Source organism: Petromyzon marinus, unplaced genomic scaffold, assembly GCF_048934315.1.
Source record: "Petromyzon marinus isolate PM22_M1 ecotype Great Lakes invasive population unplaced genomic scaffold, UKy_Petmar_22M1.pri1.0 PM_G_Scaffold_13, whole genome shotgun sequence".
NCBI lineage: Eukaryota > Metazoa > Chordata > Hyperoartia > Petromyzontiformes > Petromyzontidae > Petromyzon > Petromyzon marinus.
This window is the reverse complement of record NW_027422684.1, coordinates 4,878,366-4,950,454: the sequence shown is the minus strand read 5'-3', so window position 1 is coordinate 4,950,454 and position 72,089 is coordinate 4,878,366. Positions and strand designations below refer to the sequence as shown.

General features: G+C 46.0%; 1 protein-coding gene across 1 annotated transcript; it reads right to left on the bottom strand.

Moving 5' to 3' along the window:
• Window positions 1–30,992: 30,992 nt before the first annotated feature.
• On the bottom strand, window positions 30,993–42,811 carry LOC142909670 (heterogeneous nuclear ribonucleoprotein L-like). Its single transcript, XM_076059792.1, has 11 exons — window positions 42,720–42,811; window positions 42,253–42,338; window positions 42,025–42,121; window positions 40,515–40,584; window positions 37,194–37,280; window positions 36,450–36,706; window positions 35,973–36,094; window positions 35,093–35,294; window positions 34,428–34,485; window positions 33,505–33,600; window positions 30,993–33,047 (listed from the first exon to the last, which is right to left on the bottom strand). Exons 5-11 carry the CDS (start codon window positions 37,267–37,269, stop codon window positions 32,992–32,994), a joined length of 867 nt encoding a protein of 288 aa, XP_075915907.1. The 5' UTR covers window positions 37,270–37,280; window positions 40,515–40,584; window positions 42,025–42,121; window positions 42,253–42,338; window positions 42,720–42,811; the 3' UTR covers window positions 30,993–32,991.
• Window positions 42,812–72,089: the final 29,278 nt, after the last annotated feature.

Here is a 72,089-nt window from a genome sequence, read left to right as displayed (position 1 = left end):
CGTGAATGTGATAGTTTCATCCCAGAAATGGTGTCCTTGACCGGCCCAGAGCAGACATTTCACTTTGCCTTAGAACCTGAGGTGGCACAGCATTAGCAATTCCAAGTTCTTTATGTGACCAATAGCAACGAATAATGTGGCAAACATTTGAAATGAGTGGGTTATGACGTACTGTACTTCACTCTTATCGACCATTAACGTGAGTCTGTGTTACTGGCGTTGTGCTGCCTCGGCTGGTACCAACTTCTTCTTTGACCACGTGGACCATGCGGATGAATGGTCTACGCGGGTCGAGTGACCGATGGAGAAGACCTATGGGGGCACGCGGCGGGAGACTCTCAGGCGAAATCGTGGAAGTCGCGTGACAGAGGCCACGCGTGGAGGATAGACGCATGCTGGTGAGACGTCGTCTTCAGTTTAATTTAAGTTTCATGTGTCAGGTGCAGAGCCCTGTGAGCCGTGCGGCTCTTGACTCGGGTGCAACCGCAACAAAAGAAAAACGTGAACATATTCATGTTGTGGGTCACTGTTGACGATGTGGGTCCCTACTGACGAGGTGAGTGTCAATATTCATGTTGTGGGTCACTGTTGATGATATGGGTCCCGATTGATGATATGGGTCCGGATTAAAGAGATGAGCGTCGCTTTTGATGTGGGTCTCTATTGACGAGGCGAGCATCCCTGTTGACAATGTGGGTCCCTGATGACGATGTGGGTCCGTGTTAACGATGTTACCACTGAATTGGTCCTCGTCTAATAGCCTATATGTTCTACCATATGTAAAACCATACGACAATAAATGTTACAATACATAGCATGTATAGGAATTAAAATTCATGTCAACCACCACTCACCCTCCCCTCGACTCACTCCCACGCTCAGCCCTCCACTAGGGTACCCCCCCCCCCGCCCATACCGGTGGCAGAGGGCCTTGTTGGACCCAAGACATCTCTCCTTCTTTCCACAGAGCTACAAGACAATCAGAGTCTAGTCGTCCTACACATCATCAGCAAGACGGATGAGGTGAGCTACGTCTGGCTGTGTGTGGCGCCGAGCGTGAAGATTTTCTTCTCTTCTGCAGCGTGCGTCCACGTCAACTTTCACCATCAAGCGCGCCCAGACTCCTCCACGGCTCCGCTGCCTCTCCTGCCCTCGTGCTCCTGCTTCCGCTCCGTCCGATCGCCCCCCTCTCCTCCTGCCCCTTGCCGTCTCTCTTCACACGCGCACTCCGACCTCCCTCGCCTTCCATGTCAGGAGGTACGCCCGAGATCACTCGTCCTGCCTGCACCAGCGACTCACGCATCGTCTGACCGCGTCTCCGTTCATGCAGGTAAGGGCACCATCATGGCGTAGCGGTTAGCGGCGCTGCGCCATTCTCGCTCACGTCCAATACCAGCGACAATTAGGGGCCGTCCGTGAATGACGTCACGCACCTAGAGGGGGGGGGGGGCGGGGTCAGACGTTTGTGACGATGTGTGACAAGGGGGGGGGGGGTTTGAGAAAAGTGACGTCACATCAAATTGCGCAACTTTAAATAAATATAAACGCGTTCTACTTAAATAAACTTTGTAATGTTTTCTACCTACATCAGAGTGCAGCGCCACATTTACAACGCACTACAATGACAACAATAGTTTAAAGCGATTTGAAGCATGTTTTATTTTTGGGGGGGGAGGGGGGCAGAACTTTGTGACGTCATAATTGAGGGGGAGGGGTCTGACTTTGTGTGACGTCGTGTGACGATGGGGGGGGTCAAAAATCCTCTAAAATCACGTGACGTCATTTAAGGTCGGCCCCTTACCTGAAGCAGTCCTGAGCGTCACTTAGGTGGACTCAGCCATAATTAAGGTGGTGAGGTGGGTGGGGGTGCTAACATCAGAATTTGAGAGACGAGCGGCCAGCCGTGGTTCTGTCCACACCAGCCCCTGGTGTTGTTCCATCGCGACCCTCACCGGTGCTCGCTAACAGCACACGCCCAGTGGGAGTCGATGAGTCCGTGGGTTTCTGTGCGAGTCCGTGGGTCCATTGTGCGTCTGTGGATGCGTCAGTCTACATTGGGGAGCCTTTGTCTTTGCAGTTTGGGGACTTGTGCAGCACTAGTGTGTAGTAGTGTATAGTGTAGTGTATAGTGTAGTAGTGTACTGTGTAGTAGTGTAGTGTATAGTAGTGTAGTGTATAGTGTGTAGTGTATAGTAGTGTATAGTGTAGTGTATAATAGTGTATTGCATAGTAGTGTATAGTGTAGTGTATAGTGTAGTGTATAGTAGTGTATAGTGGTGTATAGTGTAGTGTATAGTAGTGTAGTGTATAGTAGTGTATAATAGTGTAGTGTATAGTAGTGTATAGTGTAGTATATAGTGTAGTGTATAGTGTAGTGTATAGTAGTGTATAGTAGTGTATAGTGTAGTGTATAGTAGCGTAGTGTATAGTGTAGTGTATAAAAGTGTATAGTGTAGTGTATAGTAGTGTAGTGTATAGTAGTGTATAGTGTAGTGTATAGTGTAGTGTATAATAGTGTATAGTGCAGTGTATAGTTTAGTATAGTGTAGTGTATAGTGTAGTCTATAGTAGTGTATAGTGTAGTGTATAGTGTAGTGTATAGTTTACTATACTAGTTATCACGTGACTAGTGTAGCTAGCCAGGTGGTGACCACACTCGTGCGTGCATCTCCACCCGTCCGTGTTTGCAAGTAAGCGCTCGTGTGTGTATGTGCACCCGCGTGTTTGTTCGTGTCTGTATGTATGCACACTGTTGCACATGGTTCGCTCGTGTGGGTTCGTAGTGGAACGCACTGCTCATGAAAACGTTGCCTCGTTACGCGGTAAATGATGCGGCACGACAGGAGGGAACTGCAGGGATGAGGCTCTCCAGTCTTGGTGCTGTGAATGAAAACAGCGCCAGGGTGGAGCGTCCCATCCCTACAGCTCGTAGCTGTGACGGAGCGAGAGTGATCAGCGGACAGCCACCATGGTTGCCAGGTAAGGGGAGACTTCACCCGGAACTCTCCTCCACACGTGTTCCCCTTGAACATTGTCGCAATAAACGTACGATCAGGAATATTTAAAATATCCGACCTTTGTTGTTCCGCAAGAATATTAACGCTCAAACTCGTATCGAACTCTTCATGAATTCACTTGGTCAAACAGTTCAGGTACTCGGCAAACCATTTCACCACCCGGTATGCAACAGTTAAACAATCTACTCCAAATCAACACCGAAATGTCAAATTATCATCCACCATTGACTTCCACATCGATGGAAGCCATTTGCCATGACGTCCAAGCCATTAAACACCGGAACAACGAACGTGCCATTCAAGTACATCTTGAAACCCATTATCTGAAGTAGTTTGTATTAAACAATACCTAAATAATAGAAACACGTTTACAATATTGAGCGAAGTTAAAGTCACGGACTTTTTCCAACTTTAGCTCAACAGGACCACAAAAGCTCAGATATGTGGTTCATAATAAATGAATAAATCTGATTGAAATCATCAACTGGCCAAACACTTTCTGATTTCAACATCACCTTATAAAAGAAAAACATTTTAAATATAAGCGCGCAACTTTATTTATCTGTGATGAGCGCTGCACTTTCCGTTGTTTTCATGCAGGGGGCGCTGCAAACCTACGCACCCCCTGCATGGACGACGGAGGCGCAGGGACAGACGTTCGATTACGTTGGAATCGATCTGCAGACGGCGGTCTTCTCGCACGGCCAGCTCCGTGTCGCCTTATCTCGATCCCGCAATCCCAAACAGGTGAAAGTCCGCATCGAACCGAACCCCCGGCAAGGCCATCTACTTAATGACGAGAGAAAATTCACATGAAATGTCCTTTTCAATGAAGTCTTCCACAAGCTTTTAATGAAGAAATAAAATCATCTAATTCAAAACAACACAATTCAAAGATGCTTCATTTCAAAACTTCAAAACGGAGCATGGGGTATTTGCGTGAATGCGTCCTTTGTGTGCAAATGTTGTGAATTTCCTGGCCTGAAGGCCGTCAATGTCTTGGACCCTTATTGGTGCACAGCGTCTCAACAACAGCAGTGGGGTTTGCTTCAACCGATGGTTACGAACATCCAGACGTGAATCAGCAAGGAGCATTTCTAGTCCTAGCTAGACAAAATCTACGTCACCACGTAAGACAAAACTACAATTCGTGTTGTAGAGAATGTACCTCCTCCTATACGTGTAACTTTCAAGTGGTATGCATTGTAACTCATGAATGATCCGAGTGTGCTACCTATTTCAAAGACAATGAGTTGCTCGAGATGCTTCGTGGATCACAAAAACACCGTTTGACCTGTATCACAAGAACAACGGGTCTCACCTGAGTTCTCTGTACAGGTTACTTCCAAACAGACACACACACTTTGTCCTAACATCACTTATTCAATATTTGACCCTTATCGATCAAATGTTACAAGTATGCACAAAACCAGACAAGTATTCATTCTAAATTATTGACAGGCATATTGACAAAATTGGATTACTGCAATGAAATATACTGCATCACGTTACATCATATTAACAAGAAGCTTTTAAAAAAAAGTTGCAGTCTGCTTCACAGTGAATGTAAAACATACTATTGTGTCATTCAAAATGAGTAGGCCATTGCATGCTGGCGTCTGAGTGAAAATGTAGCAAATTCTAAACATTACCTACAAACTACACAACTGAGATGACACATCAATCATCGCCCCCTACTGATAGGCTCTTGTCCACATGCAGGCCGGTGCAGGGCCACCACCTTGTGCCACACAGGGGCAGCTGCTACTTGGGGATGCTCTTTGAGTGTTTCAGACGAGGTACGACACAAAACTCCGAGTTGCTGAGGCGATTAAGCAAGCACCGTGTAAAATAAATTATTATGATAACATAGTGAATGCTTGGGAGCTTATTGGCTCTTGCTCCTGGTTAGAGATCTACCCAACCCACGGGCCCACAAAGTGTTCAACTTCACATTCTTGTCATTAAAGGCCTGTGACAAAGGTGTATCTATTGTAGCAACATCGTCTCTGGCTTACACATCTACCAGGTCTCCACTTGACTTTGTATTGTCTAGGAGCAAGTCCACCCACACCTCCACTTCCACAAACTGCTGGGAGTTGCCTCACTCTGCCTCACAGTCAGAATTCTCCTCCTGCTTCACGATGTGAAGGTCCCATTTTGGAGTTGGATCTTCATCTTCACATTTTACCTTCACTTCTTCGCTCATCACTTCTTCACATTTCACCTCGATACCTTTAAAAGTGTCCAAGCTGGGATTTTCGTCCGGTTCTTGTTTCATGAGGGATGGGCTCATTGCGGCACTTTGACTTTCACAAGCTGATTTCAGACTCCGACTCCGCTCCTTGTGGATCTTCCGATGCTTTTGTGTTCTCTGGTGTCTTCGAAGATTTGATGAATCTGCAAACGGCTTCCTGCACAGAGTACACCTGAAGGGTTTCTCTCCCGTGTGTGTTCTCTGGTGTTTTACAAGAGAAGATGACCGTGCAAACGCCTTCACGCACACACTGCACTTGAAGGGTTTCTCTCCCGTGTGTGTTCTCTGGTGTTTTTTAAGAGCAGATGACTGTGAAAATGCCTTCCCACAAACACTGCACTTGAAGGGTTTCTCTCCCGTGTGTGTTCTCTGGTGTAATACGAGATCAGATGACCGTGAAAATGCCTTCACGCACACACTGCACTTGAAGGGTTTCTCTCCCGTGTGTGTTCTCTGGTGTGTTACAAGATTACTTGACTGTGTAAACGCCATCCTGCACATCGTGCACCTGAAGGGTTTCTCTCCCGTGTGTGTTCTCTGGTGTTTTACAAGATCAGATGAATCTGAAAATGCCTTCCCACACACCCTGCACTTGAAGGGTTTCTCTCCCGTGTGTGCTCTCTGGTGTGTTTTAAGAGCAAATGAATCTGAAAATGTCTTCCCACACACACTGCACTTGAAAGGTTTCTCTCCCGTGTGTGTTCTCTGGTGTTTTTTAAGAGCAGATGACTGTGAAAATGCCTTCCCACACACAATGCACTTGAAGGGTTTCTCTCCTGTGTGTGTTCTCTGGTGGGTCTCAAGAACTGATGGCCATGCAAATGCCTTGTCACACACAGTGCACTTGAAGGGTTTCCCTCCTGTGCGAGTTCTCTGGTGCTGTGTCAAATTTCCAGTCCGATCCGTGCTGTATGCACGCTGGTCGCATTGTTGACTTGTCGTACCGAGCTGCTGTGCTGAGTGCCTTTGCTCCATCAGACCAGCGTCAGCTGCAGACAGAAAATAAGAATATCCACATCATCTACACGTCAGTATCGAGGCACAGAGGAATGCATATATACAGTCACATGTGACTTACACGTCTATACTTATTCATATATTCATGATGTAGTGAAAAAGTTTCCCAAATTCATCACAGGGCTGTTATGGCACACAATGAGAGGGCAAATGGTCATAAACATGCCTGGAAGCCCACGTATCTGCAAAATGAATGTTCACCCAAAACTCTGAGTACACAATTTCAGCTGTCTGGCCACAAAAGGAATATTTATGAGAGCTAAATTCAGCTGACATAGCAAAGGGTGTTGAAAACAAAACTATTTGTGTTAGGCAGAAATGCATAAATTAATGTTCAATCGCAACTTAGAGGTGTGAATCCAGGCTCAGATGTCCTTGAATGCTGGGATGAACAGTTCCGACTTCAGCTGAATGTGTGTGCTGTGTTCACCTCCTGTTTCCATTATTATAAAGAGTTCCAGAGGAAAACAAAAGTAAATATTGTTACGCTATAACCTCCGTGTTCAACAGAGTTAATAGACGTTACTGCAAACACAAACTGTACAGTCACTGGGTAAACAGGCGGTGGCGTGTCTAGAATCACGCCTGGCCACCTTCATCTGCTTGGCATGAATGCTTCCTCACTCCACCAAGTAATTAATCGAGTATCAACGAACATATCCGAGGCTAACTGGAGTTTGCGTGTCTCTCTCCGTGGTGAGATGTTAACTACCTCACCTGGTATACAGGAAGTCGTGGGTTCGATCCCGACCCTGACGCCTGCTGTATATTTGGAGTTTGCGCGTCACTCCGTTTAGCGTCTTTGACCGATAGACATTGACACACGTATTCTTGTTGATTTCGGTAAAGTTACGTAGATAGAAAATAACAATAACAGATAATACAATTACATTAAATAAAGACCACTTGTGTTGCGATCAAAACGACGTGAGTTGTTTTGCTTTATTTACATTTATTTTTATTGTTATTTTCATTTAATTTTCTATCTACGTGACTTTACCGAAAGAACCAAGAATATAAATTCCTGCAGTCACCAAAGTTTTAAGTCAAAACATTCACACACGTTGACAAAGCCTCACCTTGTGTTGTTGTGGGCAGGTCGCTTCTGATGACAAGAGCGGTATAGCAGCTCAAGCGGGCTTGGCCTGCTAACAAAAAATGAAAATAAAAACTGCGTGAATATTGACAATAAAACAAAGTTACAAAGTGGCGAGCCGGGTGAAGACAAATTAAACTTAAGCGAGATAATTAAAGTAAACACAATCAGGCGAGGGCAGGAGGCAAGGCCCCGCGTTGCTAGGCCCCGCGTTGTAAAGTTCCAACCTGGACATCGATTCCCATGCTCGCTGCTACTCAACTGACATCCCTACGAGAGAGGCTCTACCTTGGTAAACAACAACAACCACCACAACCACCACCACAACAACCAGAATCGCAATGAGAATTTCTCACCTCGGATTTCAGTGAAGGAAGCGATAGCTTCCAGTTACCTCGTGACGTCACGCGGCAGCAGGTGACATGACGTCACTTCCGGAGTACGAGACACGCTCCTCCCACAATGAGCGGCTCCGTAACTAAATAAATTAGAGAATCTTCTTTGGTTCTTTCGGTAAAGTCACGTAGAATGATAATAAAATAATAAATTGATAAAATAAAATAACACAATAATATTCTCACGACGTTTCGGCCACAACACAAGCGGCCTTCATCAGGTGAAGGGGGCGAGACTGTCTGGTAGGACAGCGCTGGAGTGAAAGAGCCACGTTCAGATACGGCCTTTAAGCTGTGTGAGAGGAACAAAGCGCCTTGACAAAGGAATTAGCATATAATTTAGCATTGAAATTGCTGAATGATTAGCTTGTGACTGGTCACAGAAAGTGCTATGTTAAAAGTTAAAGCATACACACCCGCACAGGCACCCATTGTTAAAGGAATTAGCATAGAATTTAGCATTGAAATAGCTAAGTTAAGGCATACACATCTTGACAATGGAATTAGCATAGAATTTAGCATTGAGATAGCTGAGTGATTAACTTGTACCTGCTGCAGAAATTGAGCTTGTACCTGCTGCAGAAATAGCTACGTTAAAGTCAGAGCATACACATTCACCGAGGCCCTTAGTACAAATCAAACAGGAGAATTTAGCATTGAAATAACTAGGCGAATTCCAGCATTGAAACAACTGAGTGATTAGCTAGTGACTGGTCACAGAAATGACTACACATCTGAGCTATTGGTTCACTGTGTGTGTACACTGTGTGTGTGTACACTATGTGTATACACTGTGTGTCACTTTGTGTCGCTGTGTGTGTCACTGTGTGTGTGTCACTGTGCCTGGCACAAGCGTCGTGGTGACGTCACCGCCACTTAGTGGCGAATGGCGGTTGTTGTTGTGTCACTGTCACTGTGTGTCACTGAGTGTGTACACTGTGTGTGTGTACACACACAGTGTACACACACACAGTTTACACTTTGTGTGACAGTGTGACACAGTGTGTACACTGCGTGTGCACACTGTGTCACTGTGTGCCACTGTGTGTGTGTACACTGTGTACACTGTGTGTATACACTGTGTATGTACCCTGTTTGTGTCCACATTGAACCAAACCCCCGGCAAGGCCATCTACTTAATGACGAGAGAAAATTCACGCGAAATGTCCTTTTCGATGAAGTCTTCCAGATGTAAATTGAAACAAGCTTTTAATGAGGAAATTAAATCATCTAATTCAAAACACAACACAATTCAAAGATGTTTCATTTCAAAACTTCAAAAACGGAGCATGGGGTACTTGCGTGAATGCGTCCTTCGTGTGCAAATGTTGTGACTTTCCTGGCCTGAAGGCCGTCAATGTGTTGGACCCTTATTGGTGCACAGCGTCTCAACAACAGCAGTGGGGTTTGCTTCAACCGATGGTTACGAACATCCAGACGTCAATCAGCAAGGAGCATTTCTTGTCCCAGTTAGACAAAATCTACGTCAACACGTAAGACAAAACTACAATTCGTGTTGTAGAGAATGTACCTCCTCCTATACGTGTAACCTTTAAGTGGTATGCCTTGTAACTGATGAATGATCCGAGCGTGCTACCTATTTCAAAGACAATGAGTTGCTCCAGATGCTTCGTGGAACACAAAAACACCGTTTGACCTGTATCACAAGAACAACGGGTCTCACCTGAGTTCTCTGTACAGGTTACTTTCAAACACACACACACTTTGTCCTAACATCACTTAGTCAATGTTTGACCCTTATAGATCAAATGTTACAAGTATGCACAAAACCAGACAAGTATACATTCTAAATTATTGACAGGCATATTAACAAAATTGGATTACTGCAGTGAAATATACTGCATCACGTTACATCGTATTAACAAGAAGCTTTTAAAAAAGTGGCACAGTCTGCTTCACAGTGTATGTAAACATACTATTGTGTCATTCAAAACGAGTAGGCCATTGCATGCTGGCGTCTGAGTGAAAATGTAGCAAATTTTAAACATTACCTACAAACTACACAACTGAGATGACGCAACAATCATCGCCCCCTACTGACAGGCTCTTTTTTTCGATTTAAAGCTTTCGTGACTGCAAGGATTCATCTTCTTTGGTTCTTTCGGTAAAGTCACGTAGAATCTTAGCAGCGTTCATTGTAGCTCTGTCGTCCCGACAGGTTTGTTCCTTTCACCTGAAGGCCACTTGTGTTGTGGCCGAAACGTCGTGAGAATTTTATTGTTTTATTTCATTATTTTATTCTCATTCTACGTGACTTTACCGAAAGAACCAAAGAAGATGACAGGCTCTTGTCCACATGCAGGCCGGTGCAGGGACACCACCTTGTACCACACAGGGGCAGCTGCTACTTGGGGATGCTCTTCGAGCGTGAGATGAGATACAAAACTTTGAGTTGCTGAGGCGATTAAGCAAGCACCATGTAAAATCAATTATGATAACATAGTGAATGCTTGGGAGCTTATTGGCTCTTGCTCCTGGTTATAGATCTACCCAACCCACGGGCCCACAAAGTGTTCAACTTCACGTTCTTGTCATTAAAGGCCTATTGTAGCGACATCGTCTCTGGCTTACACATCTACCGGGTCTCCACTTGACTTTGTATTGTCTAGGAGCAAGTCCACCCACACCTCCACTTCCACAAACTGCTGGGAGTTGCCTCACTCTGACTCACAGTCAGAATTCTCCTCCTGCTTCACGATGTGAAGGTCCCATTTTGGAGTTGAATCTTCATCTTCACATTTTACCTTCACTTCTTCGCTGATCACTTCTTCACATTTCACCATCACCTCTTCATATTTCACCTTGATACCTTTAAAAGTGTCCAAGCTGGGATTTTCGTCCGGTTCTTGTTTCATGAGGGATGGGCTCATTGCGGCACTTTGACTTTCACAAGCTGATTTCAGACTCCGACTCTGCTCCTTGTGGATCTTCCGATGCTTTTGTGTTCTCTGGTGTCTTCGAAGAGTTGATGAATCTGCAAACGGCTTCCCGCACAGAGTACACTTGAAGGGTTTCTCTCCTGTGTGTGTTCTCTGGTGTTTTACAAGATCAGATGATTGTGCAAACGCCTTCACGCACACACTGCACTTGAAGGGTTTCTCTCCCGTGTGTGTTCTCTGGTGTATTACAAGATTACATGAATCTGAAAATGTCTTCCCACACACACTGCACTTGAAGGGTTTCTCTCACGTGTGTGTTCTCTGGTGTTTTTTAAGAGAAGATGACCATGAAAATGCCTTCCCACAAACACTGCACTGGAAGGGTTTCTCTCCCGTGTGTGTTCTCTGGTGTAATATGAGATGATATGACTGTGTAAACGCCATCCTGCAGATCGTGCACCTGAAGGGTTTCTCTCCCGTGTGTGTTCTCTGGTGTTTTTTAAGAGCAGATGAATCTGAAAATGTCTTCCCACACACACTGCACCTGAAGGGTTTCTCTCCTGTGTGTGTTCTCTGGTGTGATTTAAGAGCAGATGAATGTGCAAATGCCTTCACGCACACACTGCACTTGAAGGGTTTCTCTCCCGTGTGTGTTCTATGGTGTACTATAAGATGTGGTGACTGTGCAAACGCCATCCCGCACAGAGTACACTTGAAGGGTTTCTCTCCCGTGTGTGTTCTCTGGTGTTTTACAAGATTACATGACTGTGTAAACGCCATCCCGCACATCGTGCACCTGAAGGGTTTCTCTCCCGTGTGTGTTCTATGGTGTACTATAAGATGTGGTGACTGTGCAAACGCCATCCCGCACAGAGTACACTTGAAGGGTTTCTCTCCCGTGTGTGTTCTCTGGTGTTTTACAAGATCAGATGACTGTGCAAATGCCTTCATGCACACACTGCACTTGAAGGGTTTCTCTCCCGTGTGTGTTCTCTGGTGTGTTTTAAGAGCAAATGAATCTGAAAATGCCTTCCCACAAACACTGCACTTGAAGGGGTTCTCTTCCGTGTGTGTTCTCTGGTGTTTTTTAAGAGCAGATGACCATAAAAATGCCTTCCCACAAACACTGCACCTGAAGGGTTTCTCTCCCGTGTGTGTTCTCTGGTGTGTTTTAAGAGTACATGAATCTGAAAATGTCTTCCCACACACACTGCACTTGAAGGGGTTCTCTTCCGTGTGTGTTCTCTGGTGTTTTTTAAGAGCAGATGACCATAAAAATGCCTTCCCACAAACACTGCACCTGAAGGGTTTCTCTCCCGTGTGTGTTCTCTGGTGGTTCTGAAAAACTGATGGCCATGCAAATGCCTTGTTACACACAGTGCACTTGAAGAGTTTCTCTCCTGTGTGAGTTCTCTGGTGCCGTGTCAAATTTCCAGTCCGGTCCGTGCTGTATGCACGCTGGTCGCATTGTTGACTTGTCGTACCGAGCTGCGCTGAGTGCCTTTGCTCCATCAGACCAATTCTGCAGAGGAAGCGTCAGCTGCAGACAGAAAAAAATAATATCCACACCATCTACACGTCAGGCACAGAGGAATACACACGTGACTTACACGTCTATACTTATTAATATATTCATGATGTAGTGAAAAAGTTTTCCAAATGAATCAGATTTGATGAATCTGCAAATGCCTTCCAGCACAGAGTGCACCTGAAGGGTTTCTCTCCACGGGCTGTTATGGCACACAATGAGAGATAAAATGTCATTAATATGCCTGGAAGCCTTCATATCTTCAAGATGAATGTTAACTCATTAATATGCCTGGAAGCCTTCATATCTTCAAGATGAATGTTAACTCAAAACTCTAAGCACACAATTTCAGCTGTCTGACTACAAAAGGAATATTTATGAAAGCTAAATTCAGCTGACATAGCAAAGGGTGTTGAAAACAATACTATTTGTGTTATGCAGAAATGCATAAATTAACGTTCAATCAGAACTTAGAGGTGTGAATCCAGGCTCAGATGTCCTTGAATGCTGCGGATGAACAGTTCCGACTTCAGCTGAATGTGTGTGCTGTGTTCACCTCCTGTTTCCATTCTTATAAAGAGTTCCTTAGGAAAACAAAAATAAACTAATGTTTTGATATAACCTCCGTGTGCAATAGAGTTAATAGACTTTACTGCAAACACAAACTTGACACTGTCACACACTGCCATGAGTAAACAGGTGGTGGTGTGACCAGAACCATGCCTGGCCACCTTCATCTGCTCAGCATTAATTCTTCCTCACTCCACCAAGTAATGCATCGAGGATCAATCAACATAGCCGAGGCTATCAGTGTCTCTGTCTGTCTCTCCCCGTGGTGAAGGTGTTCCCCTCCACACATTCAGAGTCAACAGCGGCACGCGCTTAGCGTCTTTGACCGATAGACATTGACGCACGTATTGTTGGTTCTTTCAGTAAAGTCACGTAGATAGAAAATAAAAATAACAGATTAAATTCAATAAGATAAAGACCACTTGTGTTGCGATCGAAACGTCGTGGGTTCATTACTTTATTTTAAAAATTGTATTTTCATTTATTTTTATTATTTTATTTTCTATCTACGTGACTTTACCGAAAGAACCAAGAATATTAATTCCTGCAGTCACCAAAGTTTTAAGTCAAAACATTCACACACGTTGACAAAGCCTCACCTTGTGTTGTTGTGGGCAGGTCGCTTCTGATAACAAGAGCGGTATAGCAGCTCAAGCGGGCTTGGCCTGGTGAAAATAAATAAAAACTGCGTGAATATTTACAATAAAACAAAGTTACAAAGTGGCGAGCCGGGTGAAGACAAATTAAACTTAAGCGAGATAATTAAAGTGAACGCAATCAGGCGAGGGCAGGAGGCAAGGCCCTGCGTGGCTAGGCCCCGCGTTGTAAAGTTCCAACCTGGACATCGATTCCCATGCTCGCTGCTACTCAACTGACATCCCTACGAAAGAGAGAGGGGCTCTACCTTGGTAAACAACAACAACAACCACCACCACCACAACCACCACCACAACAACCACGACCACCCACACGATCATAATTTCTCACCTCAGATTTCAGTGCAAGAGCGAAGCGATCGCTTCCTGTTACCTCGTGACGTCACACGACAGCAGCAGGTAACATGACGTCACGTCCGGGGTACAAGACACTCCCCTACCACGAGCGGCTCCGTAACTGAATAAAATTATGTTAATGAGCCCGGGCCATATGTCGAGGGATGGGGGCGTGGGTGCTGAACCCGTCCCAATAAACTCGCGACGGCTTTCACGAACTCATTATGTTAATGAGCCACCAGTCACTGGGCGTAGCTTTGCCCAAATAAGGATTGTACCGGAACAGATATCGGCAGTGACCAAGCAGAGGTGACGTCACTCTCAAGGGCGTGCTGGACGGGGGTGGGGTGAATACCTTGGTGACATGACGTCACTAGCAAGGCTCACGTGACATTGACTTTTCCAAGACAGAGGTTCTTTGTAAGCCATCTGGCTACCATGAGAGATTCGTTCATGAGGCTATCCACATATACAAGCACAGAGACAATTTCAACCGAGAAGATGGATTCTGGCTTAGCAATCATTGGAACGATTGGATAAACCATTTCAGGTCTTAATTGATTATTCACGCTTACAGTGGCTTTCAGACAGCATACATTAATTTTTCGTCTTCCCCCTCCTCTTTTCAGAACATAGATGGACTAGTCCTTCTAAATAAACTGCCAAATCGCTGCGCGTGGTGCTAATGTTTAAAAATACATAAATACACCGTTTAAAAATAAATAAATTTATGCAAACCGACACACCTGATGACGACCGTTTGTGTTATGGTCAAAACGTCGTGAGAATTTTTATTGTTTCATATATATTTTATTATTTTATTGGTTCCCTTCAACGTGACTTTACCGAAAGAGCTAAGAATACGGAATATCATTTGGGTCATTTTTTTTGGAACTCAGATGAGATTTCTGATATTACCGCGTTTTATAAATATTTACGTAACCAATAACTTTTTTAAAAAAAATTAATCAGACCGCGCTAATACCAACGCGAGTGTTTATTGTTGATGGTGAGTTTTGTAAATCCGTCGTACGGTTAAAAAGAATAAAGTTTTCCCGTAAAAAAAATAAAAATCTCTCCGCCTTGGAGCCAATCAGGTTTCAGTTTCTCCCCTCCCACGTGACGCGGAGTTTTCTGGCTCCTCCCCCTCCTCGCTCGCCGCCATTTTGAGAGTCGTGAGGGAGGTGAAACCTGCGGCCTTGACAACGACGAAGATTCACCAGGGTCAGTGACAACCTCACACTCACACTGTGACAACTTCACACTCACACACTGTGACAACCTCACACTCACACACACTGTGACAACCTCACACTCACACACACTGTGACAACCTCACACACACACTGTGACAACCTCACACACACACACTGACAACCTCACACTCACACACACACTGACAACCTCACACTCACACACACACTGACAACCTCACACTCACACACACACTGACAACCTCACACTCACACACACTGACAACCTCACACACACACACTGACAACCTCACACTCTCACACACACTGACAACCTCACACTCACACACACTGACAACCTCACACTTACACACTGACAACCTCACACTCACACACTGACAACCTCACACTCACACACACTGACAACCTCACACACACACACACTGACAACCAACAACAACAACAACAACCGCCATTCGCCACTAAGTGGCGGTGACGTCACCACGACGCTTGTGCCAGGCTATGTGCACCCTGAGGCCACGTGAAGTGTCGAACGCCCGCTGGCAGGAGGTCACGGGGCAGACCCAGGTGCCACGGGTCGACTGACTGAGATGACTGGCTGATGCACCACCTGTGCCCCCTACTGTGCCAACCTGCTGTGCTTTAGCCACCCGGCGCTCCGCTCGCTGTTGTGAGCGTCGCTCTTCCGCCCTCCGTTGTTGTTGGAGGGCGACTGCCTCCAACTGCCCACTAGCATCCTTCACGAGCCTCCTCCACAGAGGCCGATCTTGACACCGCTGGTACCAGTCATCGGCAAGTCCACTCAGCTCCACGTCCTCCTGTACCACATCACTCCATCTCTTCTCTAGCCCGTGCCGCGCCCGCTTAACCCCATCAATCCGGCCAAACAAAAGCTGTTTCGGCATGCGGTGGCTGGGCATGCGGGCTACATGACCCAGCCATCGCAGCCTTGCCTGCCGGAGCAGCTCACCGATGGGACCCTGCCCAGATCTTTCAAGGATTTGTGAGCTCCTCACACAATCCAGTCTGGTTAAATTCAGGATGGATCGTAGGCAGGCCAGCCTAAATGTTTCTAACCGGCGAAGATGTTCCATTAGGGCGGTCCACGTTTCGCAAGCGTAGAGAAGGGAGGGAATGACCGTGGCCGAGAAGACCTGAAGCTTAGTGCGGAGCGACAGACCAGGTAGCTTCCACACAGCGTTACGCAACCGATGAAAAGATATTGCCGCTCGACTGATTCGGAGTGAGACCTCTGCTGTTAAACTGGAGCCAGTCATAAGCACACTGCCCAGGTATGGGAAACTCTCCACTCTCTCCACAACTGCCCCATCACCGATTGGGAGTTGTGGGGGTGGAGTGTCCGATAGTACAAAATACCCAGGCAGGTGCTTAGTTTTGGTGGGGCTGATGGTAAGGCCCCACCTCTTAGTGGCACGCTCCAGTCTCAGCAGCAGCGTCTCCAACTCCTCCTCTGACTGAGCAGCTATTACCAAATCATCAGCATACATAACGTGGTTGAGTAATAGGGAGCCATCCCTTGACCGCACCCGGGCATCGATTAGCCTCCCATTATATCTGTACCATATGGAGATTCCCCCGGTACAGCTATTGAAGGCTTCACGAACTACGTGGTCAAAATGGATGTTAAATAATGTGGGAGCCAGAGGACATCCCTGTCGTACCCCAAGGTGTACAGGGAATGGCTCTGACTCCCGGCCACGTAGTTTTACCCGGGCCCGCTCACCATCATTAAGGTCCTTAATGATCGTGAGCAGAGGGTCAGGTACTCCAAAAGCATGAAGAACGACCCAGAGCCCAGGCCTACTGATGGTATCATAGGCCTTGACCAGGTCAATAAAGCAGAGATGTAGGTCTTGTTGGAATTCCCTACACCTCTGCTGTAGCAGACGGACAGAAAATATGGCATCTGTGCAGGACCGCCCTTTCCTGAAGCCGCATTGGGGCTCCGCAAGCCTCTCGTGCCTGGCAAGGCGATGCTGAATAATCCTTGCCAGGACCTTTCCCGGCACACTGAGGAGTGAGATGCCCCTGTAGTTGTTACAGTCTGTGCGGTCCCCCTTCTTAAAGAGGGGGACCACCAGGGCAACCTTCCATTCCTGCGGAACCCTTCCAGTGGTCCAGACCGTTGTTATGATGTCATATAGGGCAGTCTGTGCACAAACGCCACCCTCACTCAGCATTTCACTTGGGAGATCATCTCTGCCTGCTGCCTTTACTGTTCTCAGACTCCGGATCGCCTTCAGTACTTCCTCAACAGATGGCACCTCAGCCAGCCACTCACAGGGGGTGACTTCTTCCAATATTTGAGGCACCGCAGCCTTAGCAGGGTCATCCTCACTTTGTGCCACGATGTTTTCCTGGCTGAGGGATTTTCCCTCCCCCAGGACCTCACAGAAATGCTCAGCAAATCTGCAAACCTGTTCCTGGGGGTCGGAGATTGGATCACCGTTTTTTCCCCTAATGATGGTAATAGGTGTGGCGCTGCAGGTTACTTTTTTGATGGAGTTAAATAGAGATTTGTGATGACGGGCCACTGAGGCAGACTCCATCTCCTCAGCAACCTGCGACCACCACCCATCCTTGCAGCGCCTCACGGCTCTCCGAACCTCCGAGCGAAGGCTGCGGTAAGCCTCCTCATTCTCTGACGTGGGATTCTGTAGCCGATGACAGTGGGCCTGTCGCTTTTTCTCAACCATCCTGAACAACTCCTCTGTCATCCAGGGTGTCTGGGGAGGTCTGGACCGCATACCCAAAGCAGCCATTGCAGCTGCATGAGTCACAGTCCTAAACCTCGCCCATTTACCCTCGACATCAGGAGGAGTCGGGGACGATGCCAATCCCAGCCGCAAGCGATGATGAAATTCTCGCTTGCAACTTTCATCAGATAACTGAGACCAGGCCACTTTAGGTTGGAATGGGGTCCTGGGTGTACACCCACCACCGGAGTGGAAGAATGGCAGGCGCATCTTACAGATGACTAGTCGATGGTCAGAGGGCAGATCAGCTCCACGGTAGGTCCTGGTGTCAAGGACATGGGCTCGCATTCGCTGGTCCGTCACTATGTAGTCCAGCAGATGTTCTTGCTTGGACCCGGCATGCATCCATGATGTTGTGTGGATGCGCCGATGCCGGAACAGCGTGTTGGTAATTACAAGCCCATGGGCTGCACAAAAATCTAGCAGCCTCCTACCGTTGTTATTGAGCTGATCTGGCCCATGCCCTCCAATCACTCTAGACCAGGTGCCAGTATCATGACCAACTCGGGCATTGAAGTCACCCAACATGATGACTCTATCCCGAGGGGCCACTTTAGCCAGCACCTGTGACAGGAGGTCATAGAAGGCATCTGACTCATCGGCTTTGCCTGCATCCCTCCACGGATGTTCGTCTTCGGTGGGGGCATAAGTAACCACGACCACCATTCCTCGCCTCCGGTTGATGGGAAGGCGAGCCCAAAGTAGCCTGGGGCTTACAGCTTTCCACACCTCACCGCCACGCTCCCACGCCCCCTTCATTCTTTTGTTCAAAAGAAGACCCACACCCTGTTGTTTGGCAGTCTTCTGCCCCGAGTAGAGGACTGTCCACCCCTCATGGTGGCAGGAGCCAGAGCCGGTCCACCGGACCTCCTGAATGCCGCATAGATCCAGGCGGTACCGGTCCAGCTCCCGACAGAGGAGTGGCAGCCTCTCCTCTGCAGTGAGCGTTCGAACATTCCACGTGGCCACCCGTATTAGCTTTTCGTTGTTTCTGGAGTAGCCCCGAGGGTAGGTATTCAATCTCCTGGCTCCGCCAATTGGGGTTTGGCCAGGAGACGTCATAGACGACTGGCCCCCCGGGGCCTCCGGCACAAGCTTAGTTGTTACATATTTCAGTTTAATTCGTGGTTTCGTGGTAATTAATTGAAGGTGGAGGGGTTACCAGCCCCTCGCACCCGTCCAGAGCCCCCGTTTAGCCCCTGTGGTGGACACATATGCCATGAGGGGAGGAGCCAATCAAAATTGGATCTCCCCTCACAGCGCTGTCCACGACAGAGTTGCCCGTCCGGCACCGCGAGGAGGTAGGGGGTTGTTTTGCCGGACACTGACAACCTCACACTCACACACACACACTGACAACCTCACACTCACACACACTGACAACCTCACACTCACACACACTGACAACCTCACACTCACACACTGACAACCTCACACACACACTGACAACCTCACACACACACACACTGACAACCTCACACTCACACACACTGACAACCTCACACACACACACTGACAACCTCACACTCACACACACACACTGACAACCTCACACACACACACTGACAACCTCACACTCACACACTGACAACCTCACACTCACACACACTGACAACCTCACACACACTGACAACCTCACACTCACACACACTGTGACAACCTCACACACACACACTGACAACCTCACACACACACACACTGACAATCTCACACTCACACACACTGACAACCTCACACTCACACAGGCTGACAATCTCACACTCACACACACAGGCTGACAACCTCACACTCACACACACTGAAAATCTCTCACACACACACTGACAATCTCACACTCACACAGACTGACAATCTCACACTCACACAGGCTGACAATCTCACACTCACACAGGCTGACAATCTCACACACACACACTGACAATCTCACACTCACACAGGCTGACAATCTCACACACACACACTGACAATCTCACACTCACACAGGCTGACAATCTCACACACACACACTGACAATCTCACACACACAGGCTGACAATCTCACACTCACACAGGCTGACAATCTCACACAGGCTGACAATCTCATACTCACACACACAGGCTGACAACCTCACACTCACACACACACACTGAAAATCTCTCACACACACACACTGACAATCTCACACTCACACAGACTGACAATCTCACACACACACAGGCTGACAACCTCACACACACACTGACAATCTCACACTCACACACACTGACATCTCTCAGGGACATGATCTAACCCACGCCCTCCTGTAGACCAGGCGAGGTAGTTAACATCTCTCAGGGACATGATCTAACCCACGACCTCCTGTATACCAGGCGAGGTAGTCGACATCTCTCAGGGACATGATCTAACCCACGACCTCCTGTATACCAGGCGAGGTAGTTGACATCTCTCAGGGACATGATCTAACCCACGACCTCCTGTAGACCAGGTGAGGTAGTTAACATCTCTCAGGGACATGATCTAACCCACGACCCCCTGTAGACCACGCGAGGTAGTTAACATCTCTCAGGGACATGATCTAACCCACGACTTCCTGTAGACCAGGCGAGGTAGTTAACATCTCTCAGGGACATGATCTAACCCACGACCTCCTGTACACCAGGCGAGGTAGTTAACATCTCTCAGGGACATGATCTAACCCACGACCTCCTGTACACCAGGCGAGGTAGTTAACATCTCTCAGGGACATGATCTAACCCATGACCTCCTGTATACCAGGCGAGGTAGTTAACATCTCTCAGGGACATGATCTAACCCATGACCTCCTGTAGACCAGGCGAGGTAGTTAACATCTCTCAGGGACATGATCTAACCCACGACCTCCTGTACACCAGGCGAGGTAGTTAACATCTCTCAGGGACATGATCTAACCCACGACCTCTTGTAGACCAGGTGAGGTAGTTAACATCTCTCAGGGACATGATCTAACCCACGACCTCCTGTACACCAGGCGAAGTAGTTAACATCTCTCAGGGACATGATCTAACCCACGACCTCCTGTAGACCAGGCGAGGTAGTTAACATCTCTCAGGGACATGATCTAACCCACGACCTCCTGTACACCAGGCGAGGTAGTTAACATCTCTCAGGGACATGATCTAACCCACGACCTCCTGAAGGCCACCGCGAGGTTGTTTTGTTAACAAAGTAAAACATTTCCTCATCATGTAAATGTACACACGCACGTGTGTGTAGAGAGTGAGTCACGAGTGATAGATAATTAATAATTAAGCTGAAGTTAGTCGTCCAAGTGGGAACGTGAAGAGTTTGCGGTGTTGGTTTTGGTGACGGTTTGTTTTTGGCGGGAAAAGTGGAAACGGCTGCGCTGAGGGCTCGCGTGAAGTAAACTTTTCATTAAACACAACTCTTAAATGACTCGCCTAATGTTTATTTTATCATCGTAATATACACGGCCTTTAATGTTTGCGCAGGTTGAGCACGTTTAGGGCGACGGGGGGAGCGGTGGCACAATGGTTAGCACGCATTGACCAGCGTGGTGAAGTATGGTCAGGTCACATTGACCAGAGTGGTGAAGTATGGTCAGTACACATTGACCAGGGTGGTGAAGTATGGTCAGGTCACATTGACCAGGGTGGTGAAGTATGGTCAGTACACATTGACCAGGGTGGTGAAGTATGGTCAGGTCACATTGACCAGGGTGATGAAGTATGGTCAGGTCACATTGACCAGAGTGGTGAAGTATGGTCAGGTCACATTGACCAGAGTGGTGAAGTATGGTCAGTCCACATTGACCAGCGTGGTGAAGTATGGTCAGTACACATTGACCAGGGTGGTGAAGTATGGTCAGGTCACATTGACCAGCGTGGTGAAGTATGGTCAGTACACATTGACCAGGGTGGTGAAGTATGGTCAGTACACATTGATCAGGGTGGTGAAGTATGGTCAGGTCACATTGACCAGCGTGGTGAAGTATGGTCAGTCCACATTGACCAGAGTGGTGAAGTATGGTCAGTACACATTGACCAGGGTGGTGAAGTATGGTCAGGTCACATTGACCAGCGTGGTGAAGTATGGTCACTACACATTGACCAGCGTGGTGAAGTATGGTCAGTACACATTGACCAGGGTGGTGAAGTATGGTCAGGTCACATTGACCAGCGTGGTGAAGTATGGTCAGTACACATTGACCAGGGTGGTGAAGTATGGTCAGGTCACATTGACCAGCATGGTGAAGTATGGTCAGTACACATTGACCAGGGTGGTGAAGTATGGTCAGTACACATTGACCAGGGTGGTGAAGTATGGTCAGGTCACATTGACCAGCGTGGTGAAGTATGGTCAGGTCACATTGACCAGCGTGGTGAAGTATGGTCAGTACACATTGACCAGCGTGGTGAAGTATGGTCAGTACACATTGACCAGCGTGGTGAAGTATGGTCAGTACACATTGACCAGGGTGGTGAAGTATGGTCAGTACACATTGACCAGCGTGGTGAAGTATGGTCAGTACACATTGACCAGCGTGGTGAAGTATGGTCAGTACACATTGACCAGCGTGGTGAAGTATGGTCAGTACACATTGACCAGAGTGGTGAAGTATGGTCAGTACACATTGACCAGCGTGGTGAAGTATGGTCAGTACACATTGACCAGAGTGGTGAAGTATGGTCAGGTCACATTGACCAGGGTGGTGAAGTATTGTCAGTGCACATTGACCAGCGTGGTGAAGTATGGTCAGTACACATTGACCAGAGTGGTGAAGTATGGTCAGTACACATTGACCAGCGTGGTGAAGTATGGTCAGGTCACATTGACCAGCGTTGTGAAGTATGGTCAGTACACATTGACCAGGGTGGTGAAGTATGGTCAGTACACATTGACCAGAGTGGTGAAGTATGGTCAGTACACATTGACCAGAGTGGTGAAGTATGGTCAGTACACATTGACCAGCGTGGTGAAGTATGGTCAGTACACATTGACCAGCGTGGTGAAGTATGGTCAGTACACATTGACCAGCGTGGTGAAGTATGGTCAGTACACATTGACCAGGGTGGTGAAGTATGGTCAGTACACATTGACCAGGGTGGTGAAGTATGGTCAGTACACATTGACCAGCGTGGTGAAGTATGGTCAGGTCACATTGACCAGAGTGGTGAAGTATGGTCAGTACACATTGACCAGAGTGGTGAAGTATGGTCAGTACACATTGACCAGGGTGGTGAAGTATGGTCAGTACACATTGACCAGGGTGGTGAAGTATGGTCAGTCCACATTGACCAGCGTGGTGAAGTATGGTCAGTGCACATTGACCAGCGTGGTGAAGTATGGTCAGTACACATTGACCAGAGTGGTGAAGTATGGTCAGTACACATTGACCAGAGTGGTGAAGTATGGTCAGTACACATTGACCAGGGTGGTGAAGTATGGTCAGTACACATTGACCAGAGTGGTGAAGTATGGTCAGTACACATTGACCAGCGTGGTGAAGTATGGTCAGTACACATTGACCAGCGTGGTGAAGTATGGTCAGCACGCATTGACCATCGTGGTGAAGTATGGTCAGTACACATTGGCCAGCGTGGTGAAGTATGGTCAGTACACATTGACCAGCGTGGTGAAGTATGGTCAGGTCACATTGACCAGGGTGGTGAAGTATGGTCAGTCCACATTGACCGGCATGGTGAAGTATGGTCAGCACGCATTGACCATCGTGGTGAAGTATGGTCAGTACACATTGACCAGGGTGGTGAAGTATGGTCAGTACACATTGACCAGAGTGGTGAAGTATGGTCAGTCCACATTGACCAGGGTGGTGAAGTATGGTCAGTACACATTGACCAGCGTGGTGAAGTATGGTCAGTCCACATTGACCAGCGTGGTGAAGTATGGTCAGTACACATTGACCAGGGTGGTGAAGTATGGTCAGTACACATTGACCAGCGTGGTGAAGTATGGTCAGTCCACATTGACCAGCGTGGTGAAGTATGGTCAGGTCACATTGACCAGCGTGGTGAAGTATGGTCAGTACACATTGACCAGCGTGGTGAAGTATGGTCAGTACACATTGACCAGGGTGGTGAAGTATGGTCAGGTCGCATTGACCAGGGTGGTGAAGTATGGTCAGGTCGCATTGACCAGCGTGGTGAAGTATGGTCAGTACACATTGACCAGGGTGGTGAAGTATGGTCAGTCCACATTGACCAGAGTGGTGAAGTATGGTCAGTACACATTGACCAGGGTGGTGAAGTATGGTCAGGTCACATTGACCAGAGTGGTGAAGTATGGTCAGTACACATTGACCAGAGTGGTGAAGTATGGTCAGTACACATTGACCAGCGTGGTGAAGTATGGTCAGTACACATTGACCAGGGTGGTGAAGTATGGTCAGTTCACATTGACCAGCGTGGTGAAGTATGGTCAGGTCACATTGACCAGCGTGGTGAAGTATGGTCAGGTCACATTGATCAGAGTGGTGAAGTATGGTCAGTACACATTGACCAGAGTGGTGAAGTATGGTCAGTACACATTGACCAGGGTGGTGAAGTATGGTCAAGCAAATCCCTCCTCAACCTCTCACTGGGAGACTAGCATAATGTTTTGTGTTTTTCACTCGTGATGAGACTTTGTAGTATGAACGTTGAGATGTATAAGGGGCACCGAGGGGTGATCAATAAGTTCTGAATTACTCATTGGTTTTGTCGGTAAAGTCACGTGTGTAGAAATACAATAAAATTATATTAAAACAAAAATAATCACGACGTTTCGATCACAACGCAAGCGATCTTCATCAGGTGTCAAGAACAAATCACGGAGGTAAATACAGCAAAAAGATGAGAGACGAGAATTCAACAAACCTGAAACAACATTACGTGAAGCACACCCAGTCAGGCCAACAACACAGTTAGACACTTCCTGGCGGACCACGAATTTCAGAAGAGTGTTACATTTCGTGTTCAACCTTTGGATTGCACATAGCAGCATAGACAGAATGAAAAAATACGAGGTACACGGTCGGTATAAATACATATACAAGTCCACCAAGAGGTAAGGAGAATTCAACAAACCTGAAACAACATTACGTGAAGCACATCCAGTCAGGCCAACAACACAGTTAGACACTTCCTGGCGGACCACGAATTTCAGAAGTGTTACATTTCGTGTTCAACCTTTGGATTGCACATACCACCTGATGAAGATCGCTTGCGTTGTGATCGAAACGTCGTGATTGTTTATTGTTTTTTATATAATTTTATTGTATTTCTACATACGTGACTTTACCGAAGAAACCAATGAGTAATTTCATGCAGTCACGAAAGCTTTAATACTTTATTAAGTTCTGAATTGGCCCGTAGTAAGGTAGGGGCAACTGATGAGGGGTTGACAGCTGCGCCATCGAGAGGGAATCTTGATGGTAACGGTGTTTGTCTTTGTGGGTGAAGGACGCCAGTGGAAGAGCCTCGCCATGGACACGTCAGGTGACGAACTTGGCCGTGGTGGCAGCAGCAGCAAGGCCGCTTCTGACAGCCGGTGATGGCTCTGTGGTGATCGTGATGGGGTTGGTGGTGGTGATTGTGAGGGTGGTAGTGATGGGTGGTGATCGTAATGATTGTGGTAATGGTGGTGATCGTGAGGGTGGTTATCGTGATGGGGTAGGTGGTGATCATGATGATGGTAGTGATGGTTGGGGATCGTTATGGTGAATGTGAGGATGGTAGTAATGGTGGTGATCGTGAGGGTGGTTATTGTGAGGGTGGTTATCGTGATGGGGTTGGTGGTGATCATGATGATGGTAGTGATGGTTGGAGGTCTTTATGGTGATTGTGAGGGTGGTAGTGATGGTGGTGATCGTGAGGGTGGTTATTGTGAGGGTGGTTATCGTGATGGGGTTGGTGGTGATCATGATGATGGTAGTGATGGTTGGAGATCTTTATGGTGATTGTGAGGGTGGTAGTGATGGTGGTGATCGTGAGGGTCGTGGTGATGGTGGTGATCGTGAGGGTGATGGTGGTGATCGTGATGATGGTGGTGATCGTGATGGCGATGATGTTCATGACGATGGTACACGTGATGGGGATGGTTATGATGGCGATCGTGGTCATCAGGGCCATAGAAAGTCATAGACGACAGTTAGGCAATACAAAAAAAAGATGTATTCCTGACCAGGGAGTATACATTTTGTGAAGTATAATTACCTTCTCAGGGAGTATAATTTCCAACAGTTTTGCACTATTGGACATTGTGCTCCCTAGTTGGATCGTATTCTCCCCGTACAGAAATTCACGATCACATTGTGTTTCGTACATTTTCTCTCCCACCTGTCACAATCCCAACACCAGGTACGATTCCAACACCAACTATGACCCTTCCACCCAATTATCTCCAGCCGCCGTGGAAGCCTCGACCCTGCTCTCAACCCCCTTGGGCAGGCCCACCTCTGACGATCTGTCAAACGAGCTGGAAGCACTGGTGCAGGAGATTAACGATAAACGCGCCAGGGACTTGGAGATGTTGAACGAGTTCCAGAATTCACTATTATTCGAGGTGAGAGGATGTTACTACGACCCAGGGTAGCCTTAGTCTGGCTCTCTTGAGCCTCTGGGGCTTAACGCCTGGGTCCTTAGGCGCCCTCATTCTGGCTTTGAAACTGCGCGAAGGATTATGAAACAAGCCTCAGAGTTGTAACACTGAACCTGACGGGGAGCCTTCAGACCAAAATGTGCAAGGGCAATTTTCAGGAAACGGTTGGCAAAAATCATCAATGATGATTACATATGAAAGAAATGCTGTATCTTAAAAAAAAAACTGACTCAAATCTGATGACTGATCTCCCTTTTGTACATTTGGGTAAGCAATTTCCGTTGAGATCTTAGAAGTCACCTTTCTTGAGGTGCGCTCTTCAGATACCCAGTGGTCGTTCATGTAACCCACGTAGCAACAAACTCTGTTTTTTTACTAGCTAGACCAGGGGTGGGCAAATTTTTTGACTCGCGGGCCACAGTGGGTTCTAAAATTTGACAGAGGGGCCTGGCCAGGAACAGATGGATGGAGTGTTTGTGTGAACTAAATATAAATGACGTGTTAAAAATCATTACGTGAAAGGATTTGGCCTTTAACAGGTAGCAAAGCATTCATTTGCAAGGCAATTTAACAAGTTGCACGAACATAAACGGTACAAAAACATAAATTTTGATTTAAAGCTTTCGTGACTGCAGTAATTCATATTCTTAGCTCTTTCGGTAAAGTCACCACGTTGAAGGGAAACAATAAAGTAATAAAATATATATATAACAATAAAAGTTCTCACGACGTTTCGACCATAACACAAACGGTCGTCATCAGGTGTGTCGGTTTGCATTAATTAATTTACTGTTTTATATATTTTATGTTATTGTTTCCCTTCAACGTGACTTTACCGAAAGAGCTAAGAATATGAATTACTGCAGTCACGAAAGCTTTAAATCAAAATTTTACCGAAAGAGCTAAGAATGTGAAATACAAAAACATGTCGTAACTCGTGGTCAAAGTGCGCCATCTAATGGCGAAATGGGGGCATTACAGGAGAAGGGGAAATTTAATTTAGCAATAATATTTGGACAAGTTCGGCGGGCCGGATTATAAAGCCCAACGGGCCGCACTTTGCCCACGTCTGAGCTAGACACAACTCTTTCACCATACGGCAGGATTCCTCACGTTGGCTATTAGGCCACGTGACATCACGCACGTTATCTCTGTTCTTGGGGGAGCTTGGCTGTCTTCTCGCTTTATCTCTTATCTCCAGCTATTTTAACAACAAAAAAAACACTCAGTGGGACACTCCAAGAGCATTTGACTTACAGCCCACCGGTTGCGCATTTACTTACCGTGACAATGTGTGTTTCCCTCAAGTTTAGTTCAAATAAATGTTTAACGAGGTGAGAACTCAAGGGACCAGGATAGTCTCATTATTTAAAATCGATCCCCCGAGTCCAAGGTTGACAAAAGAGTAAGCAACAAAGAAAGTACAGAAATTATCAAATAAAAAATCTGAAGAAAAACAACAACAGCCGCCATTCACCGCTCCGCCACTAACTGGTGGTAATGTCACCAAATAGCTTGCGCCTTTGAATCCATGGTGCCCGTTTCGAAGGCAAGAGGTCATTGGACAGGCCCAGATCATTGTGGGTTATCTGACCGAGGTAAATGGCAGATGCACGGCCTGTGATCCCCACTGTGCCAACTTGTGTGTTTTAGCCGCCCACTGCTCCACTCTTGAGCGTCGCTCCTCCACCCTACATTGATGCTTGCAGAGCGACTGCCTCCAACTGCCCAGTAGCATCGTTCATGAGCCTCCTCCACAGAGGCCGATCTTGACAACGCTGGTACCAATCCTTGGCAAGTCCAATCAGCTTTATATTCTCCTGTACCACAGCAGCCCCTGTGTTCTGTAGCTTGTACCATGACCATTCAGTCCCTTCTATCTGGCTAGACAGAAACTGATTGGGCATGCGGTGGCTGGGCATGTGGGCTATGTGACCCAGCTACACACAGTCTAGCCTCATTGAGGAAGTCACTGGTGTGACTTTGTCCAGATCTTTCAAGAACATGTGAGTTCCTCACAACACAGCCTGGTTAAACGCAGGGTGGATTGGAGGCAGGCCAGCCTGAATGTTTCAAACCGATGCAAAATGTTCCTTTAAATGTGTTCAGTTCCACGAAAACAAAACACGATCATATGAGGAATTGAAAACATTTCCCTCCATTATTGCTTGTAAAATTGCCCTTTCGCCCCCCCCTCCCCCCACTGTAGGTGTCTCAGGTGTGCGATGCTATCCGCTCCTCCATCATGTCACGTCACGAAGGCTACAATATCCGCTTGACCATGCAGTTTGGGGAAATGGCGACGGTGCTGCAACAAGCTCGACAACAAGAGGTAGCCCTCGCCACCTCGTGGCAAGCCCTGGACTCAATCATGCAGTTACAACAGAGTCCCTAGAGGGCGTCAGTAATGGTCGTGTCAGACATTAGCCCTGGGGTATTTATTTACAGAGAGAAAAAGCAACGTAGGAAGTTCACAACGCCCATGGTAGATTGACAACGGATTTGTTGGTAAAGTCACGTAAAATAGAAATAATAATAAAAGGAAATGAATAAAAATAAAACCTACGACGTTTCAATCGCAGCGCAAGCGGCGGTCGTCATCAGGGTTCATATTGGCCATGCCATGTTCTGACTGAGTTCGTACCGGATTGAGGCTTCACTTGAGCCTAACGAGGTGCAGAGTAATGGGAGAAAACTGGCAGAGGAAAAAAAACCCTATAGAGGAATCGAGCCGGAGGACTCCACCATTTGTGGAGGTGCAGATGTGCGTGTTTGGCAGGGGTCTTACACGAGACCAGCACTTAAAACATTCATATGCCAGGTTCCTAAACTTAAATACAAATTGTTGGCTAATCCTTCACTCACAACGCTCCTCCACACGTGGAATTATATCACATTTGTATAACATCTAAACATGATCCTGGCCCACTCAGTTTTTATAATTGTCAAGTCAAAGTTGATTTCCTGCTCAAATGTGCAATGGTGTTGTGTTTTTACGGCCCTTAACCAGTCTTATAAATGTCACATTTCAATGATGGGTGTGAGTCGACCCATAGGACAACCACTGTTTACTTCCCTACTAAGTGGTACTAATTGTATTGTCCCTGGAGGGCTCATAGGCTGAGTCAACCCCCAACCTTAGGATTTTATTGGTTTTTAATAAGCTATTAATTCCATAATTGGATGTTATAAATTTGAGCGCTTTTCAGTTTTGTTGCATAGATAGTATGAGTTTTCAGATTTTAGTTAGACCTTTTCGGCAATGTTAATTGTAAAATGTTGTGAAATGTATTCTAATATATTCTTAGCTGTTACTGCAACTGCTTTTAAAATTGCTTTGTACTTGCTGTGCTTTCGTGATGTTTCATGAGTGCTGACCCAGGGCTCACTGAAATAAAATACATCGAGACTCTGGGCTTACACTTGGTTATAAAGTTAATACTGGTAGGAACCTCCTGGTTATTACACCACCAGCCCACAGGGGATTATTGTTGGGTCCGTCCGTCGTGCATCCACAAATGGGAGGGGTGGGACTGGGTGGAGAGGGGAGGGTGGGGAGGGGCTGGGTGGGGAGGGGAGGGTGGGGAGGGGAGGGTGGGGAGGGGAGGGTGGGGCTGGGTGCGGTGGGTGGTGGAGGGGCTGAGTGGGGTGGGTGTGGCGGGGTGGGGAGGGGAGGGAGGGGAGGGAGGGGAGGGTGGGGCTGAGTGGGGATGGGTGGGGCTGGGTGGGGAGGGGCTGGTCACCCCGTGGTGCCCTTATAAAACTCAACGTGTAACCTACTCACGCCGGCTCATGCCCGCCCTCAAAGTCGAGCATATTTACGGAATACACCACGTGGTGGTGCCGCCGTTGACCCTGGCCATTGACCGAGCAGCCCAACGTTCCTACTACCAGCTCCCTCCGCAGGAGAATCTGTTATGTTATCTTATGGTTGTGCCTCTACGTGCCTTTGGCCTTGCTTTACATACCCTTTAACTCTCTAAACATTGGGCCTCGCTCTTTGGTCCTTTAGGTAAAGTCACGTAGTAGGTATAAAATAAATTAAATCCGCGACGTTTCGGGCGCAACACAAGCGTCCGCCGTGAGGTGGGACAACCACAGCAAGAAAACAATTGCTGAAGTGGGCAAAAGGGCTGCTGTGACAAGAGGCTATGTAGGTAAGAGAGGGGTTCAGGAGCCAGGGAGGAGAGAGTGGAGGGGGTGTGGAGTAGGGGCAGTGGAGTGCTGCAAGTGAGTCACATCTAGATTGGGTCTTGCGTTTCATTATCAAGTTACATTTTCCGAAAGCGCACCAACCTGCTCTCATCCGCTTATTTTGTAAGTTTGATCCCAGGCGGCCTTCAGTTGTATGCGTGCCTCTTATGGCAGCCAGGATGCGTTCTTGATAAACGGAAGACTTCGTGAAACAGCGCTGTAGGAGGTCATCATAACATGCTTCCAATGGAGATGCATTACCGAATGAGCATTGGTTTTCCTCTGACCAAATATGAGCACTTTATTGGGGTATCAGTACCCGCCTTAATTACGATACTGTACACATGATAAATGTTTAGAGTTTTTATATGTATTTAAAACAAGTTCAGTGGTTAAAGACGTAAGAGTTATGCCTGTACATGTGTAGTGGGTTCTTTAAGACAGCGTAGAGACGAATCGGTAGAGGCAATGCTTATTTATTACAAAGGTGCTTAACACAATACAATACAGCCTTCTACTTGAAGGGGTAACGGCCCCTTCACCCGCTGCTAGCTGAGGAGGTACGGCTTCGGTCTAACTCGCCCTATTCCTGGGCTAGGGTCTCGGGGTCCTCCGGCTAAGGGGGTCCTAGGGGAGGCTAGTCTGACCTGACCCAGCCAAGGTACAGGTCTCGACCACTGGCCACACGGGACCCGTCCCTGATAAGCCACCCACACAGACACACACTCACCTAGCCACCCACACACTCAGTCACTCACTCACCTAGCCACCCACACAGTCACTCACCTAGCCACCCACACACTCAGTCATTCACTCACCTAGCCACCCACACAGTCACTCACCTAGCCACCCACACACTCAGTCATTCACTCACCTAGCCGCACACACACACACACACAGTCACTCATTCACGCACTCACCTAGCCACCCACACACTCACTCACCTAGCCACCCACACAGACACACAGTCACTCACCTACCCACCCACACAGACACTGTCACTCATTCACTCACCTAGCCACCCACACAGTCACTCACTCACCTAGCCACCCACACACTCACCTAGCCACCCACACACTCAGTCACTCACTCACCTAGCCACCCACACACTCAGTCACTCACTCACCTAGCCACCCACACACTCAGTCACTCATTCACTCACTCACCTAGCCACCCACACACACTCATTCACACTCACCTAGCCACCCACACACTCAGTCACTCATTCACTCACTTAGCCACCCACACACTCATTCACTCAGTCACTCACCTAGCCACCCACAGTCACTCATTCACTCAGTGACTCATCTAGCCACCCACACAGTCACTCACCTAGCCACCAACACTCAGTCACTCACCTAGCCACCCACACACTCACTCATTCACTCAGTCACTCACTTAGCCACCCACACAGACACTTAGTCACTCATTCAGTCACTCACCTAGCCACCCACAGTCACTCACCTAGCCACCCACACAGTCACTCATTCACGCAGTCACTCACCTAGCCACCCACAGTCACTCATTCACTCACTCACCTAGCCACCCACACACTCAGTCACTCACCTAGCCACCCACACACTCAGTCACTCATTCACTCAGTCACTCACCTAGCCACCCACACACTCATTCACTCACCTAGCCACCCACACACTCAGTCACTCAGTCACTCACCTAGCCACCCACACACTCAGTCACTCACCTACCCTATGCCCAACTTCCTTCATGTCTCCACGCTCATGTTCAATCGATTCCAGTTCGATGTCAAACATGCATCTCTCCATACTTTTATTTTCAAACACTGTTCTATTTTCTCTTGGGGTTTATATTTGCAAGCGTATTAACCTGCTAAATACACGCACTGTACAGAATGCCAACCCATGTTTTTCAATGGGATTTTCAATGAGTCGGGGTATATTTTTACCAGCCCCCCCCAAAAGGGTCTCTTTGGCATTTATTTCAAAGCTCTCCGTTATGAAATTAAATGGGCAATATTAGTGCCATGGGCTACAGCAAGAAAGGAGCATCACTCGTGGTGGGAGCAAAAACTTTGGCTATGAGCAAGTTGAGAACCCCCCCAAATTGTAAATTAATTGGAGCCGCTAAAGTTACGGCACCCGAGGACTGCCAAGTGAAATCTGGTTTGGGGCTCATGGACAAAATAGCAATGCACACGGCAGACAAACTCGGCAGGTTAAGGAGACTAATCATAATTATTTTAATTTCAACATTCTTCATTTCCACTGCGACCTTTAAAATCTTTCGGTGCAGTCAATATAGAAATCTAAATTAATCCTCCAAAAAATGACAACTAAAATGTAAACGCGTCAATTGTACTTTCGACCTATACCCACGGTTAACTTTCAACAAGAGTGATGGGACATTCACAAATAGTACACAAAGTGACAATGATGTTGACACCGACGTTCAATACGGCATGAAACATGTTGAGTTGTCTTCTATGAAGGCTGGGCAGTGGAGAAGCACAGTTTGAGGGTGTAGAGGTATGGAACATCTGAGAAAATAAAAACAGGGGAGCCACATGACGTCTTCACTGGAGCACACAAAAACTTAAAACAATGAAGCAATTCTTAGGAGGGTCTTTGTCGATGTCAACAAACTCGTTCAGGGAGCTAAGATAACGTTGAGTTGTGATAAGTGAAAGTGCTTGGCTATGTCAACTTTCAATTCCATTCTGTATATGCAAACAACAACAACGAAATCCAAATCGCCCATAAATAACAACCTGTTAATATATAATACAACAATCTACAACTGCTTTTGCTTCCTGCAATTTCACCCAAGGCTGCTAGGCAGCCAGTGTACACAGATGGTGCTATGGTAATAACAAGCGCCCCCCCAAATCTGAACATTAGGTGCTCAACAGAGCGTACGACCAAAGATTTGCCGATAATACAGCACCGCTTCAATGTCATCGCACCAACACAAATGGCCAACACCCCACAACTTACTTGCGTTCTTCAGGGGGTGATGGTTAATGCACGCCAGAGCCTCCATGGCATCGTTCTTGGTCTCCCACTCCATCAGGCCGGACATGCTCCTATCGGCTGGACACGTGGACGGACCGTCGCTCATAGAGTCATTTGGGTCGTGTAAAACGCAACACCCTTCGCCATTTTGATTTAAAGCTTTCGTGACTGCAGGGATTCATATTCTTGGTTCTTTCGGTAAAGTCACCACCACGTAGAAGGGAAACAATAAAATAATAAAAATATAACATAAAATTCTCACGACGTTTCGACTGCAACACAAGCAATCATCATCAGGTGTGAAAACCACAGCAAGAAAATTTTAAAAAAGTGGCGGTTATTTTTAACGTTAGCACCACGGAGAGCGATTTGGCAGTTGTTCAGATGGACGAGTCCATCTATGTTCTGAAAAGAGGAGGGGGGAGACGAAAATAATGGATGCGGTCTGAAAGCCACCGTAAGCGTGAACAATCAATTAAGACCCGAAATGGTTTATCAAATCCTTCCAATGATTGCTAAGCCAGAATCAATCTTCTCGGTTGAAATGGTCTGTGTTTGTATATATTTATTATTTTGTTGTTTCCCTTCTACGTGACTTTACCTAAAGAAGCCGTGTTTAAAGGGTGGTGTCAGTCGTCGGTGAATTTCTGCAGCAGGAAGGCTTCAGTCCGATGCCTTGGCTACGCTAACACGCTTCAGTCAGCTTGGGCGCGAGTGAATAGCAAGGACTGCTCTCGGGAGAGAATTTCTCACAGGGTTTCTTGAGCATGGCCTCATAGCACACGTTGCAGATCATCTGGTGTCGTGCTGTAAATCAAGCGACGATTGCATGGAGAATACAGTACACGATTTATTCTGTGCCATGACACGTAAGATAAATAATAAACATACTTTGCGGGACTTACTTTTTCCAGAAAACACTTTGAAAGAGCGGGGCCTCGCAATCGACATTTCGTCGCACAGCTGCGGGGACAGAACGGGCGGCGTTCACGTTATAGTTGGTAACAGTTAACGTGCACCGGTAAAGCATTCGGGAGATGTCATTTTAATTGCGGGCACAAATCCCGTTGTCCATTTTTTAATTTACATTCGCCAGCTTTGGAGCAGTCTTTCAAAGTGCTCAGATTATTGTGAACACCAAGCATAGACTCAGGGGGAATGCAACCATTTGCAGAAACAATGTCCAAAGACTGAAATGTAAACCTTTCGAATACGAATATGAATCGTAATGTATTAAACAGGACAAATTAACGCGAGGTGTTGTCTAGTCTGTAACAAAAAAGTCCCTTTGGAACATCGACTGCATTATTTATACATCTTATGTTTTAACCGCTGAAAGGAAACTACATTACACCATTTTACATTTGTCCCGTCACAGGAAACGTGTCATTGGCCACCACAAACTCCACAACATCAATAGGCTCATCTTAAAAACCCACGATTGTTTCATGTGCAAAATTTGGACTTGAATATTTATAAAAGCTTCACCTGGGAAAACTTTTAAAGAAACCGAACGCGCTCCCCTTCTGCGCTGCTGGCAGCAGGCTGAAGGGGCGGCGGGGGCACGGACCTGCGCGAACATCTCGGCCGTGATGTCCGTGGGCGCGTTGAAGAAGTGCAGCACCGCGGTGGGACGCTGGTTGCGGTTCTTCGCCGCCTTCTCGCTGTCGGCGTAGCGGTGGTTGTGAGAACCTGCGTAGTCCCTGTAGCTGTCGGTGCCGTCCGGCAGCTCGAACGCCTGGCCCGGCACAATCGACCGCTGCCTCGACACGCTGCCGAGACGAGGGCGGAAGGGAGGGAATAGCGCGAAGAAACTGTTTTTAGTTTTTATTTTATCACGTTCCAAATTTCACGTGCTCTTTGGTTCGATTCGGTAAAGTCACGTGGGTAAAAAATAAAATAACAAAAAATCACGACGTTTCGGCCACAACACAAGTGGCCTTCATCAGGTGAAGGGACCGGACTGTCCAGAGGACAGCGTTGGAGTGAAGACAGCAAGCCCAGGTCGCGTCCTTTAAGCTTGTGATCGCGGCATCTTTTGAGGAAGGTCAGCGTCTCGATGAGCTTTGACTTCTTGTCCCGTTGTCTGTTGAAAGCTCTAACAGATAGGTGAAAGCCCTCCCCGTAGAGCTTCAAATCTAGAATCCAAATTTCACGTTCGCTATTTCAATAAAGGCCCTCCCCGTAAAGCTTCAAATCTAGAATCTAAATTTCATGTTCGCCACTTCAATAAAGGCTCTGGACAGCAAGTCACCGGGGTCCTCGTGAGCTGTGACGAGTGTTTCGTTCACGGTATTCATCAGCTCTCTTTTTCACCATCCTAAAATTTAGTCACTTGCACTAAATATTTACTAAAGTTGTCTTCTCTAAATGGAAAGCAGTATCCAATTACATTAACAGGATATGACGAGTTACATTTACCAATTTAACACGGGAACAAAAAGGCTCACCAGAGGTTGATTTTATTTCCAAAGATCTGAGACATATTGAGGTGAAAAACCGCCCTGTGCACGGCGTACTGATCTCCCATCTCGACCATGGCGGCTCCCGGCTTGCTCTTCAGGAACTTAACCTACAAAAATAACAACCCGTAAGACGGTTCAGCATCGCGCAATCTTGCACGAAAATATCTACAAGTTTCGTTGTAACGCATTGTTGAAATGTGAAGTGTTGGCCGAGGGGCCATTAGAAAACATGCACAAAGAACACTTCGCATTGGGTACATTTTTGTAAAGAAAATGACCAAATGTGTATGTTGTCAATCGGTGAACAAATTTGGTCGTGTGAATCTCCCACTTTATATAACACGATCAGCGCACGACGTGCACCACACGCGCGCGTACGCATTGCACCGCGGTTGAACCTTTGGAAGAAAAAAAACAGGGACTCATTTCAAAGCAGGTGCGCGCAACACCCAGCGAAGGCACCTTCTCCACGTCGCCGAAGAGGCAGAGGATGTTAAACACGCGGTCGCAGTTGAAGCGTTCGGCGTCCAAGTCGTACACAATGAGGACCTTGTTGTCGGCCTGCTGGTTCATCATGGCCTGCACGTGCTGGCCCTGGGTACCACCCTGGGGCCCAACCTGGTTGCCCATGCCTACTCCCATGCCCATTCCTCCCCCACCGCCCATGCCGTCGCGGCCAGATCCATAGTCGACGCCCGGTGGTGGTGGCTGCTGGTGGCCTGTGACGCAAACACACAAGAGGGGGAAACGCATAGTGAACTAGCTGAAACTCTCTAAACTTCTCTGAAAAACAGATTTATGACAACCATCATCTTACACACGTGTGCCCTTTCCTATAAGGTCAGGTAACCCAGGAATCACCACTCTACTCCTTGGAGACACTGGAAAACATTGGTCCAGAAGACTCAGTTGCCTAGGGAATAGACTAAACTAGTTTTTATTTTAGGTTGAGGGCCACCAAGCTAGAGCTCTTATTCAGCATAGCTTGTTTTAAATACCCAATACATCTGATAGCTATTGGAAATATCGTCTCTTAAAACACAAAGCAACTCATACGTTGCAATTGTTAATCGCAAAAAAAGGTTTTTAGGATGCACCTTAACACTAATTCCAAATAAGAAATGTTCTCAACAGGCAGCAGGTTCTTTCAATCTGACAGCAAGCTGAAGGAATCCGAAATTATAGCATTCGCAACAAGGGGATTACCTCCACAGTCGCCACCACCGCAAGCGTGTGCTTTGGGATGGTCGCCAAGGAGAGACGTTTGCTTCGCTGGCATCATTGCATTGTCCTCTGAAAACAACAAAAAAACGATCACCAAATTCACCCACGGGAAACATAAGCGCTCATTGCTGCACAAAATAAGGACAATCCAAAAAATGCATTCTGCACCCAGAACATTCACATGACCAACACATTAAGAAATTCCGGGCACACTCCACACGGGGGTGCGCTGCGTCTGTCGATAAAAACAATTGGCGGTATTTTTAAAATGCAGATTTCACATGGCGCAACATAAATAACGAGCACCATACAAAATACAGCGCGTAAAGAAACGCTCATCGCAAGAAGAAGAAAAAACAAAATTTATTGGAGGTGTACAGATGCACGCGACAAATTGTTCCGAGGTGCGGCGTCAGCGAGTGTCCGTGGTTGCCGCCTGCGATGCCCGCTCGTTTCTTACCCAGTCTACGCTTCGACGGGAACACAAAGTTGCCCAGAGTCGGGCGGCGGCTGACGACCCATCGCGAGGAGGATGCAACAGAAAGGCCGGCGCCTTCTTTCCTGCGCCAACAGCAGTCACGCTCGGCACAAATGGACCCCCCCGCGTTGTCCATGCCACCGCACCTCTCGCTCTCCGGCGACCCTTTTTGGTTTGGGGCTTAAAATTGGGACGCTTGAAGTGGGCGACGGGGCCTTACGAACCTTTAAAATGAAAAAGATCGCCGCTTATAAACCGATGCGAAATGCGTTGTGTCTGGCATCAGCAATGTCAAAAGCCTCGTTTGCAAACAAAACTTTAGCAAGGCAGTCTAAACGTACGAGCGTGGAGGTAAATTCTCACCAACGGAGCGATTTTAAGCCCCAAACGCATCGGCACGCGTTCCGTTCGGCTTATTTCCAAGTCCCGTTCGCGGTGAATGCGGGCTTTCGTCGCTCCCGGCTTCTTCGCGGCGGTTCCGGTGCTTTGCCGGTCTGTCAGCGCCGTGTCCCCCGGTGCCTGCGGCTGGACGCAGGTTATCCGATGGCCTCTGCCAAGCGGCACGTGGCGGTTGCGGTGCAGCGGACGCGGCGTGCTGCGCCGAGTGTTCCGTGACGTGGCGCTGCAGGCGTGGGGGGCGCGGGTCGGCCGTGCGTGTCACAGCGGCGGCGGCGTGTTGGTTGCTTGGTCCCCGGTGCCTCCCAAGTGCCGACGAGGATGTCGCCAATGTCGCCGTTCGTGTCGTCGCCGTTCACGTCGGTGGCTGTTGGCTGCCGGGCGCTTGATTGCTCGTGTGTTGCTTGCAAATTGCCTCGTGTGCTTGTGTGCGGCAATGCTCGCAGATGCTCCTTGTAGCGTTGATGTTGGGAGTGAGGAAAATACTCTTCGAAGCGTTTACGGAAATTTGGCGATTAAATCAAACCGCACCGTGTCCCTGAAGCTCCCTTGATAAAGTGGCGAGACTTACCTCTTCGGAAACTAATATCTGTGCGTACACACAATGTACTCGGGACAAAGATACCATTTTCCTGTTCAGGCTCAATCGTACCAAATTAAAAGGGTTACTTTATAATAAGTGATATTTTCAATCGTAAATATCGGCTTTTCTGACATCCTCTAAGCTTCTCCGCTTAGTATCCAGACACCACATAATGCAGTCAAGGTTTCTCAACCCTACAAAATATAAAAACGCAACGTGCAATGTCCACCTCAAATATGCCAGTGAAAGTTGGCACCTACTTCTGATCCAACAGACACACACCCTGGTAAATCTAAATATAAAAGTAAAACCTTGGATTGCGAGTAACTTGGTCTGCAAGTGTTTTGCAAGACGAGCTAAAATTGAAAATAAATATTAACTTGATAAACGAGCGAGGTCTTGCAATACGAGCAGTGTACGTGTAGACACACTTTGTACTGCCGTGAGTCACGTGATCACACAACTGATAGACGAGTGCTTTGATGTACGAGCGCTTTGGATTACAAACACGTTCCCGGAACGAATTATGCTCACAATGCAAGGTTTTACACTGTAGTGTAAAAATGCCCAGCCTTGATACACCCCGAACAACCGAGTACCCGCCTATGGGCCACATGCACTTGACGTTGGGAAAATCTTCAAAGCTGATCAAAATCTAAAACGCCACCAACTTAATGGCAATGTCTATCGCATGTCCAGTACCAGGGCAACAGCTTTAATGGTAACAAAAAAATTAATCCAATGGATTATTGAACACTCCAGCAGCCACATGCCTCCTTGTGAATCCTGTTCTTCACAACATTCACTTATACTGCCACATTGTTGTGAAGGGTAAACTAGAAAAACAAAGTACAAGGGCAGGAGTTTAAAACCAATCTGCCCAGAGTAAACTACGCAAGCTTAGCATGGGCTAAAAAAACACAAAGATTATTTAGTTATATGTTGCGCTAGCTGTTACTACCCGGCTTCGCCCGGGACTTGGATCCACCACGCCCGGCCGCCTTTGTCTCCCCAGTGGCGATGTTCACACACCACAGCAGTTACTCGTTTGAGGCTGAGTCGACCTAGGGGAGGCCCAGGACCGGTTAAAATAATCGTCACCGATGGTGGCGGTGAGCGGGAATCGAACTTGGGTCGCCGGGTTCGTAGCGCAGCGTAGCGCTAACCGCTACACTACGGGTCACGTGACAGATTTGACGTCACAGCTCACTTGCCGTGCAAAAAATAAATGCATTATCGAGCTCCCCCCCCCCCAAAAAACAAAAGTGTATTTGTGTAATGTTTGCACGGTGTACAGTCTGGAAAGTACCCACATGGCAAATTTCCAGTTTGTTGCATGTCGGGAAGTACGCTAAACATTTTGAACAGACACACATATTCACAACTTTGCCTTTTATATATATGGAGAAGATAGGTATAAACGAAAATAACCTTGACCAGCTCTACACAATTGCAGTGATTGCATGATTGATACAAAAGAGGGGAATGGCGTTTCAAATAACTTCCTGTGACAACGACCAAGTTCTGTAGATTGTAAACAGTACACCAATGTGCTTCAAGACAACCAAGTGTCTGCAGGTGTGACATTTTTCTGCAACCAAAATCTCAAGTGCAGAAGCTGCATTATCCTCTTGAGAACGCTCCAAACTTCCCCCTCTACTTGGCCACTGATCTTCAAGTATAACACGGCAAAGCCGGCCGCGTACAGAAAGTCAATGCCTGTTTCATCACGCCGTGCACACCCCCCAGCCCTTGCGTTAAAAACGTCACCCCCCACACACCCGAGGGCTCACCACCACCAGCTGTCGAGAGAGCGCGGCTCTGATATGCTCAATATTGGTCTTACCTTGCTTGAGGCCAGGGTTGGTGAAGTCCCAGGTATCAGAGTCATTTTTAAACACATTCAGACGCGTCGCCTGTAAAGAGGACACAGCAGGGGGAAAAGATAAACATTATTCGTGGCCAGCATATAGGGCATAGATGCTGGGAAAAAATTATATAACTTTAGAACCTTCTTTGGTTCTTTCGGTAAAGTCACCACGTAGAATGAGGATAAAATAATAAAATAAAACAATAAAATTCTCACGACGTTTCGGCCACAACACAAGTGGCCTTCTTCAGGTGAAAGGAACAAACCTGTCGTCCCGACCTTGTGTTGTGGCCGAAACGTCGTGATAATTTTATTGTTTTATTTTATTATTTTATTCTCATTCTACGTGGTGACTTTACCGAAAGAACCAAAGAAGATGAATCCTTGCAGTCACGAAAGCTTTAAATCGAAACTTTAGAACCATTTAAAATTTACAAGCATAATAATTATTAAGCGGTCATTACCCCCGAGACAATTACGGCACGCAACTTGCGGTAAAGCCGAGGTACTTAACGCAACCCTTAACCTCCTGGGAGATGAATGAATAAGAGCTGCCACACGTAGCAAGTCAACGATAAGCTAAACTTTCGCACCGTACGTAGCAAAAGCGTGCTTATCGGAGTTGTGGGAAAACAGTGGCCTTCTGCCACCAGTTTTTTTTTTAAGATCACGTGTTGATTATCCCCTCTTCGTTGGAACAAGCTCCCTTCGTGTTTGCAGATAAAAATCGCTATCCCTCGGTGGCCTATTTAAATTCCAAACTTGTTTAATCGCACATAAGTTTGGCATGCTCTGCCTAACTCGGTATTATTTATTCGCAGTGTTCCTCGTGTACTGTAAAGCGTTAGCCTTGATCGTATACCTCAAAAATGTTGAAGTGCCATAACCCCGTTATGAAAATGATGCATTCGTTATTACTGTTCTGTAATTTTATTTCCTGCTAACAATGTAACATCTCCCCTCAGGTACTCTGCAGGTCTCGCAAAGCAGCCTATGGCTGAATGTTAATCACCCGTCACCAAATAAAATCGATTTGAAAACCAACTCTACCCTTCCCACTGGATGCGAATTTTCCATTAACTGGCTCAGGGCACTGGCTCAGATGAGAACCACCCTCACACGGTAATATCAATTGGGAAAAGTTTGACTTTAGACAACGGCAAGGATGCCCGTCATGCACAATGGGTTGTTGTAGGTTGTGGGGCTGTGTGGTGGGCAGCTGTAAAATCCATTGGGTGCATTGTATTTCTATGCTGCCACAATATATGCTACACTCCTTTACCCCGCACACAAGTAAAATAACCCCCACAACAGGCATCGAGTGCGGAAGCCCTCATCTAGCAATGAATTGCCGTGTGTATTCAGCATTATTTGCTCACCAAAGTGGTCAATTCATAATATTAAATGAAATCTTTGGTCTGCGGGTGAAAAAACCCAGGTTGTGGTGCACACACTTGTGAATGTACAAAGTATCGGTTGTACTTGCCCTTGCATAGTCCACTATGAGAGTACAGCAGCCCGAATAGATGTCCGCTCCATTCAGGGATGAGTTCGCTCTCTCGGCGCTCTCAACCGAAACAAACGTGGCCAAAAATTAAGGAAAACACGACCATTTCATTTTAAAAACAATACATTTAGCATCTCCAAAATAACATGTAAAATTACGTGAATGGCGGACATATCGTTACGGTTATGCATCTCGTTGAAAGGATATTCCACAAAGGCCTGCAGGCCATTCTTCCTGAAGATAACAATGCGTTGCAGAGGCCCAAATGGTTTGCAAATGTTGTAAAGCACATCCTGCAGGACCACATGGAGCACACAAACGCAGCGAGGTGATTTTGCACGCATTACCAAGTAAATTTGAAAAGCTTTTTTTCCAGTGAATTTTTAAGATCGAGCCATACAGGACATCAACGCTTTCCAAAATCAACATTAGGTCTATATATTGTTTTTTATTCAATGCCATTGGTGGACTTCAAAGCACAAACAAAAAACACGACTTCAATTGCCTCAAATGAACCAAAGGATCAATGTAATTTCGTTAGCAAAGCCATTCACTGTAATCCAAAACGGACATAATTTCACTCGTATAAATGAAACATGCGCGTGTGTGCGTGGCACACCCGACAAACTATTCACACATTAATGTCCAGCTGCTGTAAGTGTAACAATGCCCACCGTGGTGATGGGGTAGATGGGGTTGAGAATGGTGAAGAGCAGGATGTGGTTGCTGTTGCCGTTGTCCCCCGGGACGCCAGGGCGCCAAAGCTTCTAGCTGGTAGAGAAGTTAAAGTAGGCCGGCTGCCCGCACACGTAGACGGAGCCCTTGGACGAGTAGTCGACGCAGCTGCGGGAGCTCTCCGGGTCTTCAAACTCCACCAGCGCCTGCCGCGTCTTGGGTATCATCACCACGTAGCTGCACGGAGGGAGCGATTCAAACGAGTGCCGTTATTCAAAGATGTGGCCGACTTTAAAACGCATGCCTGTTGTTGTTAATGTTAAACACGAGGTTGGTCTGCTCCAAGTCACCTCATTTGATCTCAAGAAATGTTTCAATGCATGCAACGGAGTGGAGACTGGTTGGATGCAGGTTAGATGCCACGTCCCATTTCAGTTTGGCAGTGTAGTACGTTGGAATTGAATGTACTGTAAGAATATAATTATATTTAAAATACATCTTGAGGGTAATGTAGTCTTCTTCTGTCGATGTATCACCTGACAAACAAAGCCTCTTCAAACGTACATAAACAAGGTACGTGTGTGCACCATTTCAATACGAGATATTAATTTTTAACACGGTTACTAATCACAGTTGAACGTGTGCCGCTTTTGTCAGACGGCACAACAAAAGCAGCAGCGGCACTTTAATTCGGAGGGAATTCGTGACTTGGGGAAATTGAAAAACAAACGGTTTTTGTTTCCATTTAAAGCTTTCGTGACTGCAAGGATTCATCTTCTTTGGTTCTTTCGGTATAGTCGTGTAGAATGAGAATAAAATAATAAATTAATAAAAAAACACAATAAAATTCTCACGACGTTTCGGCCACAACACAAGTCGCCTTCATCAGGTGAAGGGACGAGACTGTCCCATTTCAGTTTGGCAGTCTCGTCCCTTCACCTGATGAAGGCCACTTGTGTTGTGGCCCGAAACGTCGTGAGAATTTTATCGCGTTATTTTTATTAATTTATTATTTTATTCTCATTCTACGCGGTGGTGACTTTACCGAAAGAACCCCAAAGAAGATGAAGTGGTTTTTGGTTGGTCACTTCAGGCTGGCAAGGCCCCGAGTAAGCCACGCACGGCGTCGCCGATCACGCCGTGACGTGGGCAACGCCGCGCCCTCTCGTCCACCGCCACACGCGGCCACGACTTTTTATTTACGGAAGTGGTTCTTGAGCTTTAACCTGCAGCCTTGCCACCCCCCCTTTGGTTCTCAATATTTTTTTTAAAACGTACAATGTTTATTAATTTAGAGGTTTGATGGAACAAAGTAGCGGTGCGTACGTGCCCGTGCTCAATGTGTTTCGATGGATTTACCTTGTTAAAAAATAATCTGGCACGTCTTGCACCCCCAGAAAGGGCATCTTCCACCCCGTGCTTAAGAACCATCGAGTATTTTTGTGTTATGCAATTTCTTGAGTTATTGAACCGAAAATCGGTAATACTCGAATTTCCAAGGTCTACGTTCACTCCACGTCCGCAAACACCACCACCACAACAATAATAACAATAATAACACCAATAACAATAATAACTATAATAACAACAATAATCTTTGTTTTTTTTTCGGTAAAGTCACGTATAAATAAGAATTAATAAAATTACATAATAGCGTACGACGTTTCGGTTGCAACACAAGCAGCCATCATCAGGTACAGAAGAGCTAAATTTAAGAGAGAGGGGAAACACATAACCCCAGATGTATATACAAACACCCAAGTAGGGGGGAACTAACACCGACACAATAGGGGACATAGAGAGAGAAGCATACCAAACAGACAAGAGTTTAGCAGAATTTGGAAACCAAATAAAGCAACACAGACGGTCGGTCAAAACACAATTAACGCAAAGCCTGGTTGATTACGTTATTTCAAAGATTGCTAAATTGCAAGTTAAGTATGAAATTTAAGATACAGATGGCACACACACACATAGACATTCAAGTACAGCAGACCAGCACAGGTACAAGCACACAGTGAAGTCGCCTTAAATAGGCAGAGAAGGCAAGGCTGAGAGACAATGGGACATATTAGCATGAGAAGGCAAGGCTGAGAGACAATGGGACATTTTAGCATGAGAAGGCAAGGCTGAGAGACAATGGGACATTTTAGCATGAGGTATGCATAGAGCAAAGTGGAGCACGGCAGCAAACATTCGGAAGCACCAAGACCGACACACAGGCAGAGACAGCACAGAGAAACAAATCCAAGCACAGACACAAAGGCAGATACACAAGCAGAGACAACACAAGACAACACAAAGACAGACACAAAGATACAGACCTTATACCTCCCCGTAGAGGCGGTTTAAACTTGGTTCAAAGCTTTCGTGACTGCAGGAATTAATCTTTGGTGTTTTCGGTAAACAACAATAATAATACAGCTTTCTTCCCCATGCGGGCAACGGTCACCACCGACTGGTCACCTGACTAGGCCAAAGTACCGCACGGCCTCCACGAGGTCCGACTCGAGGGCTGTGTCCGAGAGTCCCCGCACGTGAACCACAGCCGACGGTGGGGGCTTGTGTGGGTCCTCAAACGTGTCCTGTGCACGTCGGCAAGGAAGCAAACTCAACACGACTATTGTGCAAAGCTGTTGTTTCCTCCTATACCGAGAAGACAGTTTTCAGTTTCATTTATTTGGTATAGCCCTGTGAGCCATTTGGCTCTTGAATCGGGTGCAACCGCAACAAACAAAAACATGAACAATAAAAACATCTTAAAGTGACTTTGTGTGACTGTGCAAACAAAAAATCCAGGAAAAAACAGCAAAATAATCCTTGAAATAGCACCGTACACCAACGCTGTGTGCAAAAATCCCAGTGGGATGCAAGTCAAACAACAACAACCACAAGACAACTAAGATTAAAGCCATCAGTCTAACTCCGTACTACAACAAAACAATCATGGCCAAACCATAAAACTTTTTCAAAATCACCAAAATAAAGCCAAGGCTAACATCGCCGGCAAGTGATATCGGAGCAGATGCAGACACTTGCATTAAAGGGCTTTTTAAATCTGCATCCGTTTGGCAAAAAATGGCCATAGCTCAGTGCCATCATTTCAGTAATCGCTAAGAACGTTCGCGAGTTTAACTTTAAATCTAAACGGCCCTCGAGTTACAAACTCTGGAACTCGCATCCCCCACCGCCAGGTGCGCTTTTGTAGACGCTGTAAAGTTTTATTCCGCAAAGTTTTTAATCACATTGGGGAGGGTCGAAGAGCTACCCCACGACGCTATCGCGTGGGACATTTAACATATCGGTATTTTAACTTAATTAGTATTTTAACTTTTGATTTAAAGCTTTCGTGACTGCAGGGATTAATATTCTTGGTTCTTCCGGAAAAGTCACCACGTAGAAGGGAAACAATAAAATAATAAAAATATAAAACAATACAATTCTCACGACGTTTTGACTGCAACACAAGAAGCAATCATCATCAGGTGTGAAAACCACAGCAAGAAAATTTGAATAAAAGTGGCATTTTTTTTAACGTCAGCACCACGGAGAGCGATTTGAGAGTTTGTTCAGATGGACCAGTCCATCTATGTTCTGAAAAGAGGAGGGGGGAGACGAAAATAATGGATGCGGTCTGAAAGCCACCGTAAGCGTGAACAATTAAGACCCGAAATGGTTTATCAAATCCTTCCAATGATTGTTAAGCCAGAATCCATCTTCTCGGTTGAAATTGTCTCTGTGCTTGTATATGTGGATAGCCTCATGAACGAATTTCTCCTGGTAGGCAATGTTTTTATTCGTGGTCCGCCAGGAAGTGTCTGTGTTGTTGGCCTGACTGGATGTGCTTCACATAATGTTGTTTCAGGTTTGTTGAATTCTCGTCTCTCATCTTTTGCTGTATTTACCTCCGTGATTTGTTCTTGACACCTGATGAAGATCGCTTGCGTTGTGATGGAAACGTCGTGATTGTTTTTTGTTTTAATATAATTTTATTGTATTTCTACATACGTGACTTTACCGAAAAAAACAATGAGTAATGTTTTTATTGTTTCATATTTTTTTATTATTTTAGTTCAGTGCAAAGAGAATACCCACCCTTAGAAGAGAAAACGCCGTATAAAAAAATTACACTGGAAATAGCCCAAAGTGTTAACGAACACGAAATCCACGTTTACCAAAACGCGTTTTACTGAACGTAAGCAGAGCCTAGCGATGCTGTGGTCCGCGTGGTCCATCCCCAACACCAACAACGAGAAGCTCTTCGCAACGGCACTGGAATCTGCGAGTTACAAAGCTAAACAATCACGTTAAATAATATAAACACGGCTGGTGGTGGTGGTGGCACGTCGCCTGAGTGAAGCCTCTGGCCCAGGCCTCACAACGAGGCTCTGGGCGAGGAGAAGTAAAAGAAACATCTTCTCGTTATAAAAACACCTCGTCAAGTCGCTCGTCACTGACGCTCACCATCGCGCCCGCCTGGACGCGGTCGTTGCCTTCGCCATTGACTCCCAGGCGCTTGGCCGCGTGCCGGGCGGCGGAGGTCAACATCGTCGTGATGGCGTGGAGCGCCGGAGGGAATCGATTCGCGATCCTGTCGCTAAAAAACTACGGCCGCGCGGATCGCCGAGCGTCAGCGGCAGCAGCGGGCGGCGGCGGCGGGGCGATTCCAACGCGTGACATCGATTCTCGGATCGATGTGTCCTCTGGCGATGTTCGCGCGGCTTGGTGTGACCCCACAGCCACTCGTCACGTGACGCCTCTCTCGGCCGACTGGGGCCGGCGACGGAGATCTGAAGCAGTCGTGGGCCTCCCCCTAGGTCGGACTCAGACTACAATTAAATTTGATTATATTTTTATAATATTAAATAAATAATAATAAAATGATAAAAAATACTCAAATTTGATTATTGTAAAATCATTATAAATAAATAAAAATAAATTAAAAATAATCAAATTTGATTACTTTTAAATAAGAATAAATAAAAACCAAATTTGATTATTTTAAAAATAAGATTAAATAAGTAAAAATTTATAAATTAAAATAATAAAATTTGATTATTTTTTTAAATAATAAATGAATATCCATTATAAGTTAAAATAATCAAATTGGATTATTTTAAATAATAAATAATAAAATAATTGCCCAATTTCGATCACTTTAACATAATAAATCAAGGCAGAAATATTTAATTAATAATTTCGCCTTTCTTTATAACCAAATTTTATTATTTTATAATAATAATTAATAAAACTTACAAATAATCACATTTGATTATTTTAAATAATAAATAAATTTTCCTTTAGTATGTAACTAATCAAATTTGATTATTTTTAAATAAGAATAAATATATAAAAATAATCAAATCTGATTATTATATGAATTAAAAAAGAGGGATGACATTGTCATCCTCTCAGCCGACAAGGTCAATGCCACTGTCATCGTGGATAAAATACAATATAACAACAAAATTCAAGAATTACTCAACGATGGTAGCTATACAAAAATAAAAAGAGATCCCACCAACAGCCTCGTCATACAATCCAACAAAATCATTTCTGATTCAACCGCATTAATTGATCAAACCAAACAGTTCTCGTTGAAACCTTCTGCTACATGAAGTAGATACACCCCTTCGTCTCATCGTCTCTACTGCAGTGAGGGAAAAAAGTATTTGATCCCCTGCTGATTTTGTACGTTTGCCCACTGACTCAACACTGCCCATAGACTCAACACTGCACCATAGACTCAATACGTCACCATAGACTCAACACTACACCATAGACTCAACACTGCACCATAGACTCAATACTGCACCATAGACTCAACACGTCACCATAGACTCAACACTGCACCAAAGACTCAACACTGCACCATAGACTCAACACTGCTACCCATAGACTCAACACTGCCCGTAGACTCAACACTGCACCATAGACTCAACACTGCCCGTAGACTCAACACTGCACCATAGACTCAACACTGCACCATAGACTCAACACTGCAACATAGACTCAACACTGCCCATAGACTCAACACTGCCCACTGACTCAACACTGCCCATAGACTCAACACTGCACCATAGACTCAACACTGCACCATAGACTCAACACTACCCATAGACTCAGCACTGCACCATAGACTCAACACTGCACCATAGACTCAACACTGCACCATAGACTCAACACTGCCCATAGACTCAACAATGCACCATAGACTCAACACTGCACCATAGACTCAACACTACCCATAGACTCAACACTGCACCATAGACTCAACACTGCCCATAGGGGGATCCCTGCCTAGGGGTGTGAGGGGTCAAGGGGATCCCTGCCTAGGGGGTGTGAGGGGTCAAGGGGATCCCTGCCTAGGGGGTGTGAGGGGTCAAGGGGATCCCTGCCTAGGGGGTGTGAGGGGTTTTACCGGCACGAAGTTTTCGCCGAGGAGGCTTCGCGGTCCGCCCCTCTAGGCCGCTGTAACTTTATTGACACCACGTGGTGGCTGTAACTTTATTGACACCACGTGGTGGCTGTAAACTTTACTGACACCACGTGGTGGCTGTAAACTTTACTGACACCACGTGGTGGCTGTAACTTTATTGACACCACGTGGTGGCTGTAAACTTTACTGACACCACGTGGTGGCTGTAACTTTAGTGACACCACGCAGTTCCTGTAACTTTATTGACACCACGTGGTGTCTGTAACTTTATTGACACCACGTGTGTCACTGTGTGTCACTGTGTCGCTGTGTCACTGTTTGTGTACACTGTGTGTGTACACTGTGTGTCACTGTGTTTGTGTACACTGTGTGTGTACACTGTGTGTGTGTACTGTGTGTCACTGTGTGTGTGTCGCTGTGTGTCACTGTGTGTGGGGAGCGATAGTGTAGCGGTTAGCGCGCTGCACTATGAACCTGGCGACCCGGGTTCGATTCCCGCTCACGGCCAACACCAGTGACGATTATCTGAACCGGTCCCGGGCTTCCCTTAGGTCGACTCAGCCTAAAATGAGTACCTGGTGCGGTGTGTAAACATTGCCACTAGGGAGACAAAGGCGGTCGGGCGTGGTGCTGGCCGCCCACCCCCTCGTGTACCGTTCAGGCCTTCATAGGTGCTCGCTAACAGGACTTGCCCCTACAGTCTAAGGCTATATGGGGGATCTTTGTATCTTTGTTTTTGTCACTGTGTGTCGCTGTGTCAGTTTGTGTACACTGTGTGTGTGTACACTGTTTGTGTACACTGTGTGTGTGTACACTGTGTGTGTACACTGTGTGTGTACACTGTTTGTGTACACTGTGTGTGTGTACACTGTGTGTGTACATTGTGTGTGTACACTGTTTGTGTCCGCATTGAACCGAACCCCCTGCAAGGCCATCTACTTAACGTTGAGAGAAAATTCACACGAAATGTCCTTTGCAATGAAGTCTTCCAGATGTAAATTGATACAAGCTTTTAATGAAGAAATAAAATCATTTAATTCAAAACACAACACAATTGAAAGATGTTTCATTTTAAAACTTCAAAACGGAGCATGGGGTACTTGCGTGAATGCGTCCTTCGTGTGCAAATGTTGTGACTTTCCTGGCCTGAAGGCCGTCAATGTGTTGGACCCTTAAATGGTGCACAGCGTCTCAACAACAGCAGTGGGGTTTGCTTCAACCGATAGGTTACGAACATCCAGACGTGAATCAGCAAGGAGCATTTCTAGTCCCAGTTAGACAAAATCTACGTCAACACGTAAGACAAAATTACAATTCGTGTTGTAGAGAATGTACCTCCTCCTATACGTGTAACTTTTAAGTGGTATGCCTTGTAACTGATAAATGATCCGAGCGTGCTACCTATTTCAAAGACAATGAGTTGCTCTAGATGCTTCATGAAACACAAAAGTACCCTTTGACCTGTATCACAAGAACAACAGGTCTCACCTGAGTTCTCTGTACAGGTTACTTTCAAACACACACACACACTTTGTCCTAACATCACTTATTCAATGTTTGACCCTTATAGATCAAATGTTACAAGTATGCACAAAACCAGACAAGTATACATTCTAAATTATTGACAGGCATATTAACAAAATTGGATTACTGCAGTGAAATATACTGCATCACGTTACATCGTATTAACAAGAAACTTTTTAAAAAGTTGCAGTCTGCTTCACAGTGTATGTAAAACATACTATTGTGTCATTCAAAACGAGTAGGCCATTGCATGCTGGCGTCGAAGTGAAAATGTAGCAAATTCTAAACATTACCTACAAACTACACAACTGAGATGACACATCAATCATCGCCCCCTACGGACAGGCTCTTGTCCACATGCAGGCCGGTGCAGGGCCACCACCTTGTGCCACACAGGGGCAGCTGCTACTTGGGGATGCTCTTCGAGTGTTTCAGACGAGGTACGACACAAAACTCCGAGTTGCTGAGGCGGTTAAGCAAGCACCGTGTAAATGCAATTATGATAACATAGTGAATGCTTGGGAGCTTATTGTCTCTCGCTCCTGGTTAAAGATCTACCCAACCCATGGGCCCACAAAGTGTTCAACTTCACATTCTTCTCATTAAAGGCCTGTGACAAAGGTGCATCTATTGAAGCAACATCGTCTCTGGCTTACACATCTACCGGGTCTCCACTTGACTTTGTATTGTCTAGGAGCAAGTCCACCCACACCTCCACTTCCACAAACTGCTGGGAGTTGCCTCACTCTGCCTCAGTCAGAATTCTCCTCCTGCTTCACGATGTGAAGGTCCCATTTTGGATCATCTTCACATTTTACCTTCACTTCTTCGCTCATCACTTCTTCACATTTCACCATCACCTCTTCATATTTCACCTCGATACCTTCAAAAGTGTCCAAGCTGGGATTTTCTTCCGGTTCGTGTTTCATGAGGGATGGGCTCATTGCGGCACTTTGACTTTCACAAGCTGATTTCAGACTGCACTCCTTGTGGATTTTCTGATGCTTCTGTGCTCTCTGGTGTACTTGAAGATTTGATGAATCTGCAAACGGCTTCCCGCACAGAGTACACTTGAAGGGTTTCTCTCCCGTGTGTGTTCTCTGGTGTACTACAAGAGCAGATGAATGTGCAAACGCCTTCACGCACACACTGCACTTGAAGGGTTTCTCTCCTGTGTGTGTTCTCTGGTGTTTTACAAGATCAGATGAATGTGCAAACGCCTTCACGCACACACTGCACTTGAAGGGTTTCTCTCTCGTGTGTGTTCTCTGGTGTACTTCAAGATTTGATGAACGTGCAAACGCCTTCCCGCACAGAGTGCACCTGAAAGGTTTCTCTCCCGTGTGTGTTCTCTGGTGTTTTTTAAGAGCAGATGACTCTGCAAACGCCTTCCCACACACACTGCACTTGAAGGGTTTCTCTCCCGTGTGTGTTCTCTGGTGTTTTTTAAGAGCAGATGACCATGAAAATGCCTTCCCACAAACACTGCACTTGAAGGGTTTCTCTCCCGTGTGTGTTCTCTGGTGTTTTACAAGCGCAGATGACTGTGAAAATGCCTTCACGCACACACTGCCCTTGAAGGGTTTCTCTCCCGTGTGTGTTCTCTGGTGTTCTACAAGAGCAGATGACTGTGCAAATGCCTTCCCACAAACACTGCACTTGAAGGGTTTCTCTCCCGTGTGTGTTCTTTGGTGTGTTACAAGATGACATGAATATGAAAACGCCTTGCTGCACAGAGTACACTTGAAGGGTTTCTCTCCTGTGTGTTCTCTGGTGTTTTTTAAGAGCAGATGACCATGAAAATGCCTTCCCACACACACTGCACTTGAAGGGTGTTTCTCCCGTGTGTGTTCTCTGGTGTGTTTTAAGAACAAATGAACCTGAAAATGTCTTCCCACAAACACTGCACTTGAAGGGTTTCTCTCCCGTGTGTGTTCTCTGGTGTGTTACAAGATTACATGACTGTGTAAACGCCATCCCGCACATCGTGCACCTGAAGGGTTTCTCTCCCGTGTGTGTTCTCTGGTGGTTCTGAAAAACTGATGGCCATGCAAATGCCTTGTTACACACAGTACATTTGAAGGGTTTCTCTCCCGTGTGTGATCTTTGGTGTACTTGAAGATTTGATGAATCTGCAAACGCCTTCCCACACACACCGCACTTGAAGGGTTTCTCTCCCGTGTGTGTTCTCTGGTGTTTTTTTAACAACAGATGAACATGCAAACGCCTTCCCACACACAGTGCACTTGCAGGGTTTCTCTCCTGTGTCAGATTTCCAGTCCGGTCCGTGCTGTATGCACGCTGGTCGCATTGTTGACTTGTCGTACCGAGCTGCGCTGAGTGCCTTTGCTCCATCAGACCAAATCTGCAGAGGAAGCGTCAGCTGCAGACATAAAAAAAGAATATCCACACCATCTACACGTCAGGCACAGAGGAATGCACACGTGACTTACACGTCTATACTTATTAATATATTCATGATGTAGTGAAAAAGTTTCCCAAATTAATCAGATTTGATGAACGTGCAAACGCCTTCCCGCACAGAGTGCACCTGAAGGGTTTCTCTCCACGGGTTGTTATGGCACACAATGAGAGGGAAAATGTCATTAATATGCCTGTAAGCCTTCATATCATCAAGATGAATGGTAACCCAAAACTCTAAGCACACAATTTCGGCTGTCTGACTACAAAATGAATATTTATGAACGCTAAATTCAGCTGACATAGCAAAGGGTGTTGAAAACAATACTATTTGTGTTTTGCAGAAATGCATGAATTAATGTTCAATCGCAACTTAGAGGTGTGAATCCAGGCTCAGATGTCCTTGAATGCTGGGGATGAACAGTTCTGACTTCAGCTGAAGGTGTGTGCTGTGTTCACCTCCTGTTTTCATTCTTATAAAGAGTTCCAGAGGAAAACAAAAATAAACTATTGTTTTGATATAACCTCCACGTTCAACAGAGTTGATAGACTTTACTGCAAACACAAACTTGACACTGTCACACACTGCCATGAGTAAACAGGTGGTGGTGTGACCAGAACCATGCCTGGCCACCTTCATCTGCTCAGCATTAATTCTTCCTCACTCCACCAAGTAATGAATCGAGGATCAATCAACATAGCCGAGGCTATCCGTGTCTCTGTCTCTCTCCCCGTGGTGAAGGTGTTCCCCTCCACACATTCAGAGTCAACAGCAGCACGAGCTTAGCGTCTTTGACCGATAGATACATTGACGCACGTATTGTTGGTTCTTTCAGAAAAGTCACATAGATAGAAAATAAAAATAACAGATTAAATTTAATAAGATAAAGACCACTTGTGTTGCGATCGAAACGTCGTGGGTTTTTTGCTTTATTTAAAAAATATATTTTTCATTTAATTTGATTGCTATTTTTATTTTATTTCATATCTACGTGACTTTACCGAAATAACCAAGAAAATTCATTCCTGCAGTCACCAAAGTTTAAAGTCAAAACATTCACACACGTTGACAAAGCCTCACCTTGTGTTGTTGTGGGCAGGTCGCTTCTGATAACAAGAGCGGTATAGCAGCTCAAGCGGGCTTGGCCTGGTGAAAACAAAAGAAAATAAAAACTGCGTGAATATTGACAATAAAACAAAGTTACAAAGTGGCGAGCCGAGTGAAGACAAATTAAACTTAAGCGAGATAATTAAAGTGAATGCAATCAGGCGAGGGCAGGAGGCAAGGCCCCGCGTGGCTAGGCCCTGCGTTGTAAAGTTCCAACCTGGACATCGATTCCCATGCTCGCTGCTACTCAACTGACATCCCTACGAGAGAGAGCGAGGCTCTACCTTGGTAAACAACAACAACCACCACCACCACAACAACAACCACCACCACCACAACGATGAGAATTTCTCACCTCGGATTTCAGTGCAAGCGCGCACACGGCAGCTTCCTGTTACCTCGCGACAGCAGGAAGTAGTATGACGTCACTTCCCTCCCACGAGCGGCTCTCTAACTGAATAAATTATGTTAATGACGCCGGCCCATATGTCGAGGGATGGGGGCGTGGGCGCTGAACCCGTCGCAATAAACTCGCGACGGCTTTAACGGACACATTATGTTAATGCGCCACCAGTCACTGGGCGTAGCTTTGCCCAAATAAGGATTGCCACTGGAACGATATCGCCAGTGATCCAAGCGGAGGTGACGTCACGCTGAAGAGCGCGGTGGACAGGGGAGGGATGAATACCTTGGTGACATGACGTCACTAGCGAGGTACACCTCACCCTGGCGTTTCATGTCGATGAGGTAATGCTGAGTGGTGACGTCACAGAGTTGGAGTTTAAGTTTATTTAGATTAATTTTCCATTGCTCCCTCCCTTGGGTATGGGAGCTCAGCAACAATGTGGACATACACTGTGTATACACTGTGTGCGTGTGTACACTATGTGTATACACTGTGTCACTGCGTGTCGCTGTGTCACTGAGTACCTGGTGCGGTGTGTAAATATCGCCACTAGGGAGACAAAGGCGGTCGGGCGTGGTGCTGGCCACCCACCCCCTCGTGTACCGTTCCGGCCTTCATAGGTGCTCACTAACAGCACTTGCCCCTACGGTCTGTTAAGGCTACACGGGGGATCTTTGTCTTTGTGTGTCACTGTGCCTGGCACAAGCGTCGTGGTGACGTCACCGTCACTTAGTGGCGAATGGCGGTTGTTGTTGTCACTGTGTCACTGTGTGTGTGTCACTGTGTGTGTGTATATACAGTGTGTGTACCCTGTGTGTACACTATGTGTATACACTGTGTGTGTGTACACTGTGTGTACACTGTGTGTCACTGTGTGTGTGTACATTGTGTATACACTGTGTGTACAGTGTGTGTACACTCTGCACAAAGAGGGTACACTGTGTGTGCACTGTGTGTACATTGTGTACACTTTGTGTGCACACTGTGTGTACACTGTGTGTGTACACTGTGTGTGTACATTGTGTGTGTACACTGTGTGTGTGTACACTGTGTGTGTCCGAACCCCCGGCAAGGCCATCTACTTAATGACGAGAGAAAATTCACACGAAATGTCCTTTTCAATGAAGTCTTCCAGATGTAAATTGATACAAGCTTTTAATGAGGAAATAAAATAATCTCATTCAAAACACAACACAATTCAAAGATGTTTCATTTTAAAACTTCAAAACGGAGCATGGGGTACTTGCGTGGATGCGTCCTTCGTGTGCAAATGTTGTGACTTTCCTGGCCTGAAGGCCGTCAATGTGTTGGACCCTTATTGGTGCACAGCGTCTCAACAACAGCAGTGGGGTTTGCTTCAACCGATAGGTAACGAACATCCAGACGTTAATCAGCAAGGTGCATTTCTAGTCCCAGTTAGACAAAACCTACGTCAACACGTAAGACAAAACTACAATTCGTGTTGTAGAGAATGTACCTCCTCCTATACGTGTAACGTTCAAGTGGTATGCCTTGTAACTGATGAATGATCCGAGTTTGCTTCCTATTTCAAAGACAATGAGTTGCTCCAGATGCTTCGTGGAACACAAAAACACCATTTGACCTGTATCACAAGAACAACGGGTCCCACCTGAGTTCTCTGTACAGGTTACTTCCAAACAGACACGCACACTTTGTCCTAACATCACTTATTCAATGTTTGACCCTTACAGATCAAATGTTACTTGTATGCACAAAATCAAACAAGAATTCATTCTAAATTATTGACAGGCATATTAACAAAATTGGATTACTTCAGTGAAATATACTGTATCACGTTACATCGTATTAACAAGAAGCTTTTAAAAAAAAGTTGCAGTCTGCTTCACAGTGTATGTAAAACATACTATTGTCATTCAAAACGAGTAGGCCATTGCATGCTGGCGTCTGAGTGAAAATGTAGCAAATTCTAAACATTACCTACAAACTACACAACTGAGATGACACATCAATCATCGCCCCCTACTGACAGGCTCTTGTCCACATGCAGGCCGGTGCAGGGCCACCACCTTGTGCCACACAGGGGCAGCTGTTACTTGGGGATGCTCAAGCGTTTGAGATACAAAACTCCGAGTTGCTGAGGCGATTAAGCAAGCACCATGTAAAAGCAATTATTATAACATAGTGAATGCTTGGGAACTTATTGGCTCTTGCTCCTGGTTAGAGATCTACCCAACCCACGGGCCCACAAAGTGTTCAACTTCACATTCCTGTCATTAAAGGCCTGTGACAAAGGTGCATCTATTGGAGCAACATCATATCAAGCTTACACATCTACCGAGTCTCCACTTGACTTTGTATTGTCTAGGAGCAAGTCCACCCACACCTCCACTTCCACAAACTGCTGGGAGTTGCCTCGCTCTGCCTCAGTCAGAATTCTCCTCCTGCTTTACAATGTGAAGGTCCCATTTTGGAGTTGAACCTTCATCTTCACATTTTACCATCACTTCTTCGCTCATCACTTCTTCACATTTCACCATCACCTCTTCACATTTCACCATCACCTCTTCATATTTCACCTCGATACCTTTAAAAGTGTCCAAGCTGGGATTTTCTTCCGGTTCGTGTTTCATGAGGGATGGGCTTATTGTGGCACTTTGACTTTCACAAGCTGATTTCAGACTACACTCCTTGTGGATCTTCTGATGCTGTGTTCTCTGGTGTACTTGAAGAGTTGATGAACGTGCAAATGCCTTCCCGCACACACTGCACTTGAAGGGTTTCTCTCCTGTGTGTGTTCTCTGGTGTACTTCAAGATTTGATGAACGTGCAAACGCCTTCCCGCACAGAGTGCACCTGAAAGGTTTCTCTCCCGTGTGTGTTCTCTGGTGTGTTTTAAGAGTAGATGACCATGAAAACGCCTTCCCACAAACACTGCACTTGAAGGGTTTCTCTCCCGTGTGTGTTCTCTGGTGTATTACGAGATTATATGACTGTGTAAACGCCATCCCGCACATTGTGCACCGGAAGGGTTTCTCTCCCGTGTGTGTTCTCTGGTGTTTTACAAGCGCAGATGAATGTGCAAATGCCTTCACGCACACACTGCACTTGAAGGGTTTCTCTCCCGTGTGTGTTCTCTGGTGTTCTACAAGAGCAGATGACTGTGCAAATGCTTTCCCACACACACTGCACTTGAAGGGTTTCTTTCCCGTGTGTGTTCTCTGGTGTGTTACAAGATGACATGAATCTGAAAACGCCTTGCCGCACAGAGTACACTTGAAGGGTTTCTCTCCTGTGTGTGTTCTCTGGTGTTTTTTAAGAGCAGATGACCATGAAAATGCCTTCCCACACACACTGCACTTGAAGGGTTTCTCTCCCGTGTGTGTTCTCTGGTGTTTTACAAGATTACATGACTGTGTAAACGCCATCCCGCACATCGTGCACCTGAAGGGTTTCTCTCCCGTGTGTGTACTCTGGTGGTTCTGAAAAACTGATGGCCATGCAAATGCCTTGTTACACACAGTACATTTGAAGGGTTTCTCTCCTGTGTGACTTCTCTGGTGCCGTGTCAAATTTCCAGTCCGGTCCGTGCTGTATGCACGCTGGTCGCATTGTTGACTTGTCGTACCGAGCTGCGCTGAGTGGCTTTGCTCCATCAGACCAATTCTGCAGAGGAAGCGTCAGCTGCAGACATAAAAAAAAGAATATCCACACCATCTACACGTCAGTATCGATGCACAGAGGAAAGCATATATACACAGTAGCACGTGACTTACACGTCTATACTTATTCATATATTCATGATATAGTGGAAAAGTGTCCCAAATTCATCACACGGGCTGTTATGGCACACACTGAGAGGGCAAATGGTCATAAACATGCCTGGAAGCCCTCGAATCTTCAAAATGAATGTTCACCCAAAACTCCGAGCACACAATTTCGGCTGTCTGGCTACAAAAGGAATATTTATGAGAGCTAAATTCAGCTGACATAGCAAAGGGTGTTGAAAACAATACTATTTGTGTTAGGCAGAAATGCATAAATTAACGTTCAATCGCAACTTAGAGGTGTGAATCCAGGCTCAGATGTCCTTAAATGCTGGGATGAACAGTTCCGACTTCAGCTGCATGTGTGTGCTGTGTTAACTTCCTGTTTACATTCATATAAAGAGTTCCAGAGGAAAACAAAAGTAAACAATTGTCATGATATAACCTCCGTGTTCAACAGAGTTAATAGATGTTACTGCAAACACAAACTGTACACTGTCACTGAGTAAACAGGCGGTGACGTGTCTAGAATCATGCCTGGCCACCTTCATCTGCTCGGCATGAATGCTTTCTCACTCCACCAAGTAATTAATTGAGGATCAACGAACATAGCCGTGGCTAACTGGAGTTTGCGTGTCTCTCTCCGTGGTGAGATGTTAACTACCTCACCTGGTATACAGGAAGTCATGGGTTCGATCCCAACCGTGACGCCTGCTGTATATTTGGAGTTTGCGCGTCTCTCCGTATAGCGTCTTTGACCGATAGACATTGACACACGTATTCTTGTTTCTTTCGGTAAAGTTACGTAGATAAAAAATAACAATAACAGATAATACAATTACATTAAATAAAGGCCACTTGTGTTGCGATCAAAACGACGTGAGTTGTTTTGCTTTAGTTACAATTTATTTTTTATTTATTTTCATTGTTATTTTTATTAATTTTCTATCTACATGACTTTACCGAAAAAACCAAGAATAATAATTCCTGCAGTCACCAAAGTTTTAAGTCAAAACATTCACACACGTTGACAAAGCCTCACCTTGTGTTGTTGTGGGCAGGTCGCTTCTGATAACAAGAGCGGTATAGCAGCTCAAGCGGGCTTGGCCTGCTAACAAAAAAACGAAAATAAAAACTGCGTGAATATTTACAATAAAAAAAAGTTACAAAGTGGCGAGCCGGGTGAAGACAAATTAAACTTAAGCGAGATAATTAAAGCGAACGCAATCAGGTGAGGGCAGGAGGCAAGGCCCCGCGTGGCTAGGCCCCGCGTTGTAAAGTTCCAACCTGGACATCGATTCCCATGCTCGCTGCTACTCAACTGACATCCCTACGAGAGAGAGGCTCTACCTTGGTAAACAACAACAACCACCACAACGATGAGAATTTCTCATCTCGGATTTCAGTGCAAGCGCGGATCGGCAGCCTCCTGTTACCTCGCGACGTCACACGGGTAAGCAGGTAACATGACGTCACTGCCGGGATAAGAGACACGCCCCTCCCACAAAGAGCGGCTCTGTAACTGAATAAATTATGTTAATGAGCCCGGGCCATACGTCGAGGAATGGGGTGTGGCTGCTGAACCTGTCGCAATAAACACTCGACGGCTTCAACGGATACATTATGTTAATGAACCGCCAGTCACTGGGCGTACCTTTGCCCAAATAAGGATTGCCACTGGATTGATATCGGCAGTGACCCAAGCGGAGGTGACGTCACGATCAAGAGCACTGTGGACGGGGTTGGGGGAGTGTGAATACCTTGGTGACATGACGTCACTAGCGAGATACACCTCCCGCTGGCACTTTATGCCGATGAGGTCATGCTGAGTGGTGACGTCACAGAGCGGGGATGGAGTCTAAGTTGATTTAGCTTCATTTTCCATTGCCCCCTCCCTTGGGTGTGTGAACTCAGCAACAACGTGGACATTATTGCGTATGCAGTGTGTGTGTACACTGTGTGTACACACACACTGTATACAAACACACAGTGTGTGTGTGTACACACTCTGTGTGCGTACACGTGCACACACAGTGTGTGTACATGTACACAGTGTGTGTACATGTACACACACTGTGTGTGTGTAGTGGGGGGCAAAGGCGATGCATCGGCCAGTCATCTGAGTCAGTCGACCCATGGCATCTTATAATCAATTATTTTTTTTAATGTATTATTTTTATTTGTTATTTGTATTTTTTCATTTTTTTATCTTTTATTTTGTTTATTTTTTGTTTTCTATCTACGTGACTTTGCCGAAAGAACCAGGAATATGGTAGCGCATTCTTTATTTGTTGCAGAGATTCAAAGTTCAAATCCGACAGGCACACCTGGCAACCCCAGTAACATTCACCACATTATGCGCTGTTCTGCTTCACGGCGGATGTAAAACAGAGTATTGTGTCACTCACAACGCACAGATCATTGCATGTTGGTGTCACGGTCAAAATTGTGGTAATTCCAAAACATTATCCGGAAACTCCACAACGTAGATGACGTGTCAATGATCGCCCCCTACCGACAGACTCATGCCACGTGCAGGCCGGTGGAGGGCCACCTTGTGCCACACAGGGGCAGCTGCCACTTAGGGGCGCCCTTCGATTGTTTGAGATGAGATTCGATACGAAACACCAAGTTGCTGAGGCAATTAGGCAAGTGACTTATGAGTGTAAATATGTTGTGTATAACGTAGTGAATGCTTGGGAGCTTAATTGTCTCTCGCTCCTGCTCACAGATTTACCCAGCCCACAGATCTTACATATGAAAAGCTAATGGTCAGTGAGGTCAGCAGCACTGTAGACATGGGCCTGCATTCGCTGGTCCACTGCTATATAGTCCAGCGGATGTTCTTGCTTGGACCCGGCGTGAATCCATGATGTTGTCTGGATGCACAGATGCCAGAACAGCGTGTTGGCAATGACAAGCCCACAGGCTGCACAGAAGTCTAACAGCCTCCTACCATTGTTATTGAGTTGATCTGGCCCATGCCTTCCAATCGCTCCAGACCAGGTGCCAGCATCATGACCAACTCGGGCATTGAAGTCACCCAACAGGATGACTCTATCCCGAGGGGCCACTTTTAGCTAACACCTGTCACAGGAGGTTATAGAAGGAATCTGAATCCACGGGCTTGCCTGCATCCCTCCACTGATGTTCATCTTCGGTGGGGGCGTAAGCAGCCACCACCACCACCATTCTCTGCCTCCTGTTGATGGGGAGGCGAGCCCAAAGTAGCCTGGGGCTTACAGCTTCCCACACCTCGCCGCCACCTTCCCACGCCGCCTTCATTCTTTTATTCAGAATAAGAGCCACTCCTTGTTGTTTGGCAGTCTCCTGCCCCGAGTGGAGGACTCTGCACCCTCATGAGGAACCCCAAGGGTAAGGATTCAGGCATTGCTCCTCACAATGTTATCGTCTGGCATCACAACCACCAGCAACACACCTGTATTTGAATTGCAAGTAACTTTAAAGAACACAACGCAACCCAAACAACCGTTCGTTTGAAAAACATATCCTAAAGAATCGTCACTGGGTGTTGGCTGTGAGCGAGAATCAAACTCGGGTCGTCATGTTTGTAGAGCAGCGCACTAACCGCTAGACTACCGCCACACACGTTACACACGGTACACACACACACAGTGTACACACACACACACAGTACACACACACACGCATGGTACACACACACACGCATGGTACACACACATGCACAGTACACACGCACACGCACAGTACACACACACACGCACGGTACACACACATGCACAGTACACACGCACAGTATACACACGCACAGTACACACACACGGTACACACGCACACGCACAGTACACACACACGCACAGTACACACGCACAGTACACACGCACAGTACACACACACGCACGGTACATGCACGGTACACACACACAGTACACACGCACAGTACACACACACGCACAGTACAAACACACACGGTACACACACACACACAGTACACGACACACACGCACGGCACGCCCACACTCCTTCAGTCACGTGACTAAGGTTGACGCGCCGCCCCATCTAACGAGGTGACCTCTTGGCTCTCTCGTCTCGCCTCGACACGTAGATTAATTTCTTACTCTTACCTAGAAACGTCATTGTCTGTCTGTCTGTCTCTGTGGACGCAACTTGCGAGGAATTTAACTCACACACTGTGGGGTTTACGTTTCAAATAAAGTGCCCAGATACCATGCGACAAGCCCCGTGGTGAGCCAGTGCTATTCCTATTTCCAATCAGTCAGCTTGAAAGTAGTTAAATTAACAATTTATTACCAATCTCCATATATATCAAAGGCAAAGTTGTGAATGTGTGCGTCTGTTCAAAATGTTTAGCGTACTTCCCGACACGCACCAAGCTTTAAATTTGCCATGTGGGTAATTTCCAGACTGTACACCGTGCAAACATTATAAAAATAGACTTTTGTATATTTTTGGGGGGGGGCACGCAATAATGGATATGCATGAAAACACCACGATACATAGGACTTACTTTGATTAGAATCTTGGAATTGATTGTGTACATGTTGAAATTGTTAAATGAGCATTTTGAGCACACTGCTGTTTTAATAAATGTTCATGATTCTGAGAATATAACTAATTCTGAGCATCATAATGACCATATTGGAATTGTCATCATGAATGGGGGTACAATGATTTTTTATAACAATAGGAATGCGGTTTTGAGCATGACTATTGATATTTCGGACTCATTTATGACAATAGATTCACGATTAAATTGCGATTTTGTTTAGCTCATCAATCAGGATACTGTTAATAATGCGCATGCCCATAAATTGTTGAAATGACTAGAAATGCAAGTTGTGTATACTCTCCAACCCCATTCCTCTACCTACCCATTCCCTTGACGGGCTCCGTGCCCACTTAAACCCATGACGATGGCGGTGATGATTCCACCTCTCGCTGTAACAATCAAAGCACCTCCAACTTCTGAATGCAAAGGTGCTGGTTGGTGTAACGCCAAAACACATCGTCAACGCCGCTCCCAAGCCCGCCCTACGTTAATTCAATCGTTAGAATCAACAAAATAAAAAGTTCCACAGAGGAAACTAAAATGACATTACGCAATCCCCAAAGTGGCACGCGGTAGGCTACACGACTCGGAGAACAACGTCAGACTTCAAGACTTGCATCGCCATCATCAGCATCATTCTTCCTCTCCACAAGTCATCGCACGTCAATATTCAACAAGCTGCACACACGTGCAAGTAACCTCTCGACCCGCCACCTGCACAGTTAACGCGATCAGACCCGGGGGTCAAATTAAAATTGTGTCTTTGGTGACGTATTGCAATCGGTGTAATTTTAATGATGTACGTACAGCAACTGCTGCAACTGCTGTACGTACATCGAATTATATCATTGACAACGGGGTCCGCTTTTGCGGTATCTGCGTGCGGTCTTATAATTATATAGATACGTAGTCAGTTCATTAGTATGGGGTTCCTCTATAAGGAATTGTAAAATGTATTACTTAATACGCTTCCAGGCCGCACTTAGCTTGTAGCAGTCAGAGCAGTTAAAATGACTGTACATGTGTAGGTATGAAATAAAATAAATTTAATTAAAAGAAAATAAATTTTAGTTATTAAAACATTTAACTTAACGTAGGTATAAAATAAATGTAATTTAAATAAAATAAATGTAATTTATTTTAAAAAATGTATTTAAATAAAATAAGATAATTTATAAAAAATGTAATTTAACGTAGGTATAAAATTAATTTAAATAAAATAATGTAATTTATTTTAAAAATTAAATTAAACGTAGGTATTAAATGAAATAAATGTAATTTAAATAAAATAAATTTAATTTATTAAAACATTTAATTTAACGTAGGTATAAGATAAAATAAATGTAAAAAGAATAATTTATAAAAAAAAATTACGTAGGTATAAAATAAATGTAATTAAAATAAATTTAATTTATAAAAAATTGATTTAACGTAGGTATAAAATAAAATTCATTGAAATAAATGTAATTAATACAAATTTTCAATTAAATTTTACGTAGGTATGAAATAAAATAAATTAAAAATTTTAATTTATTACAAAATTAAATTAAACGTAGATATAACAAAATAAATTTAATTTAAATTATAAAAAATATTCATTCATAAAAAAATACATAGGTATAAAATGAATTTTAATTTACTTCATTAAAATTTTAAATTAAATTTAACGTAGGTATAAAATAAAATGTAATTAAATTAAATAATAAATACATTTTATTTTCTACCTCCGTGACTTTACCGAAAGACGCAAAGAGTGTGGACCCACGTGACATCAAGGCTGTCCTAGTCTTAGTCTAGGCAAGGCCTCAGGGTGTACCGGGCCTTTCACAACAACCGCAGCCGCAGCAACAACGGTTCTCTTGAGAAAATGCTTTAAAAAAGTCAACGTAGCTTACCTTGACACTCGCGAACTTTAATGATTAAAATAATTAAAACAAAAACTAAACATTCACACGCACATGGGCGCGCGGCGTTCAGCGTGTAGGGCATTAAAAACGGTAGCGTCCTCCCGCGATCTTATTGGTCGCCGTGTGCCAAAGTGGGGAGGGGGGAGGGCCAGCGATCCGATTGGTCGAGAGGCAAACCTGGGCGCGTCTCCGGCGATGGTGCGCAGCGATTGGTCAACGGTTGTCCTATGCTAATTTTGGTATGCTAATTAATTTTAATATGTATGCTAATACAGTATATTTATTAATACTCATTAAGTTTAATGTTTATCCTAAATTAGTTAAAAATTTATGCTCGTTTAGTTAACATTCTATGATAGTATCGTTATATTTTTTTATGCTATGATTACAGCAGTACATACTAACCGTAGTGGTACATGCTATGATTACAGCAGGTATACTGACTGTGGTGGTACCTGATATGATTACAGCAGGTATAGTGACTGTGGTGGTACCTGCTATGATAGCAGGCATACTGACTAGTGGTACCTGCTATAATTACATCAGTGCATACTGACTGTGGTGGTACCTGCTATGATTACAGCAGGCATACTGACTGTGGTGGTACCTGCTAAGGTTACAGCAGTGCATACTGTGGTGGTACCTGCTATGATAACAGCAGGCATACTGACTAGTGGTACCTGCTATAATTACATCAGTGCATACTGTGGTGGTACCTGATTTCACTACAGCAGTGCATACTGACTGTGGTGGGTACCTGCTAAGGTTACAGCAGTGCATACTGTGGTGGTACCTGCTATGATAACAGCAGGCATACTGACTAGTGGTACCTGCTATAATTACATCAGTGCATGCTGTGGTGGTACCTGATTTCACTACAGCAGTGCATACTGACTGTGGTGGGTATCTGCTAAGGTTACAGCAGTGCATACTGCTTATATGCTTTATCACGTGTCGTGAATGTGATAGTTTCATCCCAGAAATGGTGCCCTTGACCGGCCCAGAGCAGACATTTCACTTTGCCTTAGAACCTGAGGTGGCACAGCATTAGCAATTCCAAGTTCTTTATGTGACCAATAGCAACGAATTATGTGGCAAGCATTTGAAATGAGTGGGTTATGACGTACTGTACTTCACTCTTATCGACCATTAACATAAGTCTGTGTTACTGGCGTTGTGCTGCCTTGGCCGGTACCAACTTCTTCTTTGACCACGTGGACCACGCGGATGAATGGTCTACGCGAGTCGAGCGACCGATGGAGAAGACCTATGGGGGCACGCGGCGGGAGACTCTCAGGCGAAATCGTGGAAGCCGCGTGACAGAAGCCACGAGTGGAGGATAGACGCATGCTGGCGAGACGTCGTCTTCAGTTTAATTTGTTTCACGTGTCAGGTGTAGAGTCCTGTGAGCCGTGCGGCCCTTGACTCGGGTGCAACCGCAACAAACAAAAGCGTGAACATACTCATGTTGTGGGTCACTGTTGACGATGTGGGTCCCTTCTGACGAGGTGAGTGTCCATATTCATGTAGTGGGTCACTGTTGACGATCTGGGTCCCTACTGACGAGGTGAGTGTGCATATTCATGTTGTGGGTCACTGTTGACGATGTGGGTCCCTACTGACGAGGTGAGTGTCCATATTCATGTTGTGGGTCACTGTTGACGATGTGGGTCCTGATTGAAGATATGGGTCCGGATTAAAGAGGTGAGCGTCCCTTTTGATGTGGGTCTCTATTGACGCGGCGAGCATCCCTGTTGACGATGTTGGTCGCTGATGACGATCTGGGTCCGTGTTACCGATGTTAGCACTGAATTGGTCCTCGTCTAATATCATATATGTTCTACCATATGTATACTGTTGTATATGTAGGTGTTATGAAAATTGATGAAAATAATGAAAATTAAATGAAATTTGAAATTAGCATAATTTATCCGAAATTATGTTAATTAGTGTAATTATGTGCATAAATTATGCGGATTCAAGAGATAATCGTATTAATTTATGCGAGTGGGCGTGGTTAGGATAATGCAGGTCGTTATGGATTATCAGGTCGAGCCTCAGTGACGAGGATTGTGTTATGAATTGGAATAACGCAATTAATCGTATGCAGTGACGCATGCGTTGTGAGCGTGAATGAGAGAGAGTCGATTCGACTCTGCTCTTTAATTCCGTATTATCGATAAGAATACGATTACTCTCGATTGAACATTACGGATTATGTGTGTTATGGATCATGTGGTGATAGTGTGCTTATGATAGGTCCCCAGGATTCAGATCTCATACGCAGAACAATATTATGCAGAATTTCAGGAAGAATCACACACAAACCTTCTGCTTTAATCAATTTTATTTCTAGCTAACTTTAATTTTTGGATAATATGAAAACTCAATCTCGGGATTTTGGAATTTCAACACAGCGTGAACATGATACCATCACGATTGCGTTGTTTCACCTCGATAGCGGCACCTGTGGTTAATTCCCGACGCGTAACGCAATTGATCGGTTGTTGAGAGAGAGATTAAAAACATGCGAACTATTCTATCAAACCTTAACTTTATAATATGCAAACTCGTATGCTTGAATTGTTACACAACACGGCACTTGGTCTTTGATTCGTATCCAATCCTTAATACATCCTGATATGCGAAGCTATTATGCTTGAAATCGTCAGCACAGTACCACGTTGATGTTCGTTCATTGATTCATAATGATTATGCATTTAAAGCGTTCGACTGAAATACTTCGAATTGCCTTATCAACACCACTCGTTGGCCACAATGCTTCGTTACTTGAATTGTCAGACAAAACAGCATTCGGTCATTGATCATGCGCGGCCCTTAATGCAATTATTGTCACGTTGTTAACAATAGGATGACTGATTATTATGCAACGCTACTCGTTGACAGGGCACTCCAACCAGTATTATTCTTGGAGGCACAAATATGCGTTTGAATTCGTTATTTCATTCGTGGATACCGGCAAGATTATGCAGAAAGACAAATATTAACGAACGACTCAAGTATTCCTAATCAACTTCTCAACGCGACTCAATGGGTGGCGATGTTTCCTTTTGAGATCCTTATCTCGGGCCAATCTTTTAATTGATTGTGGCCAGACCCCTGGCAGGGAACCGGTTGAACCCGCTCTTCAACCCCGCGAGCGGCGCTCCGTGGTGAGGTGCCAAGAACGAATCCTTGTTAATGGGTCAGTTGGTAATTTATGCGGTTAGAAGTACAGCCCCAGCACAACATTACAGAGAAAATTATGAACACTCTTAAAAACGATAGATTATTCACTCGGTCGTTGCGATGTTTCCACAATCACGGATGGTTCAATGGCTTGAGGTTTTTAGGCTTTGTTAATGACCCGTGTGTGTGTGTGTTGAATGGTGTGAGTGGTGAAAGAGTAGGCCAATGTTCGGAATCGATTCTTTGCGTCAAGCAGACGTCTGGTTTGTGTGTAGTGGGGGGCAGTGTATCATACGTATCAGTTGATTCTTCTTTCAGTAGTTGGTTCGGACTCGACGGACGTTGGTGAACGAGTAGATGCGTTGTTGTAGCTGAGATGACCGTCTGGTAGACGGCGTTAGAAGCACGCCCGCAGCGGCACGCTGGTGCTCCGTCGTCGGCGGTTGTAGATTGCAGGCTCACGATTCGCTCGTGGTGGCGCTGGTGCTGGTTCTGGTGGCACGCTGGTGGCGCGCTGTTGGCACGCTCTGGTGCTGATGCTGGTGCTGATGGCACGCTGGTGGCGCGCGCTCCCTCTCCTTGAAGATGCGCGAACGCGCCCGTGCTGGTTCGCTGATAGCAGTTTCTCTCCACTGCTGGCTGAGCTGCTGCACGCTCTTGCTTGGCGTTGCTGGCCGCGCTCTTTCTCCTTGAAGATGCGCGAAAGCGCCCGTGCTGGTTCGCTGACAGCAGTTTCCTCCACTGCTGGATGAGCTACGCCGGCGCGCGCTCTTTCCGCTGCTGTAGTATCTGACGCTGCTGTAGTATCTGACGCTGCGCTCGCGAGCGACAGGTCAAGTTTTTCTTCTGCTGAGTTGAGTTGAGATGAGTCTTCTTCTGTTGAGCTGAGTTGAGATGAGTCTTCTTCTGTTGAGCTGCCCCCGAGGGCTGATGAGTTGATTTCAATGCTGAAACGGCTCCTTTTTATGCCAAAAATCTCTCCCCTTCTCGGCTCCCCCTCACGAGGTGGAGCTATCTTTGATCTGATCGTATGTCGGTGGGGGGGGTTCGTGTGTCGGTGGTGGGGGGGGGTTCGTGTGTCAGTGTGTATGTTTGTGTGTGTGTCATTTATGACATGGCTCTGTTCGGGTCTTTCCTCAAGCCATAAACATCAAGACAACAGACACCTCGATTCATCTTGGTGGCGTCTGGTTGTCTAATCCCTCCACCCAGAGAGAGGGGCGGGTTCCCCCCCCCCTTTTCCGTACGCGTTCCGACGCACAAAGAAATGGTTAAGATTTTTTTTTAAGTTTAACATTTCACATCACAGTTGGTATCTTATCATACACAGTTATGATCCTGCTTGTGATTCATAGTATTTGATTTATTTCCAAGTGAAGATGCTCTTCCGAGCATATGCATTTTATCACGTGCTGCAGGGAAAGACAAAGGTGGCCGGGAGCACCTCTTTATACTTTTGACTTATATTTCTCAAATACCATTTGGTCCCATGTTCGCCAAGACTCGTGTTTGTAACTACGTCCTCCCGACACCTCTCGGTTTTACCGAGGTTCGAATTGTTATGATGGAATTATTAAAAAGAAAAATAATTATCATCCTGAGTTTAAGAGGTCCATTTCTTGATTGTTGGAATCCATATCCCTTGGTTCTGTAAGGTTCTATAATGGAATGTCGTGTAAGGTTAACACGTTGTTATTATTAATATTATTTTGCAATTTTCTTTAAAACTTTCTTTGCCTGGTTGCCGTGTGTGGGGTGGGTGTGTCTCCTCATCAAACCCGGCTGGCTTTTCCAGATGGCCCCTTGTGATAAGGTGTAATTCCTGCTTCTCCGCGCTGTGAGAGAGACAAATGTGGTCGGGGTTGCTTGGAATATTGTTTAAACTCTTTCGCAAGTTTGCTCGTTGTCTCATTCCTTCTCGATAACCTTTGATGTGACTCGGTTTTCTTGCTCCCAGCTTTGTTTTAACAGTAAAAGTATTAAAGGTGAAAATCATTTGATAGCGAATTAATCATTGGATAATAATTCACTGATGTGTCTGGTGGCCTGTTCTTAATTGGAGTGAGCGTTAGGCTCGCTACTTTTATCTTATTCTTGTTGTTGCCTTTTAATTTTTTTGTTGTTGTTTTACTGGAAAATAAGGAAAAGAATATGTATACGATTTACCCTGTTGGCGTCTGGTGTCTGCTCTCTTGGTATTCTGACCTCGGGCCAGGGATATTAGGGCCAGGGATATTAGGGCCAGGGATATTAGGGCCTGGGATATTAGGGCCAGGGATGTTAGGGCCAGGGATATTAGGGCCAGGGATATTAGGGCCAGGGATATTAGGGCCAAGGATATTAGGGCCAGGGATATTAGGGCCAGTGATATTAGGGCCAGGGATATTAGGGCCAGGGATATTAGGGCCAGGGATATTAGAGCCAGGGATATTAGGGCCAGGGATATTAGGACCAGGGATATTAAGGCCAGGGATATTAGGGCCATGGATATTAGGGACAGGGATATTAGGGCCAGGGATATTAGGGCCAGGGTTATTAGAGCCAGGGATATTAGGGCCAGGGATATTAGGGCCAGGGATATTAGGGCCAGGGATATTAGTGCCAGGGATATTAGGGCCAAGGATATTAGGGCCTGGGATATTATGGCCAGGAATATTAGGGCCAGGGATATTAGGGCCAAGGATATTAGGGCCAAGGATATTAGGGCCAGGGATATTAGAGCCAGGGATATTACGGCCAGGGATATTAGGGCCAGGGATTTTAGGGCCAGGAATATTAGGGCCAAGGATATTAGGGCCTGGGATATTAGGGCCAGGGATATTAGGGCCAGTGATATTATGGCCAGGGATTTTATGGCCAGGGATGTTAGGGCCAGGGATATTAGGGCCAGGGATTTTAGGGCCAGGGATATTAGGGCCAGGGATATTAGGGCCAGGGATTTTAGGGCCAGGGATATTACGGCCAGGGATATTAGGGACAGGGATATTAGAGCCAGGGATATTAGGGCCAGGGATATTAGGGCCAGAGATATTATGGCCAGGGATATTAGGGCCAGGGATATTAGGGCCAGGGATATTAGGGCCAGGGATATTAGGGCCAGGGGTATTAGGGCCAGGGGTAATAGGGCCAAGGGTATTATGGCCAGGGATATTAGGGCCAGGGATGATAGGGCCAGAGATATTAGAGCCAGGGATATTAGGGCCAGGGATATTAGGGCCAGGGGTATTAGGGCCAGGGATATTAGGGCCAGGCATATTAGGGCCAGGGATATTAGGGCCAGGAATATTAGGGCCAGGGATATTAGTGCCAGGGATATTAGGGCTAGGGATATTAGGGCCAGGGATATTACGGCCAGGGATATTAGGGCCAAGGATATTAGGGCCAGGGATATTAGGGCCAGGGATATTAGGGCCAGGAATATAAGGGCCAAGGATATTAGGGCCAGGGATATTAGGGCCAGGGATATTAGGGCCAGGGATATTAGGGCCAGGGATTTTAGGTCCAGGGATATTAGGGCCAGGGATATTAGGGCCAGGGATTTTAGGGCCAGGGATATTAGGGCCAGGGATATTAGGGCCAGTGATATTAGGGCCAGGGATAATAGGGCCAGGGATATTAGGGCCAGGGATATTAGGGCCAGGGATATTAGGGCCAGGGATATTACGGCCAGGGATATTAGGACCAGGGATATTAAGGCCAGGGATATTAGGGCCAGGGATATTAGGGCCAGGGATGTTAGGGCCAGGGATATTAGGGCCAGGGATGTTAGGGCCAGGGATATTAGGGCCAGGAATTTTAGGGCCAGGGATATTAGGGCCAGGGATATTAGGGCCAGGGATATTAGGGCCAGGGATATTAGGGCCAGGGATATTAGGGCCAGGGATATTAGGGCCAGGGATATTAGGGCCAGGGATATTAGGGCCAGGGATAGTAGGGCGAGGGATATTAGGGCCAAGGATATTAGGGCCTGGGATATTACGGCCAGGAATATTAGGGCCAGGGATATTAGGGCCAGGGATATTAGGGCCAGGGATATTAGGGCCAGGGATATTAGGGCAAGGGATATTAGGGCCAGGG

Bases quoted from the DNA above. Each gene is read 5' to 3' on its own strand.
- LOC142909670 (XM_076059792.1), bottom strand. From the start codon at position 37,269: ATGATGCCAGCGAAGCAAACGTCTCTCCTTGGCGACCATCCCAAAGCA. The intron at 36,707-37,193 runs GTAATCCCCTTG...TTTGCGTCACAG, and splicing joins CGGTGGTGGCGACTGTGGAG to GCCACCAGCAGCCACCACCA. The intron at 34,486-35,092 runs GTCCGTGCCCCC...CTGTCCCCGCAG, and splicing joins CGGCCGAGATGTTCGCGCAG to CTGTGCGACGAAATGTCGAT.